Raw genomic sequence first — 72,089 nt, forward strand, 5'->3', positions numbered from 1 at the left:
CACTGGGGTAGGGGGGGAGAAGGGGCCCCTCAGTCTGGCCTTCATCCTTTCCAATCTGAGACCCCTCAGGGAATGTCCAACTACCTGTTTGTGCCCACACTTTTAACAGATAACAGCCCCATTGTTGTTCCTTTCTTATGCTTAAAACCATTGGAATTAGTAGGTATTCAAAGTGTGTATACATTTTGGGGGGACACCCTGTATATCTCTAGTCAGCGGTGAAAGAAACCAACAGCAGATTTGGAACCCCCAAACAGGGAACCTTGCTCATTCCCCACATGTCTCCCCACTTCACTTTCCACCTTGGTGGGCAGCAGGAGAATCAATGTTTTCTCTCATTAATTCGGAAAAGCACGTCCTGTCACCCGTTGCCCGGCAGGAGTGCGCTAGGCCCCAAGCAAGCAAGGCTCAGTCAGGGCAGCCTTCACTCATGGGTGCTGGCACCCAAAGTGCACATTCCTCCTCTACAGTCGCCCCGACTATCCCACTGTTTCACTGAGGCAGAATTCCTCTCTGCCTCTGGGCTCTTGATCTTGAACGCTGACCGAAGGCACCTCAGAGAGGGCAGCCCGAGCCCACCAGGTGTGTCTGTCTGCACCTGCTCCTGCCTCAGCACCTGCATTAACTCCCCAGAGGTGATCTCGTAGCTGCACTGGCCTCCGTGGGAACAGGGCATCACCACTCCGGCCTCTCACTGTCATCTCACAGGCGCCCACTCTCAGCACCCAGAACACCCAGACACTCTCCAAAGGACATGAGCGCATCAGAGGGGATGTGCGCACATCCTGTGGGGGTGTTAGGCATGCTGGGTTGATGGAAGTGCGGTGGAGAGGCGGGGGGAACTTGTGCACGCCTTGGTTTGCAACTGTTGCAGGCGTGGGAGGGTGACAGTGTGCTGGGGGATGTTCGCACGCCAGGGGGGATATGCACACCAGAGGCCTCTGGCTTTGCAGATCTGCAAACCCCTGTGGTGCGGCCAGGAGGACGTCAGTCTGGCCCACCACGGTGGCTGTCCCTGCGATCCTGCACCTTCTGGGCCAGGAGGCAGATCTTGCGCAGTCACTCCTGGGCACTCATGGCTGCCTCCCCGCCATAAAGCGTCAAGGATCCGAGTCTCAGGACCATGCACAGCCTCAAGCGCTGCCCCCCGGCTGGCAGGGTCACAGATCCATGTCTTGGTTCCGTGGACAGCCTCAAGCACTGACCCCCACCCGGCAGGGTCACAGATTCGAGTCCCGGATGGCAGACAGCCTCCTGTGCTGACCCCTGCACACCAGGTCACGGATCCGGGTCCCGGGACTACGGACAGCCTCAATCACTGCCCCCCGCCTGGCAGGGTCACAGATCCGGGTCCCGGACTGTGGACAGCCTACCGCGGTGCCCCCCATCCAGCAGGGTCACAGATCTGGGTCCCAGACTGGAGACAGCCTCCCGCAGTGCCCCGCCCCCAGCAGGGTCACAGATCCAGGTCCTGGGACCACAGACAGCCTCAAGCACTGCCGCCCCACTTGCGAGGACATGGATCCAGGTCCCAGACCGCGGACAGCCTCAAGCTCTGCCCCCCGCCTGGCAGGGTCACAGATCCGGGTCCCAGGACAGTGGACAGCCTCAAGCACTGCCGCCCCGGCCGGCAGGGTCATAGATCCGAGTCCTGGACTGCGGACAGCCTCCGTGGTGCCCCCCGCCTGGCAGGGTCACAGATTTGGGTCCTGGGACCGCGGACAGCCTCAAGCACTACCGCCCCACCCGTGAGGACTTGGATCCAAGTCCCAGACCGCGGACAGCCTCAAGCACTGCCCCTCCCAGCAGGGTCACAGATCTGAGTCCTGGACTGCGGACAGCCTCTCACGGTGCCCCCCGCCTGACAGGGTTACAGATCTGGGTCCTAGGACTGCGGACAGCCTCAAGCACTGCCGCCCCACCCTCGAGGACATGGATCCAGGTCCTGGGACCGCGGACAGCCTCAAGCACTGCCCCTCGCCCGGCAGGGTCACGGATCCGGGTCCCAGACCGCAGACAGCCTTGCCTGCTGCTGCCTGCCTTTAGTATGCAAATTAGCCGCCATCTTGTTGCTTCAGGGTGGGGGTCCCCACTGGGGTGCCTGGCCAGTCTGGGTGAGGGGCTGAGGGCTGTTTTCAGGCTGGTGGGCGACTGAAGCTCCAAACCTCTCCTTTGTTTCTTTTTCTTTTTTTATTCTGGCATTTATTTACCTTCTATGGCTGTCACTGGAGCTGAGAGCCGGCTTTCGCTCTGAGGCTCGGCTGCTGAAAGCAGGTTTCTGGCCTTTGTTTACCTTCTGTATTCAAAACAATGTTGCGACTCCAGCTCTGAGATCCCGGCTTACTGAAAGCAGGTTACTGGGGTTTTGTTTAGCTTCTATATTTGTTACAATGTTTCAAACTGCAAGCTCAGAGGCCGGCAGCGGCAGGCGGGGAACGTTGGAGTCCTCCGTCACTGAAGTAAGCAAGCCTCCTGTTAGCTTTAAGCTGCCTGGCTGCCGGCCGCCATCTTGGCTGGCAGTTAATTTGCATATCTCCCTGATTAGCCAATGGGAAGAGTAGTGGCCGTACGGCTAATTACCATGTTTCTCTTTCATTAGATAGGATAATTAAATGAATCATAATAAAAACTGAGTTGATAATTGGGAGAAAATTCTGGAATGGTGGCATAAGGAACTCTTCACACTTTCTTCCCAGTGAAACAAACATAATTGCTAAACATTTTTAAAGGCAATTTGTCTCCGGAAATTGCCCCAAGAGTATATAGAAAATAAACAATATTTATTTAACAAAACATACTAAATATTGGTAAGAAAAGTGAGAGTCTATTATTGGAGCCATGACATGCTTCTTTCTCATTCTTATCCCCTGTTCATTATGGTGGAATCTCTACTGTGAGGTGGGGCAGGGGTATAGACTAAAACGCATAGCTTCCTTTCTCCCCATCTCCTAGGCTAAGGTTAGAGTATATGTCCAGAAGAGTCAAGTTGACCAAATTTTAGCTCCCTCCAGGTTGTTGGCAAAAACTGTCATTCCTCTCTTCCAAGCAGGAGTAGCTAAGAGTTTTGAGGTTTCTTTTCTCTACCTAGCCTCTACTCATATGATAGATTTACCTCTAATTCAACACACTAAATTTATTTTTAGGGAATAGGTTCCATGCTAAGTTAGAGAAATTGAGAACACCAGAAGCCTACCATGACTTTCCATTGCCCTGATTTATAGCAAGAGGGCCACTCTGAGAATAGAAAGTAAGTCACGCCGTCCCAGTTGTGGAGGGGTGGCAGAGAGTTTATCCCAGTGAAGAGTCCATAAGAGCGCAGTGCTCTCTAAGGGCATTGCTTTTATTTGGAACAGAGTTGGGAATTTTAACCTTAAATGAACTGTAGAAAACAATGGTAGTTTTCATAGTAATAAATTAAGAGGAGGCTGGTAGCTCCATGAGAATAATAGCTAAATTATACACCAGCTAGAAGATTAATAGAACGAAAGCAACAGAGAACTAAAAAGAACTGTTCAGGGTTCAGAACAACTTTCAAAGTTTGGTCTCAAAGTCTAATTCTATGAAATGATCAAAATCTTATTGAATGAGACTGAATCTGTTTATTCCTGGGGCATTATTGAAAACAACAGTACAATTAGCTATTATTTAGTGGAGGTTAACAGTTCAGAATGATACCAACAGAAATGGATAGCTTAAAAGGATGAAGGGGGGAAGGTGCTGAGAACCAAGATCAACAGTAATTAATATAAATGTGAGAAGTCCAGTAAAAAGGCAAAATTGGGCTCTTTAATATTCACAGGGTGAATATTTGCATTTTATTACCTACTGCTGACTCAATGGCCTAAAGCAAACTCCCCCAACCTGATAATCTTACTGAATACTAAACATTACCATTGATATGTCTGTTTGCATTCCTAAAAGGCAATTGTGTATTCTAGTAAATAAAAGCAGATGGGAACGGAGATTCAGTGAAACTTTGCTACTACAGCTAAGCTTTCCTTGGCTTCCCCCATAATTCCAAATTTATATTTCTTGTCTTGTGTTTTAATTTGCATGTCAGCTTTTTCTCCAAGTCTTTGAACCCAAGGCCACGCTAGCCATGGCTTTTCACATTTTGCACCTGAACAGGGACTTGGAAAAAAAGAATTCGCCAGAGCAGAAAAAGAAATCACCGGACCTGGTGGTGGAAGATTAAACTGCGTGCAAAACTCTTGTCAGCTGTGGAAGCCCGCGGATCCATAAGTGCTTGAGTAATTTCTTTTGTTTCAGCCAGATCATAATGGGGCAGAATTTGTCGAAAGAGGAGAGACTTTCCTGTAGACTTCTGGCTTGCTAAGGGATAAAGGAGTTGCAGTGTCAGAAGATTTTCTTTTACAGTTTCTACAGATTATTATAGAATATAATCCATGTTTTTCTGATGAGGGTACATTGAATATTAAATGTTGGGAAATAGGTCAGAACTTGAAAGAAGCTCAGCAGCAGGGGAAAAAATTGCCTTCAAATTGTTTTTCCTTGTGGAAAACAGTATTGCATTTGCTAGAGCCTTTCAGAGAAGAAAGACTTCCTCCCTTTGCACCCTCCACTCCTAAAGAGAAGCAGGAAGATAAATTGGAGGAATGGCCTTTATGTCCTGATTCTGATACATTTAAATCGCCACTAATAGAATCAACTATGTAAAAACCCATCCGAAAAGGATTAAAAGACATGACAGTGGAGGATAGACTTGCTTTTTCTGTTATACAGGTAGCTAATCCACAATTCCAACATCAAATAATAAGACAGCATGAAAGATTTGACTTTAAAATGATAAAGGCCTTGCATGATAGTGTGATTCAAAATGGCCCAACAGTTCCATTTACTGGAGAAATTATAAGTAATATTTCTGAAGCATTCCTAGCTCCTTATGATTGGTATTCTCTAGCCCGTGCAACGCTGGATGGAGGAAATTATTTGCTATGGAAGGGAGAATTCTTAGAGAAATGTCAAGAACAAGCTTCTTCAAATCTCAGACAGAATGTTCTCATAACTTTTGAGATGCTTGCAGGACAGGGACAATTTAGTGATGTGCATAATCAGCTCCAATACGTCCATCAGGCATATAAAATAATTAGACTTTGTGGAAGAAAAGCCTGGTGGACTTTACCAGCAAAAGAGAAACCTGAAGGAGCCTTTAGTAAATGCATGCAGGGGCCTATTGAATCATTCTCTGATTTTGTGGCTCGCCTCACTCAAGCAGTGAGATGGCAGATTCAACATGAGACAGCAGGAGACATTTTGACTCAGCAATTAGCTTATGCAAATGCCAATGCTGATTTTAAGAAATGTCTAATGCCTCTAAAAAAATAGTACCATTACAGAAATGATTCGAGCATATCAAAATGTGGGGTCAGGCATTTTTCATGCAAGCTTACTAGCTGCCGCAGTAACAACAAAAAATAAAAATTGTTATAATTGTGGACAACAAGGACATTTTAAAAAGGAATGTAAGCAACCACAAGGCACACAAGGTGATGCTCAGGTTGAAGGCGTGAGCATTCCACCTCCCAACTCAGGTAATGCAGGTCTATGTCCCAGATGTCAGAAAGGGGATCATTGGTCCAGTCAGTGTAGATCTAAATTTCATATAAATGGCCAGCCATTAAATCAAGACATAGGAAATGGCCAGCTGCAGGGAAATGGTCGGAGGGGTTCCCCCCAGCCCTGTTATTAAATAAGGGGAAGTTCCACCCTGCCAGGACCACAGTAGACTCCCTCCTTCAAGTCACTCCAGAAAGAAATGCTGGCTTTAATCTTAATATCACAATAACAATCATCCTGATCCCCAATATGGCTAGATAAATTGTTCCTACAGGAATTTGGGGACCTGTGCCACCAGGAATGTCAGGTTTAGTCCTAGGAAAGAGTGAAAATACACTAAAAGGACTGTTTTTTCTGGAGTCATAGATTCAGAATATGAGGGAGAAAGCAAAGTAATTTTAGAATGCAAACATATTATGCAAATTATTCCAGGACAAGGAATTGCTCAGCTCTTGCTTTTACCTTATATTCAGCAAGGTGAAGTTATAAATAAGAGAGAGGGACACAAGGATTTGGAAGCTCAAATATATATTGAATACAGAAAATTAGCAAGACCTGTCCTACGATTAACCTAAGAATAGAGGGAAAATTGTTTAAAGGTTTAGTAGACATTGGAGCAGATGTTAGCGTTATCAGTAAAAAATTATGGCCTCCAAGTTGGTCCATGATAGAAGCTATAGGCTCTATCATGGGTGCTGGAATTCCTAATAACACACAACGCAGCGTTGCAGTGTTAAGGTGGCAAGATGAGGAAGGACAAAAAGGATGGTTTCAGCCTTATATAGTCTCTGGAATTGCAGTCAACTTATGGGGCCAAAATGTTTTAGAAGATTTACAAGCATGTATTACTGGCAAGGGACAACAGTTAATAACTCAGATGGGATATCAAGCTGGTCAAGGTTTAGAAAAAGATAATCAGAAGATTAAAGAATCCATTCAGGCCAAAGGAAACATAGAAAAACAAGGATTAGAATATCAGCCTTTTTAGGAGTGGTCACTGCTCAATCTCCTCACCCCCATGCTGAGCCTATACAATGGAAAAATCATAGGCCTATATGGGTAGATCAATGGCAATTAACCAAGAAGAAATTAAATCATATTCATGAATTAATACAAGAACAAGTAAAGGCTTATCATATAAAACCTTCCAATAGTCCTTCGAATACTCCTATATTTACAATACCTAAGAAGGCGGCAGGAAAATGGCGATTGTTACATGATCTTAGAGCAGTTAACGATACTGTGCATAGCATGGAAACTTTACAGCCTGGACTCCCAGTGCCTTCAGAAATCCCTCTAGATTGGTCTCTTATAGTAGTAGATCTTTTTTTTTAAATATATTTTATTGATTTTTTACAGAGAGGAAGGGAGAGAGATAGAGAGTTAGAAACATCGATGAGAGAGAAACATCCATCAGCTGCCTCCTGCACATCTCCTACTGGGGATGTGCCTGCAACCAAGGTACATGCCCCTGACCGGAATCGAACCTGGGACCTTTCAGTCCACAGGCCGACGCTCTATCCACTGAGCCAAACCAGTTTCGGCAAGTAGTAGATCTTAAGGATCGTTTCTTCACCATTCCCTTGGCACCTCCCGATGAAGATTTGTCTTTTCAGTGCCATCTATTAATAATATAAAGCTTATGAAAAGATATAAATGAAAAATTTTGCCTCAAGGAATGACCAATAGCCCTACTTTATGTCAAAAATATGTAGCTCAAGCTATTCAGCCTTTAAGGGACAAATATTCCCAGTATTATATTGTCCATTACATGGATGACTTGCTCCTAGCGAGTCCACGAGAAGAACAGACTTTAGCAATGTTTTCTCAATTAGAAAAAGAACTTCCTAAATGGGGCTTAAAATTGCTCCAGAAAAAGTAAAAAAGAAAGCCTTTTAAATATCTAGATACCATAATGGAAAGCCAATATATTACGCCACCAAAAGTAGAAATATGAAAAGACTGCCTTAAAACCTTAAATGACTTTCAAAATTATTAGGGGACATTAATTGATTAAGACCTTATCTAAAAATATCTACAGGAGAAATGACAAATTTATTTAATATACTTAAAGGTGACTCTAATATTTCCTCATCCCAAGTATTGATAGATGAAACTAGAAAAAAATTACAAAGAATTAAGCAGGCAATCTCCTTGGTCCAAGTGGCATGAGTACTGCCTGAATTGCCTTTATTGGGACAGATTAATCCTACTGCAAATAGTCCCACTGAAGTCATCTTCCAAAATAAAAACTCTCTTGCTATTATTGAATGGGTCCACCTAGGACATCAATCCTCTAAAACTTCAGTTACATATATAGAACTTATGGTTCAATTGATATTTCAAATTAGAAAGCATTGCAGACAGCTTAGAGGAGAAGAACCCCAATGTATTTACCTGGCCTGTTGACAAAAGGAAATACATATGCTAATCAATTGGTTGCTTTATTAGAATAAGCCTCAGAATCTCATCAGCTTTTACATCAGCCTGCAAAAATGTTATCTAGACAATTCTCAATCTCTCAACAGCAAGCAAAACAAATTATCAAAGAATGTCCCACTTGCATGTTACATCTACCTCAAGGGCCTAACACAGGAGTAAACCCTAGAGGTTTGCTAAGGGACCATATCTGGCAAATGGATGGGACACACTATACTTCCTTTGGACGCCTTGGGGCATTGCATGTCTCTGTAGACACCTTTTCAAAAGTCTTTTGGGCAACTGCATCTACAGAGGAAATGGAAAAACAGGTTATTAATCATTGCCTAACTGCTTTTGCCATCATAGGAATTCCAAAAATTATTAAAACTGGTAATGGGCCTGCTTACACAAGCTGTCATTTCTAGCAATTTTATAAAAAGTGGAAAATTCAGCACCTTACAAAAGTACCATATAATTCCCCAGGACAGGCCATTATTGAATGCCAACATCAGTGACTAAAATCCCAACTTTAGAAACTAAAAGGGAGGATTATGATGGAGAAATCACCTGTGGGTAGGCTGCACCAAGCCTTAATTACTTTAAAATTTTTCACTTACAATGCTGATGGCAAGACACCCATGAAGTTACACTAGTGTCAGAATAAAACAAAGGAAAATCGTCTAGTTAAATGGAAAGATCCTGAATCTGGTTTATGGAAGGGACCCAATCCATTGTTAACATTCGGTCGAGGGTATGCTTGTATATTTCCAGAAAATTTCTCCAAACCTGTGTGAATTCCTGCAAGAAATATTAAACTGCAACATGGATCTGAGAGAGGAACTAGCCAGATTAATAAGGACACTGGGACTGGAGCCACACCATGCAGCTGGAGACAATCGGCTACCCCAGCCACAAATGGCAGCCCCAGGGAACACACTGAAGATAAGGAGTGAAAGAAAAACACAGAGGGCAATGAACAACCAAGAGATGACTTGGGAAGTAATAAAGAAGACGGTCTAGAAAGCTGAACAAATTTGTGAAGAGACCAAAAACCCAAGAACATCTGAAAACGTCTTTCTTGCCATGTTGGCAATAACCAGCTGTGTGGTAATTTCACCAAGGGATAATGGGGAAGTCCTCCCTGGGTAAAATCCCTTACAGTGGAGTGATCCCCCACCTAATATAGTAAATATATGGGCAAAGTATAATTACACGGGTATCCCCACCCAGCTTCCTTTTTTTTATATGACACAGTATCAAACTACTGTTCCTTTGTGTGTAGAATTAAAGAGGGTTTTTTCTGACTAGCATTACACCAAAGAAGGGGGAAGCAAAAACCTAAATACAATTACTATCACTGCTTGCTTCTGGGAGAGGCAAAAAGAATTTAACATTACTAAGACCTCCCTCCACTAAGCCATTATGTAAAAAGTCTTATGAATGACACCCACCAACAGCAAACTTAAGAACAGTTTTTTCTTTTATGGATTGAAGCCCCTATGGGTCTGCGTATAATAATAATCAATGGAAATCAGCTGCTGCACTTGCACCAATAAAATAATATAGTTTAAAATAACTTCAATGAAAAATCACCTTCTTGATGCTTAAAGTAAAAATAACACCACCCTTAATATTTTGAAATTACAGCAGCATATTGTATAATTATCCCAGGCAAACTTACAAACTAATTCCTTAGATGCCTGGCAGCAATTTAAAGAAAGAGTGTACTCCCCGCCCTGACTGGTTTGGCTCAGTGGATAGACCGTTGGCCTGCGGACTCAAGCGTCCCAGGTTCGATTCCGGTCAAGGGCATGTACCTTGGTTGTGGGCACATCCCCAGTGGGGAGTGTGCAGGAGGCAGCTGATGGATGTTTCTCTCTCATCGATGTTTCTAACTCTCTATCTCTCTCCCTTCCTCTCTGTAAAAAATCAATAAAATATATTTTTTAAAAAAGAGTTTACTCCTTTTCACTGGATCTCATTAGTTTTGCCTTTTAGCATAACCACTATTGCCTGTTTCATTCTTGTTCTTATTTGTTTAATTTCAGTCTGCACATGCAGAATAAAAATCTTAAAAGAATCGAAGCTCTGCAAGCAACATATCAACATCTATTAAGAAATTAAAGAGGGGGAAATGCTTAGAACCAAGATCAACAGTAATTAATATAAATGTGAAAAGTCCAGTAAAAAGGCAAAATTGGGCTCTTTAATATTCACAGGGTGAATATTTGCATTTTATTACCTACTGCTGACTCAATGGCCTAAAGCAAACTCCCCCAACCTGATAATCTTACTGAGTACTAAACATTACTATTGATATGTCTGTTTGCATTCCTAAAAGGCAATTGTGTATTCTAGTAAATAAAAGCAGATGGGAACAGAGATTCAGTGGAATTTTGCTTCTACAGCTAAGCTTTCCTTGGCTTCCCCCATAATTCCAAATTTATATTTCTTGTCTTGTGTTTAAATTTGCATGTCAGCTCTTTCTCCAAGCCTTTGAACCTGAAAGCCACGCTGGCCATAGCTTTTCAGAGGGGTGTGGGGGTGTGGGGTGGGGGAGACAGGAAGAAAGAGCCCTGAAAAAAATTTACTGTTCCTTAGGATGAATGCACACATACAGAAAGCTGTGCCCCATGAAGAAAAACAGTAAAGACTTCACAAAGTGGGAAAATAAACTTCAGGAAAAAAAGTTTTGTCAAGTTACTAAACAAATGAATAAGCACAAACACAAAAATAAGAACAAGACCCCAGGAGGGGGAAGAAGAATCAGTATCCAGAGTATCTACACTATCTAAAATGTAGAGTTTTAACTAAAAAAAAAAAAAAAAGACATGACATATATAAATAAAAAAAAAAACAAAACATATTATCACCCGTACAGGGGGAGGATAGAAAGCAGGAAACAGAAATTCTCTTTGAGATAATGTCAAACTTACAAAACTGAGAATTCAAAGCAGCTATTATAAACATGTTCTGAGAATGAAATAAAACAATGTTTAAATATGTAAAGGGAGGTATGTTAACAATGTCTGTTCAAAGAGGGAGAATATTAATAAACACTTTTTAAAAAAAATCAAATGTAAATTCTGGTTAAAATTAAAAAGTACAATAACCAAAATTTTAAAACAACTAGTGGGCAACAGTGCATTTGATCTGAATAAAGAGACAGTTATTGGTAAATTTGACGATAGGTCAATAAGAATCAAAAAGAAAGAAAAGAAGATGAAAAATAAATAGAACATGAGGAAATTAAAAAACAGTAGCACATTGTGTTATATAATATTTACAATTGGAATAACAGAAGGACATTGGAGAATGAAATAGCTAAAAAAAACAACAACAGCCAATGGCATGGCTCAGTGGTTGATTGCCAACCTATGAACCAGAAGGTTAATGTTCGATTCCTGGTCAGGGCACATGTCTGGGGTGCTGGCTCATTTCCCAGTGGGAGGCATGCAAGGGGTAGCCAATCTATGATTCTCTCTTATCATTGCTGTTTCTATTTCTGTCTCCCTCTCCCCACCTCTCTAAAATCAGTAAAAAATACATATATAAGAGATTAAAAATGGCGGCAGAGTAGTAGGATGCTGCATGGTCATGCTCCCAGGAACAAGCTGGAATTACAACTGAAATACGAGAGGGCTTCCTGAATAATCAACGGAAAACTCACAGGAGAGAACCGTGATACCCAAGGACCGAAGTTGGAGCCGGCATAGAGACTGGTAGGAGGGGCAGAAACATGACACACAGAGGGGAACTGAAGTCCCAGAGACATATCTCAGCCAGTGGTGGTGGGGGGGTGCCACTGAGAATTCTGGGATCTAATCCCGGAGCTGGGCTCCCCAGCAGAGAGCACCAAACTGAGGAAGGTATCCAAATAACATCAAGCTGTGAAAAGCAGTGGGGTGCTGTCTGCCAGGGAGTGGCAGCTGAAAGTTCAGGCACCCTCTTAAAGGGCCAAGGCACAAACATTCCCTGAGGAGCCACCCACCGTGTGCTCTGGCAGAGGGAGGGTGAAGTGGACTGGAGCTGTGAGAGCAGAAGCCAGCACTGGGGACTCAGGGGACAGAGCTCAGAAGGCAGACACCCCAAGTCTCTTCGGCTCAGTCATTCCCTCACAGACACATAGACATCTGCCTTGCCTGTGGGAATAGACATCTGCCTTGCCTGGGGAGAAGACAGTTGACACACCCTATTGGAAAACACCTTGCCCTGAGGCCACTTAAGAGATTAAAAGTAACAATTCAAAGGAGTAGCAGCTGCTTGGGTAGCCCGCCCCCATCCAAGGAAAAGCAGCCTCCTGATCACCACACCCTCTGTCTGAGGAACAGCAGCTGTGTGTGAAGCCTCCCCCCACCAGCCAGAGGAGCCACCACAACTGTGAACAGCACCCACAAGAGGAGCTGCTACCAACTGAGGAGCAGCTGCTACCACAACGGCCCAAGGAGCAACCACAGCCCGAGGAACCACTGCCACCCAAGGAGCAGCCACTGAATGACTCAACACCTAGATATGGCAGTGAGATCAAACATGGGTAGACAAAGAAACCTCCAAAGGAAAGAAAAGGAGGACTCGCCAGAAAAGCAGCTAAGTGATACAGAGGCATGCAACATGACAGAAAAAGAATTCAGATTAAGGGAACTAGAGTGCATAAACTGGATGAAGAGAAAAAATCAACAACTTATGTAAGAAGCAAGAAGAAACAGATGAAAAAATCAATAAATTATGTAAGAAATAAGAAGAAATGAAGAGTGATATAGCTGCAATAAAAGACACGATTGAAAGTTTCAACAGTAGACTAGGAGAAGCGGAGGACTAAATTAGCGAATTAGAAGACAGAAAAACAAAACACACCCAAACTGAACAGGAATTGGAGAAAAAAATTAAAAGACAGGAGGAGAGCCTAAGGTTGCTATGGGACAACATGAAATGAAACACCATACGAATAATAGGGGGGCCAGAAAAAAAGAAAGAGGAACAAGGGTTAGAGAACTTTTTTGAAGAAATAATATCAGAAAACTTCCCTGAGGTGGGGAAGAAAAAAATCACACAAGCACAGAGAGTCCCAAAGAAGGTGAACCTGAAAAGACCCACACCAAGACACATCCTAATTACCATGGCAAATGTTCAGGACAAAGAGAGAATCTTACAGGCTGCAAGAGGGAGACGGAAAGTTACATACAAGGGATCTCCCATTAGATTATCAAATGATTTCTCAACAGAAACACATTAGGTCAGAAAAGAATGGACAGAAATTTACAAAGTGATGCAAAGCAAAGGACTGAATCCAAGAATACTCTATCCAGCAAGGCTATCATTCAAAATTGAAGGGGAAATAAGAAGCTTCACAGACAAAAAAAGGCTAAGGGAGTTAATCACAACCAAGCCAGCAATGCAAGAAATGCTAAAGGGACTGGTGTAAAAAGAAGAAATAAAAAGCTCAGAAAGAAAACAGCCACACAAAAAAAGAAATGGCTACAAACAAGTACCTTTCAATAATAACTTTAAATGTAAACGGACTAAATGCTCCAACCAAAAGACATCGAGTGGCTGAATGGATAAAATAACATGACCCATACATTTGCTGTCTACAAGAGACCCACCTCATTAGAAGGGACTCACACAGACTGAAAGTGAAGGGATGGAAAAATATCTTTCAGGCAAATGGAAATGAAAAAAAAAAAAGCAGGGGTAGCAATACTTATATCGGACAAAATAGACCTCAAAGTGAAGGCCATAACAAGAGATAAGGAAGGCCACTTCATAATACTAAAGGGATCAATACAACAAGAACATATAACCCTGGTAAAAATATATGCACCCAATGCAGGAGCACCCAAATACATAAAAAAAAACTCCTGGTAGATATCAAAGGAGAGATTGACAACAATACAATCATAGGAGGGGACTTTAATACACCATTGCCATCACTGGATAAATCCTCTAGAAAAACAATCAGCAAAGAAACAGCAATCCTAAATGACTCACTAGATCAGATGGACTTAATTGACATCTTCAGAACACTTCACCCCAAAGCCACAGAATATACATTCCACTCAGATGCTCATGGGACATATTCAAAAATAGACCACATATTGGGCCACAAGCAAAGTCTCCCCAAATTCAAGAAGATTGAAATCATAAAAAGCATCTTCTCAGACCACGAGGGCATAATATTAGAAATAAACTACATAAAAACAACCCAAAATACTCCAACACTTGGAAGTTGAATAGCATGTTATTAAATATTGATTGGGTTACCAATGAGATCAAAGAAAAAATTAAAAACATACTGGAAACTAATGACAATGAAAACACAACAATCCAAAACCTATGGGACACAATGAAAGCAATCCTGAGAGGGAAGTTTATAGCTCTACAGGCCTGTCTCAAAAAACAAGAAAAAATGATGGTAAATAATCTAACTCTACAACTCAAAGAATTAGAAAGAGAGCAACAAGAAAACCCCAGAGTGAGAAGAAGGAAGGAGATAATAAAGATTAGAGCAGAAATAAATGACATAGAGACCAAAAAAACTACAGAAAATCAATGAAACCACGAGCTGGTTCTTTGAAAGGATAAACAAGATTGATGAACCTCTAGCCAGGCTCACCAAGAAGCAAAGAGAGAGGACCTAAATAAACAAAATCAGAAATGATAGAGGCGAAATAACAACAGACCCCACAGAAATACAAATGATTGTTAAACAATACTACGGACAACTCTACTCCAACAAACTAGACAACCTGGAGGAAATGGACAAATTCCTAGAAAAATACAACATTCCAGCACTCAATCAGGAAGAATCTAAAAATCTCAACAGGCCAATAACTATGGAAGAAATTGAAGCAGTCATCAAAAAGCTTCCAGAAAACAAAAGCCCAGGACCAGAAGGCTTCACAGGGGAGTTTAACCAAACATTCAAGGAAGAACTAAAACCTATCCTCCTCAGAATACTAGAAAACATCCAAGAGGAAGGAACACTTCCAAGCTCATTCTATGAAGCCAGCATCACCCTAATACCAAAACCAGGTAAAGACAACACAATGAAAGAGAATTACAGGCGAATATCCCTCATGAACATAGATGCCAAAATCCTCAACAAAATCTTAGCAAATCGGATCCAGCAGTACATCAGAAAGATCATACACCATGACCAAGTAAGATTTATCCTAGGGATGCAAGGATGGTACAATATCCGAAAATCAATAAACGTGATACATCACATAAACAAATTGAAAGAAAAAAACCACATAGTCATATCAATTGATGCAGAAAAAGCATTTGACAAAATCCAACACCCATTTTTGATAAAAACTTTCAGCAAAGTGGGAATAGAAGGATCATATCTCAACATAATATAAGCCATATATGACAAACCCACAGCCAACATCATACTCAATGGACAAAAACTAACACCATTTCCCCTAAGAACAGGAACAAGACAGGGATGCCCACTCTTACCACTCCTGTTGGATATAGTACTGGAAATATTAGCCATTGCAATTAGACAAGAAGAAGAAATAAAAGGCATCTAAATTGGAAAAGAAGAAGTAAAACTGTCCTTATTTGCAGACGACATGATATTATACATAAAAAACCCTAAAGACTCCATCAAAAAACTATTAGACTTAATAAAAGAAGTCGGCAATGTAGCAGGATACAAAATTAACGCCAAGAAATCTGAGGCATTTCTATACACCAATAGTGAACTTACAGAAAGAAAGACTAAAAAAAATCCCATTTACCATCGCACCAAAAAATTAAGCTACCTAGGAATAAAGTTAACTAAGAAGGTAAAAGACCTCTACTCAGAAAACTACAGGACGTTGAAAAAAGAGATAGAGGAAGACATAAAGAGATGGAAGAACATACCATGTTCTTGGATTAGTAGAATCAACATCATTAAAATGTCTATACTACCCAAAGCAATCTATAAATTCAACGCACTTCCCATTAAAATACCAACGGCATATTTCACAGGCCTAGACCGAACTTTCCAACAATTCATCTGGAATAAAAAAAAGACCCAGAATAGCTGCAACAACCCTGAGAAAGAACAAAGTATGTGGGATCTCAATACCAGATATCAAGCTGCATTACAAAGCCACTGTTCTCAAAACTGCCTGTATTGGCACAAGAACAGACATATAGATCAATGGAATAGAATAGAGAGCCCAGAAATTGGCCCAAACCAATATGCTCAATTAATATTTGACAAAGGAGGCAAGAACATACAATGGAGTCAAGACAGTCTCTTCAATAAATGGTGTTGGGAAAATTGGACAGATACATGCAAGAAAATGAAACTAGACCACCAACTTACACCATACACAAGAATAAACTCAAGATGGATAAAGTACTTAAATGTACGACAGGAAACCATAAAAATACTAGAAGAATCCAAAGGCAACAAAATCTCAGACATATGCCAAAGCAATTTCTTCACCAATACATCTCCTAGGGCATTGGAAACTAAAGAGAAAATGAACAAATGGGACTACATCTAAATCAAAAGCTTCTGCACAGCAAAAGAAACCATCAACAAAACAACAAGAAAGCCCACTGCGTGGGAAAACATATTTGCCAATGTTATATCTGATAAGGGCCTAATCTCCAAAATTTATAGGCAACTCATACAACTTAACAAAAGGAAGATAAACAATCCAATCAAAAATTGGCAAAGGACCTAAATAGACATCTTTGAAAAGAGGACATTCAGAAAGCCAAGAGACATGAAAACTTGCTCAAAGTCACTAATCATCCGAGAGATGCAAATCAAAACAGCAATGAGGTACCATCTCACACCTGTCAGAATGGCTATCATTATCACATCCACAAACGACAAGTGCTGGAGAGGATGTGGAGAAAAAGGAACACTTGTGCCCTGCTGGTGGGAATGCAGACTGTTGTAGCCATTATGGAAGACAGTATGGAGTTTCCTCAAAGAACTAAAAATGGAACTCCCATATGACCCTGTGATCTCACTTCTAGGAATATATCCAAAGAAACCACAAACACCAATCAGAAAGGATATATGCACCCCTATGTTCATAGCAGCACAATTCACCATAGCTAAGATCTGGAAACAGCCTAAGTGCCCATCAGTAGATGAATAGATTAGAAAGCAGTGGTACATCCACACGATGGAATACTATGCTTCTGTAAAAAAGAAGGAACTCTTACCGTTTGCAATGGCATGGATGGAACTGGAGAGCATTATGCTAAGTAAAATAAGCCAGTCAATGAAGGAAAAACACCACATGATCTCACTCACTCATGGATAATAAAGACCATTATAAACTTATGAACAAAAATAGATACAGAGGCAGAGCTGCCTCGAACAGACTGTCAAACTACAGCGGGAAAGCCGGGGAGGTTTGATGGGCGGGAGGGTGGGGGTAAGAGATCAACCGAAGGACTTGTATGCATGCATATAAGAATAACCAATGGACATAAGGCACTGGAGGGTTAGGGGAGGCCGGGGGATTGTTAAGGGCGGGGGGAAAAGGAGACATATGTAATACTCTTTGTAATACTTTAAGCAATAAAACAATAAAAAAAGTGATAAAGAAAATGAAAACAGCCAACAGAATAGCCATCCAGTATAAATGGATCAAAATTAAACCTATATTTTTTGTGAAATAAAAAAAATACATATATATTTTTTAAAAGATATAAATTGCTTTAAAATGTCCAAAATGTGATATAAATTATTAATATGCACAACCAATAATCACAACAAATTCCAAGGAGAATAAACAAAGAGACCCGAAACCCAGGTAAATCATAATAAAAATATTGAAAGGGAAAACAAAGAAATCTTGAAATCAGTAAGAGGACAAGGACCCATCACATACAAAGGGACCCTAATGAAGTTAATACCTGTCTTTGCATTAGAAACAGAAGAAACTCTCATATGGTAAGGTTAAACATTCAAAATGCTAAGAGGAAAAAAAGTCAATTAAGAATCAAATATCTATTAAAATAAACTTTTTGAGAAAAAAAAAAGCAGTGAGTTCCTGCATGAAAATGAAAGAATAAGAAACTCCAGGAGCATTTACTGATCCAAATGTCAGAATTCATTTTATTGGAACACTGATGATAGACAAATGTTTATAGAAACCAAGAGAATGCTGATAGATCATAGAAACATGGTAGGAGGGCTCAGTGAAATTTTAAAATGCCCTACCATCCTTCCTGATATAGTGGCAGTCTCTAAGATAGCAACTCATATTCTTGGTGTTGGTTTCTGTTCTAGAGGGAGCAAATTACACTTTGTAACTATAGGAGATCAGAATATAACACCCCAAAATATGCCAGTCCATCATAAGGAATATGTTCAGTTGAAGGCAAGTGACAAAAAGCAGGCACGGGATGAACTTTCTTCCTTAACCCTATCTACCTGAAGACAAGATCAGAAATTCCTCTTATGAACTGATTCAAGTTGTTTACCTGAGCTGGATGCAAGGGTGATTTCTCTCTTGGGTCCTTGTCCAGATGAATTCAAAGAATGAAGCCAAGGACAAAAGGTGGTAGATGAAAACGGTGGAAATTTATTTATTGGAAGCAAATACAGACTCCCACATATGGAGGGGGTTCCAAGGGTGTAACCCACTAAGCTTCTTTTTTTCTAAGGTTTATAAAGGCTCTAGTCCTTTGTTTCTTCATATTCCCTTCTTATCAGTCACTCTTTTTGCAAAATATCAGCTTCAAAGCCCAAACCCCATGTGGTGCTCCCCTCTGTCTCTCTCCCTTCAGTGGTAAAATTATCTATCTTCTGTGAAAATCTGTTTTCCTCTTTCTCCCATTTGTCAGCATTACTCTATCATATGTGAAAGTTTGTTTCCTTTTTCTCCCTATACCCTGTGGCTTTTCCCTATCTTCTGTGAATAGATGTCTTCCTCTGCCTTATCCTGTGACACTTTTTTTTTTTTTTTGTGAATGTATGCCTTCTGGAAGCTCCAAGCCCTCACCTATGCCTTCCTCCCTCATGGACCCTCTTTATTCCCAAACCTCCCTAAACCTGCCTATTTTATCCCTAAAACTCCTTTCAAATATATCTCCCCAACTTCTCATATCAGTGATGATATGGCACCAACTAAAGAGTCTAAATAAACAAACCTTATTAACTAGCCCTTATCTACCACTGGTTACCTATATATTTTCCTTCCTACAATTTGTTGTCCCTAGAAATTCAAATTCCCTTTTCTTTTTCCTATCTCTTCCCTTTAAATTTATCCTGTCTGTCTAAATGGTATGAAATTCTCCATGCTTAACCATTTTTTTTGGGGGGGGGGTGTTTATCTTCTTTCTATGAACTCCCCATGACACATAAATTTGTTAACATCAAATAAATTGGTATGTCTTTTCTCCTGTTAATTTGTCTGTTGTCAGTTTATTTTGCAGATCCATCTGGAGAACCTAAGAGAGTAGAGAAAAATTTTCTTCCCATACATAACCAATGAATTACATTTGTCTGTTGAACTTGTTTGGGGGATACCTAAAGAACTTAGTAAGGACCTTGACTTTATTTTGCCCAAATTAGCATTATTTTAGAGCAGTGAAGTGACTATGTGCAGGATATTCCATAGAAACTTTGAAGGCAAATGAATGAGTTAGTCATAAAAACAAACCAAAAAACAAAAAACCTGCTGGGGTAAAATAAATGACAAAACATAGAGGAAAGTCTATAAGGTGCCGTATTTCAGAGAACAAAGGACTTTGAATAGTTTTGTGTATACAAGGGAATCTAGGAGTCCATACATATGCCCAGCATAGAACATGTGCTCAGAAAAGAGATAAAGAGATCTTCAGGATAGGGCAGAGTTACTAATGACCTGGATAAGTATAGAAGGAATGACCAAACATAGAGCCATTCTATAAAGATTGGGAGAGTGTTTATTTTCTTTTCATTTCTCTTTTATGGCTCCAGATATTTAAGGATATCCCCATAAAACCACTAGACGACCACAAACTAAGTATCAGAGACTTCAGTGATAAAACAAAACAAAGAATAGCATCTTTAAAAACAATTTAGAAATGTCACTAAACAAACAACTACACACCACAAGAATTACTAACAATAAACTTTGGTGAGGAGGGATATATAATTTCCATGACTACTCCATTATAATACTAAAATTATCCAGTTTTCAATAAAAGGTTTATAAAACATTCAAAAAATAAGACAGTATGGTTTACTCACACGAATAAAAAGAGAAAATAACAGAAAGAATGACAAACTTACTAGACAAATACTTTAAATATGTTATACAAAATATGCTTAAATAGTTAAACTATGAATAAATATATAAAGGAAGTCAGGAGATTGATGTATCACCTAATAAAGAATGTCAGTAAGGAGATATAAATAAAATCTAAAGTAACAGTAATTTTAAAAAAAGAAAACTCAGTAAACAAGGTCAAGAGCCAAAGAAATAATCAGTAAAATTGAATAGAGTTCAATTGAAATAACCTGTTTTGGGAACAGAAAGATAACAAAGAAAGAAAATGAATAGAGTTCTTATAAGCTGAATAAGACCTCTACCCAAAATTTATATGTTGAGGCCCTAAATTCTAGTAAATCAGAATGTTACCTTTAAAGAAGCATTCAAGTAAAAAAGAATACAATTATGATGAGCCCTAATCCAATCTGACAGGCATCCTTATAAGAGGAAATTTGGAAACAGACAGAGACCCTAGGCATGTGCACACATAGAGCAAAGACCATGTGAGGACACAATAAAACAGTCACATCCAAGGCAAGGAGAGAGGCTTAAGATGAAACCAAACGTGCCAACACCTTGCTATTTGGATAGTAAACACCAGAGCTATAAAAAAAAAAAAAAAGCAGACTCGGTTTAGAAGATGGTGGTCGATGGAATGGCAGGCTGCAAGATAATGTGGGAGAGAGCAAAAGGAGAGCGTGTGGACATGCAGGGAGTGTCTATATTTGTGAGTAAGGACTGTTATATTGCACAGGACTGTTGGGGACTGGCAGACCAGGATCCCCTGGCCGAGCAGCCTCTATTACTGCTGAAATCTTTCCCAGATCGTCCGGCTCTGCCACACAGACTGTGCCATCTTGAAGGGGAGAGTGGCTGTAATTGGAATCCCAGCCTTACTTTCAACCAGGGAGACTCGGATACCTCCCAGGACCCTACAATCACAATTCCTAGGGACCAGCTGCCTCAGCTATGAACCCACAAACACTGAGACTCCAGCCTCTGGCGACGGGCATCTAAAACATTTGTCCAGAGGGAAACAAGGTGGTGGCCGAATATGCAGATGGGTCCTATGCCTTCTCACAGAGCAGATAGAAGGAACAGCTGAATCGAATAACATCCACACAGAATTGGTGAATTAAACACAGCTGGTGAGGCAATCCATGGATGGAAAGGTCAGAGATCACCTAGAACAGTGGTTCTCAACCTTCCTAATGCCGCGACCCTTTAATACAGTTCCTCATGTTGTGGTGACCCCCAACCATAAAATTACTTTTGTTGCTACTGCATAACTGTAATTTTGCTACTGTTATGAGTCGTAATGTAAATATCTGATATGCAGGATGTATTTTCATTGTTACAAATTGAACATAATTAAAGCATAGTGATTAATCACAAAAACAATGTGTAATTATATATGTGTTTTCCAATGGTCTTAGGTGACCCCTGTGAAAGGGTTGTTCGACCCCCAAAGGGGTTGTGACCCACAGGTTGGCGACCCACAGGTTGAGAACCGCTGACCTAGAGAGAGTCAACACAGGAAAGAAAGAGCTACATAACCAGACACCATGAGAGGAGCGAACATGGGGAGACAAAGAAACAGCCCCCATGTGAAAGAAATGGAGGAATCATTGGAAAGGAAGTAAACAAAATGGAGGCATGCAATTTGTCAGAGAAAGAATCCAGAGCAATGGTCTTAAGGATGCTGAAAAGGATGGAAGACAAATTCAACAATATGTGTAAGAATCAAGAGGAAATGAAAAGGAACCCAGAAGAAATGAAGAATGACATTGCCGCAATAAAAAAACACAATAGAAAGCATCAACAATAGAATAGAAGAAGCAGAGGCCTTCATCAGTGAGCTAGAAGACAAAGTAGGAAAAAAACTCAAGCAGAGCAGCATCTAGAAAAAAACTTAAAAAACAGAAGGAGAGCCTCAGGGAACTGTTGGACAACACCAAATGAAACAACATCTGCATAATAGGGGAGCCAGAAAAAGAGGAAACTGCTCAGAAAAGAGAAACCATGTATGAAGAAATAATGACAGAAAACTTCCCTGATATTGGGAAGAAAAACCTCACACAAGTCCAAGAAGCTCACAGAGTCCCAAACAGGATGAACCCAAAAAAGCAGAAACCAAGACACATCATAATTAAATTGAGAAACACTGATATCAAAGCAAGAATCTTAAAGGCTGCCAGAGAGAGACAGAAAGTTACCTACAAGGGATCTCCCATCAGACTATTGACTGATTTCTCAACAGAAACACATCAGGATAGAAGGGAACAGAATGAAATATACAAAGTCATGCAAAGCAAGGGTCTGAATCCAAAAATACTGTACCAAGCAAGGGTATCAATCAAAATTGAGGGTGAAATCAGGAGCTTCACAGACAAAAAAGGACTAAGGGAGATTATTACCACCAAACCAGCAATGCAAGAAATGCTAAAGAGTCTGCTGTAAAAAGAAGAAATAGAAGATGAAGAAGGAACACAGGCATAAAGAATAAAAATGGTGACAAGCAAGTTCCTATCAATAACTTTAAATGTAAATGGATTAAATGCCTCAATCAAAAGACATAAGGTAGCTGAATGGATAAGAAAACATTACCCATGTATCTGTTGTCTGCAAAACACCCACCTCAGAACACAGGACTCACACAGACTGATGGTGAATGGATGGAAAAAGGTTTTTCAGGCGAATAGAAATGAAAAAAAAAAAAGCTGGGATAGCAATACTTATATCTAACAAATTAGTCCTCAAAGGGAAGGCCATAACAAGAGATAAGGAAGGCCACTTCATAATACTAAAGGGAGCAATTCAACAAGACAATATAACTCTGGTAAACATATGTGCACCCAATACAGAAGCACACAAATACATAAAAAATTTCAGGAGGATATCAAGAGAGAGATCAATAGCAATACAGTCATAGTAGGGGACTTTAATGCCCCACTAACATCACTGGATAAATCCTGTAAGCAAAAAAATCAACAAACAAACATCAATCCTAAATGACACACTAGATCATATGGAATTAATTGACATCCTCAGGACATTTCACCCCAAAGCCACAGAATATATATTCTTCTCAAGTGCTCATGGGTCATTTTCATAGATAGAACACATATTGGAACACAAGCAAAGTCTATTCAAATTCAAGAAGATAAAAATCATATCAAGCATCTTCTCAGACCACAATGGCATAAAACTAGAAATAAACTACAATAAAAACAATCAAAAAAATCAAACACCTGGAGGCTAAATAGCATGCTATTAAACAATGACTGGATTACCAGAGAGATCAAAGAAAAATAAAAAGCATCCTTTAAACAAATTACAATGAAAACAAAACAATCCAAAATATGTGGGGCACAATGAAAGCATTCCTCAGAGGGAACTTCATAGCTCTACAGGCCTACTTCAAAAAAACAAGAAAAAATGGTAAAAAAATTATCTAACCTTGCAACTTAAAGAATTAGAAAGAGAGTAAGAAGAAAAGCCTAGAATAAGCAGAAGAAAGAAAATAATAAAGATAAGAGAAGAAATATATGACATAGAGATAAAAACAAACAAACAACAACAAAACAACCAATGCAAAAGATCAATGAAACCAAGAGCTGGTTCTTTGAAAGGATAAATAAGATTGATGAACCTCTAGCCAGGCTCACCAAGAGGCAAAGAGAGAAGACCTAAATAAATAAAATCAGAAATGAAAGAGGTGAAGTAAAAACTGACTCCACAGACACACAAAGTATTGTGAAAAAAATATTATGAACAACTCTACTCCAACAAACTGGACAACCTCCATGAAATGGACATATTCCTAGAAAAATACAAGCTTCCAAAAACTCAATAAGGAAGAATAAAAAACCTGAATAGGCTGATAACTAGTCATAAAATTGAAACAGTAATCAAAAAGTTTCCAGCAAACAAAAGCCCTGGTCCAGAAGGCTTCAAAGGGGAGTTTTACCAAACCTTCAAAGAAGAACTAAAACATATCCTTCTCAGACTATTACAAAAAATTCAGGAGGAGGCACACTTCCAAGCTTGTTCTATGAAGCCAGCTTTACCATAACCCCCAAACCAGATAAAGACACTACAAAGAAAGAGAATTACAGGCCCATATCTCTGATTGACATAGATGCTAAAATCCTCAACAAAATTCTAGCAAACCAGATCCAGCATTACATCATTACCAAGTGGGGTTTATTCTAGGGATTCAAGGCTGGTACCATATCATCAAATCAATACATCACATAAACAATTTATAAGACAAAAATCACATAATCACATTGGTTGATGTAGAAAAGGCATTTGACAGAATCCAACATCCTTTTCTGATAAAAACTCTCAGCAAAGTAGGAATAGAGGGATTATACCTCAACATAATAAAAGCCTTATATGACAAACCCGCAGCCAACATCATACTCAATGAGCAAAAACTAAAACCATTTCCCCTAAGAACAGGAACAAGACAGGGATTCCCTCTTTCACCACTCCTATTTGACATAGTACTGGAAGTACTAGCCATAGCGATCAGACAAGAAGAAATAAAAGGCATCCAAATTGGAAAAAAAGGAGGAAAATTGTCATTATTCGCATATGCCTTAATATTGTATATCAAAAACCCTAAAGACTCCATGAAAAAACTACTGGACTTAATAAATGAATTCAGCAATGCAGCAGGATACCAAATTAGCATTGGGAAATCTATGACTTTTTTATACACCAATAATGAACTCAGAGAAATAGAAATTTAAAAAAAAAATCTAATTTGCCATTGCAACAAAACATTAAGATACCTAGGAATAAATTTATCCAAAGAGGTAAAGGAACTGTACTTAGAAAATTACAAGATGCAGAAAAAAGAGATAGAGGAAGACATAAACAAGTGGAAGAATATATCGTGTTCATGGATTGAACATCATTAACATGGCCATACTACCCAAAGCAATCTATAGATTCAATGCAATCCCCATTAAAATACCAATGACATATTTCAAAGACCTAGAACAAACTCTCCAAAAATTCCTCTGGAGTAAAAAAAGACCCTGAATAGCAGCAGCAATCTTGAGAAAGAAGAACAAAGTTGGAGGGATCACAATACCAGACATCAAACTATATTACAAAGCCACTGTTCTCAAAACTGCCTGATACTGGCACAAGAACAGAAATATAGACCAATGGAACAGAACAGAGAACCCAGAGATGGACCCAAATATTATGCTCAATTAATATTTGATAAAGGAGTCAAGAAAATACAATGGAGTCAAGATAGTCTCTTAAATAAATGGTGTTGGGAAAATTGGACAGATACTTGCAAAAAAATGAAAGTAGACTACCAACTTACATGATACACAAAAATAAACTCAAAATGGATAAAGGACTTAAGCGTAAGACAGGACACCATGAAAATCATAGAGGACTCCATAGGGAACAAAATAACAGACATATGTTGTAGCAATATTTTTACCAATACAGCTCCTAGGGCAATTGGAACTACTAGTAAGGAGAAAATAAACAAATGGGACCACATCAAAATAAAAAAACTTCTGCACAGCAAAAGAAACCATCAACAAAACAACAAGAAAGCCCACTGCATGGGCGAACATATTTGCCAATGTTATCTCCAATTAGGGCCTAATCTCCAAAATTTATAGGGAACTCATACAACTTAACAAAAGGAAGATAAATAACCAATCAAAGAATGGGCCAATGACCTTAATAGACACTTTTTGAAAGAGGACATATAGAAAGCCAAGAGATATATGAAAACATGCTCAATGTCACTAATCACCTGAGAGATGCAAATCAAAATAACAATGAGGTACCATCTCACACCTGTCAGAATGCCTGTCATCAACAAATCAACAAATGGCAAGTGCTGGAGAGGATGCAGAGAAAAAGGAACCCTTTTGCACTGCTGGTGGGAACGCAGACTAATGCAGCCACTGTGAAAAACAATATGGTGTTTCCTCAAAAAATTAGAAATGGAACTTCCAATTGACCCAGTAATCCCACTTCTAGGAATGTATCCCAAGAAAACAGAAACACCAATCAGAAAGGATATATGCACCCCTATGTTCATAGCAGCACAATTTATACTAGCTAAGATTTGAAAACAGCCTAAGTGCCCATCAGCAGTTTAGAAAACTGTGGTACATCTTCACAATGGAATTCTATGCTGCTGTAAGAAAGAAGGAATTCTTACCATTTGCAACAGCATGGATGGAACTGGACAGCATTATGCTAAGTGAAATAAGCCAGTCAGAGAAAGATAAATATCATATGATCTCACTCATTTGTGGAATTTAATGAACAACATAAACTGGTGAACAAAAATAGAACCAGAGACATAGAAGCATCCAACAGACTGTACAATCTATGAAGGAAGGTGGGGGGTGAAAGGGTAAGAGATCAACCTAAGGTCTTGTATGCATGCATATGAGCATAACCAATGGACACAGACAGTAGGCGGGTGAGGGCTTGTGCTTGGAGATGGGGGTGGTCGGGGAGATGTCAATGAGGGAAAAAGGAGACTCATGAAATAGTTTAAACAATATATTATTGAAAGTATTACCGACATCCCACTTTCTTCGCCCATTGACCCCTTCAACTCTGCTCCCACCCCTTCCCCAGGCCTTCACCACACTATAGTTTGTGTCCATGGGTTATGTATATATGCATATAAGTTCTTTGGTTAATATCTCCACCCCCCAATTTCCTCTGAGACTCGTCAGTCTGTTGCATGCTTCTATGTCTATGGATCTATTTTGTTCATCATTTTATTTTGTTCATTAGATTCCACATATAAGTTAAATAATGTGATTCTTGTCTTTCACTGGCTTATTAGCCTAATACTCTCCAGGTCCCTCCATGATGTCTCAAAGTGTAAGAGAGACCCTTCTTTATTACAGCTGCATAGTATTCTATTATATAAATGTACCAGCTTTTTAACCCCTCATCTATTTATGGGCACTTGGGATGTTTCCAGATTTTAGCCATTACAAAGAGCACTGCTATGAACATAGGAGTACATATGTTCTTTCTGATTGGTGTTTCTAGATTCTTAGGCTATATTCCTAGGAGTGGGATCATGGCAGTTCCATTTTTAATTTTTTGAGGAAACTCCATACTGCATTCCCACCAGCAGTGTACTAGGGTTCTCTTTTCTCCACCTCTGCCAGCACTTGTCATTTGTTGATGGTAGCCATTCTGACAGGAGTGAGGTGATACCTCATTGTTGGTTTGATTAGATTCTCTTTGATGATTAGTGACTTTGAGAAATTTTTCCTATGTGTCTTTTCTATTTATGTCCTTTGCCTATTTTCTAGTTGGATTGTTTGTCTTCTTTATGTTAGGTTGTATGAATTATTTATACATTTTTATACATTTTTAAAATTAACCCTTTATCAGATGTCTCATTGGAAAATATGTTTTCCTATACAGTGGGATCACTTTTCATTTTGTTGATGGATTTTTTGGCTGTGCAGAAGCTTTTTATTTTGATGTAGCACCCTTTATTTATTTAATCCTTTGTTTCCCTTGCCCTAGGACAGTGGTCGGCAAACTCATTAGTCAATAGAGCCAAATATCAACAGTACAACGATTGAAATTTCTTTTGAGAGCCAAATTTTTTAAACTTAAACTATATAGGTAGGTACATTGTTAACTTAATTAGGGTACTCCTAAGGCTTAGGAAGAGCCACACTCAAGGGGCCAAAGAGCTGCATGTGGCTCTAGAGCCGCAGTTTGCTGACCACGGCCCTGGGAGATGTATTGGCAAATATATTGCTATGAGAGATATTTGAGATTTTGCTGCCTCTAGTTTCTTTTAAGATTTTTATGGCTTCACGACTTACATTTAAGTCTTTTATTCATTTTAAGTTTATTCTTGTGTATTATACAAGTATGTGGTATAGTTTAATTTTTTTTGGAGGTACCTGTCCAATTTTGCCAACAATATTTATTAAAAAGACTGTCTTAACACCATTGTATGCTCTTGCCTCAAATATTAATTGAGTGTAATGACTTGGGTTGATTTCTGTTTACTCTGTTCTGTTCCATTGATCTATGTGCCCATTCTTATGGCAGTACCAGGCTGTTTGATTACAATGGCTTTGTAGTATAATTTGATGTCTGGTATTTTGATTCCTACTACTTTTTTTTTTATCTTTCTCAAGATTGCTGTAGCCATTCAGGGACTTTTTAGAAGTGTTTGTTCTAGATCTGTGAAATATGCGGTTGGTATTTTGATAGGGATTACATTGAATCTATAGATTGGTTTTGTTAGTACAGATATTTTAATGATGTTAAATCTTCCAATCTATGAACACAGTATATTCTTCCCTTTGATTGTATCTTCTTCTATTTCTTTTTTCAGTGTCCTGTAGTTTTCTGAGTACAGGTCTTTTACCTCCTTAGTTAAGTTTATTCCATGGTATCTTTTTGCTGTTGTTGTTGCAATGGTAAATTGGATTTTTTTTTTTTTACTTTCTCTTTCCAAGAGTTCATTATTGGTGTATAAAAATGCCATTGATTTCTGGATATTAATTTGTATCTTGTTATGTTGCCGAATCCATTCATTAAATCTAGTGGTTTTTTTGGTGGAGTATTTAGGATTCTCTACATACAGTATCATGTGATCTATAAAGAATGACCGTTTTACTTCTTCCTTTCCAATTTAGATGCCTTTTTCTTCTTCTTCTTGTCTGATTCCTGTGGCTAGGACTTCCAGTACTATGTTGAATAAGAGTGGTGAAAGCAAACATCCCTGTCTTGTTCCTGTTCTTAAAGGAAAAACTTTATGTTTTTGCCCATTGAGTATGATGTTTGCTGTAGTATTGTCATAAATGGCCTTTATTATGTTGAGGTATGATTCCTCTATACCTACTCTGTGCAGAGTTTTTATAAAAAATTGATTCTGGATTTTGTAAAATGATTTCCTGCATCTACTGATATGACCATATGATTTTTATCTTTCATTTTTTTATGTGATGTATCATATTTATTGATTTGTGAATATTGTACCAGCCTTGCATCCCTGAGATAAATCTGACTTGGTCACGGTGGATAATCATTTTAATATATTGCTGTATCTGATTTACTAATATTGTGTTGAGGATTTTGGCATCTATGTTCATCAGAAATATTGGCCTACAATTTTTTCTTTTTTTTGTCATGTCTTTATCTAGTTTTGTAATTAGGACAATGCTGACCTCATAAAAACAACTTAGAAGTTCTCATTCCTCTTTACTTTTTAGGAATAGTTTGAGGAGGATAGGTGGTAGTTCTTCTTTGAGTTGTTAAAACTTCCCTGTGAAACCTTCTGGTCCAGAACTTTTGTTTACTGGGAGTTTTTTGTTTGTTTGTTTGTTTTTCTGCTTCAATTTCATTTGTTGTTATTGATTTATTTAGATTTTTTGATTATCCCTGATTCAGTTTTGAAAGATTGTATGTTTCTAGAAATTTGTCCATTTCACCCAGTTGTCTAATTTTTTGCTATATTTTCTTACAATCCATTGTATTTCTGTGCTGTCAGTTGATACTTTATCTTTTCTGTTTCTGATTTTATTTATTTTAGTCCTCTCTCTTTGTTTTCTAATGTGTCTACCTAGAGGTTCATCAACCTTAATATCTTTTTAAATAACCAGCTCTTAATTTCATTGATCTTTTGTATTGTTTTGGGTTTTTTTAGTCTAGCTGTTATTTATTTCTACTCTGATTATTTCTTTCCTTCTAATCACTCTGCCTTTTTCTTATTGGTCTCTTTTTAGTACTTTTAGTTGTACTAATAATTACTAATTTTCCTTTTTTCTTGAGGTAGGCCTATAGTGCTTTGAACTTCCCTCTCAGGACTGTTTTGCTGTGTCCCAAAGATTTTTGGTTATTTTGAGTTCATTTTCATTTGTTTCCAGAAAGTTTTTAATTTCTTCCTTGATCTCATTGGTAACACATTCCTTTTTTTTTTCACTGTACTAGGATAGAAGGAACCACCTCAGTAGCTTCTGAGGCTAATACATTTCTATCACCACAATTACTTTAGCAAGGTAACACATTCCTTGTTTAATAACATGCTATTTAGCCTCCATATGTTTGAATGTTTTTGAGTGTTTTTATTTTATTTAAATAGAGGCCTGGTGCACAAAATTCTTGCATGGGTAGGGTACCTAGGCCTGGTCAGCAATCAGGCTGACCTGTGGGGAGACTGGCAGGGCAATAGAGGGGGCCCTGGCTGGCACCTGCTTTGGCCAGCCTGGTGCCACCTGCTCGCCAGCCCCGCCCCCTGCCTCCACTGCTGGTCACCTTCCTCTGTGGGGTGACCAGTGGGGCATCGTGGGACTCTTGCTGGCACCTGTCTTGGCTGGCCTGGGGCCTGCGGGCTGGGGGCAGCTCCTGTGTTGAGCGTCTGTCCCCCTGGTGGTCAGTGCACATCATAGCGACTGGTAGTTCTGCCAGTGGTTCCTCCATTCATTTGATTTGCATATTAGGCTTTTATTATATAGGACTTCTAGTTTCATGCCACTGTGATCTGAGAAGAGGCTTGATAGGATTTCAATCTTCTTTAACTTGTAGATATTAGTTTGTGTCTGTCTTTGAGAATGTCTCATGCAATTGAAAAGAATGTATATTCTGCAGTTTGGGGTGAAATGTTCTGCAAATGTTAATTAAAACCATATAAGCCAGTGTGTCATTCAGTGTCACTGTGTCCTTGTTCATTTTTTGTCTGGAATATTTATCCAGTAAAGTCAATTGGGTGTTGAAGTCCCCTACAATGACTGTATTGCTCTCCATCTCCTCCTTATCATCCTCCAAGGGTCTTTTTATATATTTGGTGCATATATGTTTACCAGGTTTTATCCTCTCATAAGATCCATCCTTTTAGTATTATGTAGTAACCTTTATTGTGATGGCCTTCATTTTAAAGTCTATTTTGTCAGATAAGTGTATTGCTACCCCAGTTTTTTTTTTTTTTCATTTCCATGTGCATGGAAAAATTCTTTCCATCCCTTCACTCTCATCCCGTGTGAGTCCTTTGTTCTGAGGTGGGCCTCTTGTAGACAGCATATATATAGGTCATGTTTTCTTTTTTTTAATTTTTTTATTTTTATTTTTATTTTTTATTTTTGCTAAAAGTATTACAAAGGGTATTACATAAGTGTCCTTTTTTTCCCCCCGCCCTTGACAATCCCCTGCCCTCTCTTACCCCCCCCCCAGTGTCTTATGTCCATTAGTTATGCTTATATGTATGCATACAAGTCCTTCGGTTGATCTCTTACTCCCCTCCCTCCTGCCCCCCAACCCTCCCTGGCCTTCCCATTGCAGTTGGACAATCAGTTTGAGGCAGCTCTGCCTCTGTATCTATTATTGTTCAAAAGTTTGTAATGGTATTTATTATCCATGAATGAGTGAGATCATGTGGTATTTTTCCTTCATTGACTGGCTTGTTTCACTTAGCATAATGCTCTCCAGTTCCATCCATGCTGTTGCAAATGGTAAGAGTTCCTTCTTTTTTACAGCAGCATAATATTCCATCGTGTAGATGTACCACAGTTTTCCAATCCATTCATCTACTGATGGGCACTTAGGCTGTTTCCAGATCTTAGCTATGGTGAATTGTGCTGCTATGAACATATGGGTGCACATATCCTTTCTGATTGGTGTTTCTGGTTTCTTGGGATATATTCCTAGAAGTGGGATCACAGGGTCAAATGGGAGTTCCATTTTTTGTTTTTTAAAGAACTCCATACTATCTTCCATAGTGGCTGCACCAGTCTGCATTCCCACCAGCAGTGCACAAGTGTTCCTTTTTCTCCACATCCTCTCCAGCACTTGTCGTTTGTTGATTTGTTGATGATAGCCATTCTGACAGGTGTGAGATGGTACCTCATTGTTGTTTTGATTTGCATCTCTCGAATGATTAGTGACTTTGAGCATGTTTTCATATGTCTCTTGGCTTTCTGAATGTCCTCTTTTGAAAGGTGTCTATTTAGATCCTTTGCCCATTTTTTGATTGGATTGTTTATCTTCTTTTTGTTAAGTTGTATGAGTTCCCTATAAATTTTAGGCCCTTATCAGATATGACGTTGGCAAATATGTTTTTCCACGCAGTGGGTTTTCTTGTTGTTTTGTTGATGGTTTCTTTTGCTGTGCAGAAGCTTTTGATTTTGATGTAGTCCCATTTGTTCATTTTCTCTTTAGTTTCAACTGCCCTAGGAGCTGTATCAGTGAAGAAATTGCTTTGGCATATGTCTGAGATTTTGTTGCCTTTGGATTCTTCTAGCATTTTTATGGTTTCCTGTCATACATTTAAGTCCTTTATCCATTTTGAGTTTATTCTTGTGTATGGTGTAAGTTGGTGGTCTAGTTTCATTTTCTTGCATATATCTGTCCAATTTTCCCAACACCATTTATTGAAGAGACTATCTTGGCTCCATTGTATGTTCTTGCCTCCTTTGTCAAATATTAATTGAGCATATTGGTTCGGGCTAATTTCTGGACTCTCTATTCTATTCCATTGACCTATATGTCTGTTCTTGTGCCAGTACCAAGCAGTTTTGAGAACAGTGGCTTTGTAATACAGCTTGATATCTGGCATTGAGATCCCACCTACTTTGTTCTTTCTCAGGATTGCTGCAGCTATTCGTGGTCTTTTTTTATTCCAGATGAATTTTTGGAGAGTTCGTTCTAGATCTTTGAAGTAGGCCATTGGTATTTTAATGGGAAGTGCGTTGAATTTATAGATTGCTTTGGGTAGTATGGACATTTTAATGATGTTGATTCTACCAATCCAAGAACGTGGTATGTTCTTCCATCTGTTTATGTCTTCCTCTATCTCTTTTTTCAACGTCCTGTAGTTTTCTGAGTAGAGGTCTTTTACCTCTTTAGTTAAGTTTATTCCTAGGTAGCTTAATTTTTTTGGTGCGATGGTAAATGGGATTGTTTTTCTAATCTCTCTTTCTGCAAGTTCACTATTGGTGTATAGAAATGCCTCAGATTTCTTGGCATTAATTTTGTATCCTGCTACTTTGCCAAATTCATGTATTAAGTCTAGTAGTTTTTTGACGGAGTCTCTAGGGTTTTGTATGTATAATAGCATGTCGTCTGCAAATAAGGATAGGTCATGTTTTCTTATCCATTCAGCTACACTATGTCTTTTGATTGGAGTAATTAATCCATTTACGTTTAAGGTTATTATTAATAGGTACTTATTTAATGTCATTTTTATTCTTTATCCCTTTAACATTTCTTGCAATGCTGGTTTGGTGGTTAACAAACTCTTTTAGTTTTTTTTTTTTTTTGTGTGTGTGTGTGTGTGTGTGTGTGTGTGTGTGTGTTTTGTCTGGGAAGCTCTTAATTTCACCATCTATTTTGAATGAAAGCCTTGCTGGAAAGAGTAGTCTTATTTTCAGATCCTTGCTTCTTGAATACATCATGCCATTTCCTTCTGGCCAGTGGAGTTTCTGTTGAGAAATCAACCTTATGGAAGCTCCTTTGTAGGTAACAAATTGCTCTTCTCTTGCTGGCTTTAAGATTCTCTCTTTGTCTTCAATTTTTGGCATTTTAATTATGATGTATGTACTTCTTTAGGTTTTTCTTGCTTGGTACTCTGTGTGCTTCCTGAACTGTGTGACTTTTCTCTTCATACTGTTGGGGACATTTTATGCTATTATTCCTTTATACAGATTCTCTTTTCCTTGATCACTTTTTTCTCTTTCTGGTACTCCTATGATTCGGACATTGTTATGCTACCCCAGCTCCCTTAAATTGTCCTGTTTTTATTTTGATTTATTTTGGTTTGTTTGTGAGGGATTGTTTTTTTATACCCTGTCTTCTAATTCACTGATCTAATCTTTGGTTTCCTCTTATCTGTAAGTGTATTCTTTATATATTCTATATATATATATATATATATATATATATATATATATACACATATATATTTCAGAGAGGAAGGGAGAGGGAGAGAGAGAGAGATAGAAACATCAGTGATGAGAAATAATCATTGATTGACTGCCTCCTTCACACCCCCTGCTGGGGATTGAGCCTGTGACCAAATCGAATCTAGGACCCTTCAGTCCACAGGCCGACACTCCATCTGCTGAGCCAAACCAGCTAGGGCCTGTCAGTGTATTCTTATTTCTGCTATGTCATTATTCATTTCCAACTGGTTGTTTTTAGTTTCTAATTTTTTTCATACTATTGAACATCCTTATAATCATTACTCTGAACTCTATATCTAATAAATTGCTTATCACCATTTCATTTAGCTCTTCTTTTGGAGAATTCTCTCATTCTTTCATTTGGAGCTTGTTTCTATGTCTCCCAATTTTGACTGCCTGTTTGGGTTTGTTTCTATGCATTAGGTATATCTGCTAGGATTCCCCGGTTTGGTAGAGTGGTCTTATCTAGTAAGTGTCCTGTGGGACCCAGTGATGCAGTCTCCCTGCTCACCAGACGAGTCTCCCTGCTCTCCTGTTGTAATTGAGTTTTGAGTTTTATTGTGTTGTTTGTGTGTGGGCTTGACCCTCAGGTTGGCTGATAGTGAGGTTCAATCCCCAACACAGTATGAAGGCTGCTGTGCAGGCATTTTTCACACAAAGCTGAATTCACCTCAGCAGAGTTTGGAGCTTGCTAATATCTCCCTGTGGATATACTGCTTGTGAGGCTTTTTGGATCCTGCTCTGTTTTTGTCTGGGCTGGACTCTGGGTTTATTGGTTTTCAGCCTCTTCAGAATGTTTCAATGAAGGCAAACTGATGTGAGACTTTGTTTGTAACTGGCCTGAGTACCCTTTTTGGAGCTATCAGTGAACCTCAGCTTGTATCTCCCTCTGCTGGGGCTGGATACATTTGGAAAGAAAGCCACACACCAAGGTCTGCTCTTCCTAGCCCTGGGTCCAAAAGCAGATCAGACAAAGTCTCAAAGCCCCCAGATATTAATCTCTGCCTGCATGATGATTGGAAATGTAAGTCACTTAATGAGCCTCAGGCTGTATACCAGCAGGGCATAAACCCCAGAGGGTGTGGCAAGAAGGTTTCCAATGGTTGGAGCAATTGCTTCCTCTCAGGCTAAAGTTGCCTGAGAAATATGACCTCTGCAGTATGGGGGAATGACTCAGCACAGGGATCCAGATGGCTGTCCTCTCAGCTCTGTCCCCACAGCCACTAAATCCGGGCTCTCCTTACTAGTCCACTCTTCACTTCCTCTGCCAGAGCACAAGATGAGTGTCTTCCCATGAAATTTTGTGCATTGGCCCTGCATTTCCAGCCATCTCTACCTGGAAGAGAGAAACCCTGCTACTTTTTATAGCCAGATATTTTGGGGGCACCTTTCCAAGTTCTGTTACTCTATACTGGGGAACACTGTTTGGGGTTTAGACCCCAAACTTTTAAGGGGGAACTCCCTGCAGCTGAGATATCCCTCTGGAATTTCAGCTGCTGCCAGTGGGAGCCTGGCCAGTCCCCTTGCATCTCCACATTTCCTATCAGTATCGATGTGGCCTCTTTAAGTCCTTGATTATAAGAGTTCTCTCCAGCTAGCCTTCAGTTGGTAATTTAGCATGGTTTTTCTGTATTTTAGTTTTAATTCCAATTTGGTCCTGAGAGAATGTCAGTGTAGCTTCTACTTCAAATGTATGTGTTTTGTTTTGTTTTGTTTTGTTTTGTTTTGTTTTAATGAAAAGAGGTTTTATAAAAAGTAACCTCATAGGGAGATCTGATAATAAATTCTTAACTGGGCCGATAGGTTATAGTGTGTTGTCATGCCCCAGGCATATAACTTCTTTAGTAAAAGGTTTGTGTTTGCTTTAAGCAAGCTATATCCACTGTTTCTGTTCGTTTAGGTTAATACACCTTTGAAATGTATTTTTTTAAACCCCTCAGAAGTAAAATCAGATAATAAGTGTTGAGGAGGATGCAAAAAATTCAGAAGCCCTTATATACTGGTGGTGGAATATAAAATGGTACAGCTACTTTGGGAAGCAGTTTGACAGTACCTCAAATGATTAAATATAGATAGAATTTAATCCATCAATACCACTCTTAAGTATATACTGAGGAAATGTGAAAGTACATGTTTACACAAAAACTAGTATATGAATGCTTATAGCAACATTATTGATAATAGTCAAAAGCTGGGGGTGAAACCAAAAGTCTATAAATGGAGGAATGAATAAATAAAACGTGGTATATTGATACAATGGATGGTTTTTTAGCCATTAAAAGGAATTACATCTTGTTATATGCCACAACATTTTGAAATCATAATTCTAAATGAAAGAAGTCAGTTTCAGGCCTAGCCGTGTATCTCAGTTGGTTAGAGCATTGTCCCAATATGCCAAGGTTGTGGGTTCGCTCCCTGGTCAGGGCACATATAAGAATCAACCAATGAAGGCATAAAGAAGTAGAGCAACAAATTGATCTCTCTCTCTCTCTCTCTCTCTCTCTCTCTCGTCTCTCCCTCTCATCTCGCTCTCTCTCTCCCCTCCTTTCCCTCTCTAAAATCAAATTTTTTTAAAAAAAAGTCAGTCACAAAAAGCTACATATTATGTTTCTTTTCATATTAAATGTCCAAAATAGGGAAATCCATTAAGACAAAAAAAAAATAGAATAGTGGTTTCAAAGGTCAAATGAGGTAGGAATTTATGGCATGATAGCTAAAAGATACAGGGTTTCTTTCTAAAGTGATGAACTGTGCTAACTTGACTGGTAATTATTGTATTTATCTGTGAATATACTAAATGCTACTGAATTGCATACTTGAAATAGGTAAGTTGTATGGTATATGAATTTTATCTCAATAAAGCTGTTTTTAAAAAAGTAATGCTATATTATAAACTCATTTCTTCCCATTTTTCTTCATTTGGATATTAGCAATGATATGACATCATTTGCATGTATTATAGCTACTTGTAAATTTACTATACATTGCTGTACCACTGCACATCTCTCCCCAACTCCACATCCAGTATGTCCTGTGTCAACCTTGATATTATCTATACTGGTAGTATGGACTTAAACTGGCAAACATGAAAATTGGCAAACACTACAAATTGGGCCTTTTTTGCTGTTGTTAATTTTCTAAACGTAAGTGATGGAGAGATGCATATCGAATTAAAAATGCTCTTGTCTCTATAGCCATTGCATTGAAAATAAAAATCAGGAAATATTCTGTAAGCATTTAAAAACTATTATCCAATTCAGAAACAAATTCTGTCAATGAAAGATGAACAAGTGAATATGCAAAATATATTTTTCTTGTTTCACTCTTATCTTAATCATTAATATAAGAGAAAAATTAGCTAACATTCATATAAGAACTATACTTGTCTAATGTATAGAAAACATAGGTTATAAATACAAAAGGTTGGCAACAACAAAAAGAGAATTGTTTGGCTGTATGAAATTTACAATGCAGAGTGTTGTATATTTTATTATTATTTGTAAATTTTAGTCTATATACACTTTCATAAGTAAAATGTATAATTTACATCCATACATATACATATATATAATTTCTCTACACACAGTGTTATAAACATTTACCAGAACATCACTGCCATAATTCCATATGTGGAATCAACATTGAGAATAATAGCAGGGGGATATTTAAAATTGAGAAGTGGATGGATAGAAAAAATTGAATAAATGGTTAAATATAATTTTTGGCTCAGCAACAAAATAGTTAAAAATGCTTGAAACAATGTGGGTTAAATGAGATTTAAGTATCTGTTCTATTTATTTATGTGAGAAATGTGCTAGCTTTGAACTGGGCCATTCTAATTGGTATTCATTTTATATATTTACTAGAGGCCTGGTGCACGGATTCGTGCACTGGTGGGATCCCTTGGTCTGGACTATGCCCTCTCACAATCTGGGACTCCTCAGGGGATGTTGGACTGCTGGTTTCAGCCCAATCCTCACAGGCCAGGCTTAGGGACCCCACCAGTGCACGAATCCATCCACCAGGCCTCTAGTATGCATATAAGATCTTTGGTTAACCTCTTCCTGCCCTCCCCCCTCCTCTCTCCCCCCAAAGATTCATCAATCTGTTCCATGTTTCCATGCCTGTGTGTTGAGTGTCTACCCCCTGGTGGTCAGTGTGTGTCATAGCTACTGGTCGAATGGTCGAATGATTGAATGGTCTAATGGTCTCTTAGGCTTTTACATATACTAGAGGCCTGTTGAACGAGATTTGCGCAATAGGCCTTCCTTCCCCTGGCTGCCGGCACTGGTTTTCCTCTGGCACCTGGGACCCAGGCCTTTGGTCCTGCTGCAGCAGTGAGGCTTGGTTTCTCCACTCCAGCTGCAGCAGAGAAGCCAAGCCTCTTCAGTCGTCTTCAGTCTTCAGTCATCTTCAGTCTTCACTCTGCGCCTGCATATGCAAATTAACCTCCATCTTTGTTGGGTTAATTTGCATACTCATCCTGATTGGCTGGTGGGCATAGCGAAGTGACACCAATTTGCATGTATCTCTTTTATTAGTGTAGATAGACTTCTTATTTCAGAGAGCTTTTGAAATAAAAGTAGCAAAATAAGAAAAAAAATACATCATGGATGGCATACTTATGGCCTATTAAAATGTGAATGAAATATGAGACATGCTTCTAAATGTTAGTCTGAGTCCTAAAATCAATATTGTCATTCAAAATCTAAAATATGAATAAAGTTAAAGATTAATTAGATTATTTTAAAGATACTATAACATTTAGAATGGACAATGCAATAGAGTTGCCATTATTCATTTAAAAATATTTGTTTGTTAAGTACCTAGAGAGTCAGAACATGTTTACTGTTTTTATTTATTTTAATTTAATTTAATTTTATTTTGGGGGTTTTTCACTTTTAAAAAAATCTTTATTGTTGAAAGTATTACAATAGGTCCTCCTTTTCCTCCCATTAACTCTACCAGCTCACTCCCATGTCCCCCCGACCCCCAGGTCCTCACCACACTGTTGTCTGTGTCCACAGGTTATTCATATATGCATACAACTTCATTAGTTGATCTCTTGCCAACCACCCTCCCCTGTCTTCCCTCTGAGGTTCAACAGTCTGTTCATGCTTCTATGTCTCTGGGTCTATTTTTGTTCATCAGTTTATTTTGTTCACTAGATTCCACAGATAAGTGAGATCACATGATACATACCTTTCTCTGATAGGCTGATTTTGCTTAGCATAAAAATCTCCAGGTCCATCCATGGTATTGCAAATGGTAAGAGTTCTTTCTTTTTTATTGCCACATAGTAATCCATTGTGTAAATGTACCAGGGCATTTTTATCCACTCATCTGTTGATGGGCATTTAGGCTGTTTCCAATTCTTAGATATTGTAAATTGCAGTTCTGTGAATATAGCGGTGCATATATTCTTTCTGATTAGTGTTTCAGGTTTCTTAGGATATATTTCTAAAAGTGGGATAACTGGGTCAAATGACAGTTCCCTTTTTAATTTTTTGTGGAAACTCCATACTGTTTTCTATAATGTCTATACCAGTCTGCATTCCCACCAGCAGTGTACTAGGTTTCCCTTTTTTCCACAACCTTGCCAACACTTGTCGTTTGTTGATGATAACCATTCTGATAGATGTGACATGATATCCCATTGTCATTTTGATTTGCATCTCTTGGATGATTAGTGACTTTGAGCATTTTTTAATATGTCTCTTGGATTTCTATATGTCCACTTTGGAGAATTATCTATTTAGGTCCTTTGCCCATTTTTTAATTGGATTGTTTGTCTTCCTTTTGTTAAGTTATATGTGTTCCCTATATATTTTGGAGATTAACCCCTTGTGGGATGTATTATTGGCCAATATATTCTCCCATGTACTGGGCTCTCTTGTTATTTTTCTAATGGTTACTTTGAAAGTGGAGAAGTTCCAGGGCTGACCAGCAGACCCTGAGCGATGGATGAATGATTACTCTGACACACATTTCTGTGAAAGAGAGGGCTAAGGGACTGCCTGGCTAGAGAAACAAAATAGCCCCATTCACCTACCTCCTCAGGCGTTTATTGTAACAACAGCTTGAACTAAAATTAACTATTAGATACTATCAGCAGGGTAAGCATCCTTGAGAAGATACATGTGCCTGCAGTGTCCTTTAAGCAAGGACGTCTGAAGACTAAGCATAAAGATTCTAGTAAACACATGGGGGCTCAGACTTGTTTGGAAAAGTCAAGGCAGGGGAAACTGCATTCAGCCAACTCCCCCTGGAGTTTCCAACCTTTCAGAGTTTCCTGCTTACAAATTTTCCAACCAAGTCCTGTGCTTCTGCACAGAGAAGCTTTTTATTTTAATATAATCACATTTGTTTATTTTCTTCTTAGTTTCCATTGTCCTAGGAGACAGATCAGTGTGTGTGTGTATATATATCTAAGATTTTGTTGGTATTGTTTCTTCTATGACTTCTATGGTTTCACCTCTTACATTTAAGTTTTTTATCCATTTTGAGTTTATTCTTGGGTCTGGTGTAAGTTGGTGGTCTAGTTTCATATTTTTCATGTACCAGTCCAGTTATACAATGCCATTTATTAAAGAGACTGTCTCTGCTCCAATGTATGCTCTCAACCTTTGTCAAGTATTAATTGAACATAGTGGCTTGGGTCGATTTCTGGCTTCTCTGTTCTCTTCCAGTGAGATATATGCCTGTTATTGTGCCAATAACAGGCTGTTTTGAACACAATGGCTTTGCAGTATAACTTGATATTTGGTATTGTAATTCCTCCAGCTTTGTTCTTATTTTCCAAATTGCTGTGGCTATTCAGGGCCTTTTTTGATCCGTATAAATTTTTGGAGTGTTTGTTCTAAGTCTGTCAATATGTCGTTGGTATTTTGATACGGATTGCACTGAATCTATAGATTGCTTTGGGTAGTATGGACATTTTAATGATGTTGATTCTACCAATCCATGAACATGGTCTATTCTTCTACTTGTTCATATCTTCCTCTATCTTTTTTTTCAATGTCCTATAGTTTTCAGAGTACAAGCCTTTTAATTTCTTGGTTAATTTTATTTCTAAGTATCTTAATTTTTTGTTGCCATGGTAAATGGCATTGTGTTTATTTTTTTAGTTTCTCTTTCTGGGAGTTCATTATTGGTATATAAAAATGTTATGGATTTTTGGGTGTGAATTTTATATCCTGCTATGTTTCTAAATTCATTATTACATTGAGTAGTTTTTTATGGAGTCGGCATGGTTTTCTATGTACAGTATTATGCCATCTGTGAATAATGAGACTTTTACTACATCCTTTTCAATTTGAATGCATTTTATTTCTTCTTCTTGTCTGATCATTATGCTAGGATCTCTAGCATTATGTTGACCAAGAGTGGTGAAGGAGGGCATCCATGTCTTGTAACTGTTGTTAGGGGAAATGGTTTTAGTTTTTGCCCATTGAGTATGATGTTGGCTGTAGTTTTTTCATATATGGCTTTTATTATGTTGAGGTATGATCCCTCTATTCCAACTTTGCTGAGATTTTTTATCAAAAAAATGGTGCTGGATTTTGTGAAATGCTTTTTGTGCATCAATTGATATGATCATGTGACTTTTGCCTTGCAATCTCTTTATCTGTAGTAGCACATTGATTGATTTGCAAATATTGTGTCTGCGTTGCATCTGTGGAATAATTCCCACTTGGTCATGGTGTATGATCTTTCTAAGGTAATGCTGGATCAGATTTGCTAGAATTTTGTTGAGGATTTTAGCATCTATGTTAATCAGGGATATGTGCCTGTAATTCTCTTTCTTTGTCGTGTATTTATCTGGTTTTAGATTTAGGGTAATATTGGCTTCATAGAAAGAGTTTGGGAGGGTTCCTGCCTCTTATATTTTTTGGAATAGTGTGAGGAGGATCAGTGTTCATTCTTTGAATATTTGGAAAAATTCCCCTGTGAAACCTCCAGACCAAGGCTTTTGTTTGTTGGAAGTGTTTTTGTTTTTTTTTTTTGTTTTTTGTTTTTTTTTTTGTTTTTTTTTTACTGCTTTAATTTCATCAGTAGTTATCAGCATATTCAGATTTTCTGATTCTTCCTGATTGAGATTTGGAAGGTTGTATTTTCTAGAAATATGTTAATTTCATCCAGGTTTGTCCACTTCATTGGAATAGAGGTTTTCGCAATATATATATTTTTTACCATCCTTTGTATTTCTGTGGCTTCTGTTGTTACTTCACCTCTTTCTTTCTGATTTTGTTTATTTGGGTCCTCTCTCTTTGATTCTTGGGGAGCCTGACTAGAGATTCATCAATCTTGTTTATCCTTTCAAAGAACCAGCTCTTGGTTTTATAAATATTTTGTATTTTTTCTTTGGTCTCTATGTCATTTATTTACACTCTGATCTTTATTATTTCCTACCTTCCACTTACTCTGGGCTTTTCTTGTTATTCTTCTTTGATCCCTTTGGTCACCCATTCATTGTTTAATAGAATGCTATTTAGCATCCATATATTTGATTGTTTTTGAGCATTTCTATTGTAACTGATTTCTAATTTCATTCCATTGTTGTCTAAAAAGATGGTTGATATGATTTCAATCTTCTTGAATTTGTAGAGACTTAGTCTATGTCCTAATATGTGGTCTATCTTTGAAAATATCCCATGTGCACTTGAGAAAAGAGTATATTCCATAGCTTTGGGATGCACTGTTCTGTGATGTCAATTAGTTCCAGCTGATCTAGTGAGTCATTAGGGATTGCTGTCCTTGTTGATTTTTTTTCTACAAGATTTATTCAGTGATGTCAATGGGATATTAAAGTCCCCTACTATGTTTGTCTTGCTGTGGATCTCTTCTTTGATATCCTCCATAAGTTTTTCTATATATTTGGGTGCTCCTGTATTGGATGCATATATGTTTACCAGAGTTATATCCTTTTGTTGTATCAATCCCTTTCGTATTATGAAGTGGTCTTCCTTATCTCTTGTTATGTCCTTCACTTTGAGGTCTATTTTGTCAGATATATGCATTGCTACCCCAGCTTTTATTTAAATTTCCATTTGCCTGAAAATTTTTTTTTCCATCCCTTCACTTTCAGTCTGTGTGAGTCTTTGTTCTAAGGTGGGTCTCTTATACACAGAATATATATGGGTCATTTTTTTTTTTATCCATTCAACTACCCTGTCTTTTAATTGTAGTATTTAATCTATTTATATTTATTGCTATTGATAGTTCCTTGTTTGTTGTTATTTTTATTCTTTATGTCTGCGTTCCTTCCTCCCTTTTTATTTCTTCTTTTTACAACAGTCCCTTTCACATGTCTTGCATTGCTGGTTTGATGGCAATAAACTCCCTTAGCCTTTTTTTTTTTTTGTCTGTTAAGCACCTGATTTCACCTCCAATTTTGAATTATAGCATTGTTGGATAGAGTATTTCTGAATACAGTTCCTTGTTTTGCATCACTTTGTATTCTTCATGTCAATCCCTTCTGGCCTTATGTGTTTCTGTTTAGAAATCAGCTGATAGTCTAATGGGAGATCCCCTGTAGGTAACTTTCTTGCTCTCTCTTGCAGCCTTTAAGATTTTCTCTTTATCTTTTACGTTTGCCAGTGTAATTATGATGTGTCTTAATGTAGGTCTTTTTGGGTTCATGTTGATTGGGACTCTCTGTACTTCTTGGAGTTGTGTAACTTTTTTCTTCCCAAATTTAGGAAAGTTTTCTTTCATTATTTCTTGAAAGAGGTTTTCTCATCCTTGTTCAACTTCCTCTACTTCTGGAACCCGTATTATGTGGATTTTTTCACTTCATTTTGTCCCAAAGCCCCCTTAGACTCTTCTCCTGCTTTTTCATTTGTCTTTCCAGTTGCTGTACTGTTTGGGTATTTTTCCTAGCTTGTCTTCTAACTCACTGATTTAGTCCTCATCTTCACCTATTCTACTGTTGAAACTTTCCATTTTGTTCTTTATTGTAGCTATGTCATTCTTCCTTTCCTCATGTTTCTTACCCATGTTGGTATATTTCTCATTCAGGTCCTTATCATTCTCCTTGAGTTTTGCATAATTCTCATATAGACGTTTGAGCATCCTTATAACCATTACTCTGAATTCTCTGAGAAATTACTTGCCTCCATTTCATTTAGTTCATTTTCTGGTGATTCCTACTTTTATTTCATTTGAGGGTGTGTTTTTTTTTGTCTCCCCATTTTTTCTGTTCCTTTGTATTGTTTCTATGTATTAGATCAAACTGCTATGACACCTAGATTTTTTAAGTTGGTCCAATGTAGTAGATGTTTTATGGAACCCAGTGGTACAGTCTGTAAGATCTCCTGGGTTGGGTCTTCCAGGGTTTCCCCCTACTTGAGATATTTGGGTTCTCCTGTTGTAGTTGGGTCTTGAATGTTATTGTCCCTTTCATGGATGGAGCCTCCTCTCAGGTTGTCTGATTACATGACTCTCTCCCTACCATGTCATGCCTCCATTGTGGAGATGCTGACTGAACAGCACAAAATACAACAAGACAAGATAAGACACAGAAGGAACAGAATACAAATGTACACTAGGCCCCTATAGCCCCAACAAAAATGATCACCAGAGGAAAAAGAATGAGGAAATAGAAAATAGAGCAAGATTAATAGAAAAAAATGAAAGATAAGATATGGAGAGAAAACATAACAAAATAAAGAAACTAAAAACCACATATAAAAAAAAATACCCAGAAAAAGGGGAGTGAGCAGAATCTGTAGATGCAGTGCTCAAATAAAGAAAAGAATTAGAGGAATAGGGGTAGGACCACTGTTTAGAATAAAGTAGGGGCAAAATAAATGAGAAGACAAGAAAGAAGAAAGAAAAATTGAAAAGGTGAATAGAGGAGACAGTCCTACATTTAGGAGGTGAAACAAGTTAAGAAATTAGGAGAAGAAAAAGAGCAAAAGAGAAGAGAAAGAAATTGAGTAGTAAAAAAAGAGAAAGGGTATTTGAGTAGGAGAAGAGGAAATTAGATATATGAACAAAACAGTAGAAACTATAATGATAACAAAGCCATAAAGCAGTTGGATAAGAAGATCAATTAAAAAAAAAGGTGGGGGGAAGGAAAGAGAAAAACTAAAAAGGAGATGCCTGTCCACCAGCTGTCAATTTTAATTACTCAAGGGTCTGTTTCTGACAGAACAGGTTGGTGCTGTTTTGCTTTCAGGGAATATGATGGATGTTGTTTTTTTTTCTTGTCCCAGACCTGCTCCTCCTTGATTGGCCCAAAATATTACTCTGCCCTTGGCTGGACAGAGGTCCTTGTATGGAGATCAATGGGGTCAGCTGGACTCTGAAGTTTTTATCAGTCTGGTTTCTAGAATTTTGGGGCAGATGACCCTCTTCCAATCCAGTCACTGAGGGCTCCTTGAGACTGTTCAGACCCGTAGGCTTGTCCTCTGCCTTTGTTTCCTCATTAAAGCTCAAAATTCAAGTTGTGGCAGGCTGTATCACCTAGGTGGGGGGTTTTCCTTTTAACCTGCCCTCTGGAGGAGGTAGCTCCTCCCAGGGAAAATAGCTGTTTTTGTTTGGGAGTATATGAACAACCCACTGCAGGACTCCTGCCCACTGTTTTTCCAAGTCTCCCTACCTTGCTTCCCTCCCCCAACTCTCCACAGGCACCTCAAGTTTGTGCCTCCCTCAGTGCTCCAATGCCTGGTGTGTTTAGTTGCAAATGAAAACTCTTGTGCTCTGGGTTTAGAGATTTTTTTTAAAAAAGAAAGACAGTCAAAGCTGTGGCTCTCTCTCCCACTGGCTCTGTTCTGCCAGGTTAGACACCACTGCTTCCAGCACTATTGCTACCTTTCTTAGCTGCTTGGATGATACAAGTGCTGCAGGTCCAGAGGTGCTGCTGCCACTGCCGCTGTGGGTGAGTGTGTGCTCCCAGAACTGTTCTCCTCATAGCTCAGGTCCCTCCTCTCCAGGCAATCCCCCTCTCATGATTTCGTCCTTCCTACTGGTCTCCAGGTGCCTTCTCTTTTTCCTTATTATAAGGTACCTCCACAGATGGACCACAGTTGGAAATTCCAGGTAAATGTTCTCCAATTTAGTTGTATTTCCAGACTGGCCCTGAGACGAGGTGCCTGACAGGTCTGCCTATTCAGCCATCATTTTCTGCTCCCCTCTGTTCAGTTTTTAGTGTACAAAGCAATATATAATATGATCTGCATATATAAGGCAAATTTCATGCCATAAAATATAACTTTATAGAAATGAAAAGTAAAAGACAAACCCATGTTAATCTTCAGTTATGATTTTGGCTAATTTTTATTTGCTATGAACTTTTAAAATGTTAAATGAGAATCTATATATATAAAAGCCTAGTGACTGAATGGCCAAATGACCAGAATGACCGGTCAACCAATCACTATGATGCACACTGACCACCAGGGGGCAGATGCTCAATGCAGGAGTTGACCCCTGGTGGTCAGTGCACTCCCACAGTGGGAGCACCACTCAGCTGACCAGGATGAATGGAGCTCCCATAGCAGGAGCAGCTGCTCAGAGGGCAGGTCCACAGCCGCTCGGCTGACCAGGATGAGCAGCTGCTCCCATAGTGGGCCGATCCCCACAGGCCATGTATCCCGTGCACCGGGCCTGTATCCTATATAATGAAGAGGGAATATCCAAATTGACCGTCACTCCACCACAAAGATGGCATCGCCCACAGCAGAGGGGGGGTTTCCATAATACAAGATGGCTACACCCACAGTGGAGGCCGAGTTCCCATAATGAGCCTTAATGAACAATCATCAGGAACCTGAGGTTGCACCCCCCCTCCCCCGTGGGGCTTGACAGGGGACCTCAGGCTGTGCCCCCTGCCCAGCAGGGCTTGAAGGGGGACCTCAAGGTGAGCCCCCCACCCTGGTTCTGGCCCAGAGGACCTCAGGCTGCTCCCGTGGCCCTGGCACCAGGCCAGGGGACCTCAGGCCACACCCCCTGCCCAGCAAGGCTTGATGGGGGACATGAGGCTGTGCCCCCCACCCAGCGGGGCTTAATGGCGTCCTCAAAACATGCCCCCTGCCCAGCAGGGCTTGATGAAGGACCTCAGGCCATGCCCCCTGCTTGGCGGGGCTTGACAGGGGATCTCAGGCCACATACCCCACCCAGCAGGGCTTGACGGAGGACCTCAAGGTGCACCCCCGACCCCAGCCCAGGCTGGGGGACCTCAGGCCATGCCCCCTTCCCCAGCACCAGGCCAGGGGACCTGAGGCTGCGCCCCCTGCCTGGCAGGGCTTGACAAGGGTGGGATTGGCTGGGTCTGGATCTAGCCCAATGAGGGGGGGTGGCCGGGTCTGGATCTTGTGTGATTTTGAGGCACACGTGGGTGGGCAGGGACTTGACTCTGGGTCCCATGGTACGCCCCACAGTCTGACAGGAGGAAGATATTCATATACATTTTACTAATTTTCTTTCATCTTTGACACTTCTATTATAGAGAAAGGGCAAATAGCAATATTAAAATATTTCCTCTAATTAATCCCCTTTTAATGTGCACTAATTATGTGCACCGGGCCACTAGTATTATAAGATGCTTACCTTAAAATTTTTTGTCATTCAAATACTGAAAGTCATTTGGAATTTAAAACATAGTATTATATATATATTATTATTTGTAAATTATACTAATTTATATTTTAAATTGGAAAAACTAGTCCCTAATTTACTTTGGCTTACAGACCACTTTAAGGTTCTTATGCAAACCACTGATATCAGAAGAAAAATAATCATAGTATATATTCCTATAAATGCACACTTTCTCATGTAAACTCAGATTCTAAATTAAGTAAAAGCCTCTTGTCTATGCCTTCTGTATATTTTTTGTTCATTTCGGATCCTCCATATTACCTCTTTTAAAGTGTTGACATGGAGATGAGACACAATTTATTGGCCTCCTAGTTCTTTGTGAATTTTCAAAAAGAACTACAGGGTGTCCCAAAAGAATGTATGCACACTGTAACAGCTGACAGCTCAATTTTGAAAATGAAATGTATTTTAATATCACTGCCTTTATAATTATTCAAAGAGTGTGTATACATTTTTGAAACACCCTACATATACACAGATGACAACACCAGACAAATTAACTTTATTTATTACTGCAATATTTTGGTGCATTTCTTAGTGACCCACATTAGATGATATGAAAAATTATTTTTATCCAGGATAGAAACAAGCCAAAGGAGGCTCAAAGCACTTTTAGGAGTCTAAAAAATTCCCTTTGCCATGTTTTTCTTTGGATCATACTAGAATAATCACAGCTTCATTAGCAGCAATAGCAGGAAAATGTTGGTATAAATAAATTAATAAAGGAACAAACAACTAACAGAGGTATTGTTGTTACTGTAATGGTAGTATCCAGAACTTCCTACTTTTCCCCCTTCCCCTTAAAAAAACACAAATATATTACACCTAGTCAAACTACACAAAGATTTTGGAGCAGATGTTGAAATGGAAGTTACCTGGAAAAAATCAACTAATGACAGGCAAGAGGGGGAGAAATATTTGCAAAATAATGAGAAAAACAAGAGGGGTACCTATCTCATGTTGTATGTTCAGACACTTGGTGATGGTGTGGTGGATGAGAAAATGTATTATCTTTAAGAGAAGAATTACAAGAGAGGCAGGTAGGCAAGTTATATATTTAGCTATATAGGTGAAGGATATCTTTATTCTTGATCCTGGGACAAAAGTGCATAGGAAAACTCAGTTGCAAGATGATTTTCACTAACACAATACAAAATGAGGCATGGTACTGAAAAAGAAGGTCATTCATCTGATAGTGTTTTAAAATATGGAGGCATGTTCTTAGAGAGTTGAAATAGTCAGATGGATACATAAATTTGAACTTAGACATAATATATAAGATTTATGATTATCATCATTAAATAGAACCTTTATTTTATCATTTGTCTTAGAAATTGCTTAAACCAGAATCATTAACTACATATTCTCCTTCATGTTCAAGTTGTTTCTGAAGTATTTTTTAAAATGCTCCTTAAGGCAGTTTTTTTTTCAAGCAGTCTCATAATAATAGCACTGATACCAGGCAGCACCCGGGGAGGCCAAGACAGGCCTCAACCTGATCCACGTCCTTGTCATGGAACAAGAAAGGATTCAATAGCTTGACATAAGGATTTAACAAAGCATAGTAAATTTATTAAAGAGATAGTATGCACTTGATAAGTGAGAGAAGGCAATCTTGGAGAATGAGACATGCCAATGGGGTCTGGGTGGAAGATTTTTATTAAATGTGGGGAAGGGGTGGAGAGATAGGGCTGTCCTCTGCTTCTGATGCTGGTGTTACGACTCATCCTTGTTCCTCCTACCCAGATAATGACTTTTTTGTTGTTGTTGTTCTCTCAATTACAACAAATTGAGGAGGAGAAAGCATGAGAACAGGTAGTCAGTAAAGGTCTCATCTGTGATGTTCCAGCCAAGACAGAAAAGAGGAATCGATCTTGAGGCCTTTGTTTCCTATTCTAACTTTCTTGCTTCACCACAATCTCTAGTCTTCTTGATGTTCCACTAATCACTCAAAGTCATTGGTTCGTATAATACTCTGATAATCCAAACATTCTCTTTTCACATCATAGGTGATTATAAATACTTGTTTCTTGTGTATTGATGCATTCAAGAATTATTCAGTTTTTAAAGAATGTAATCAAGTTGAGAGAATTGATTTGTCAAATGCTATTACTAGCACACAGATAAAATATATAGGCATTTTTCTCCCCCTTTGGGCTTATTATCTGATACCATGAGAGTGCTTTTTTTTTTTTACTTTCCGAAACTCTTGGCATAGGTTTCCTGATGCTTGGATGAAGCACAGTACACATATCAGGACACACACCTTTCCCATACTATATTTATCCCTCCCAATAGAGATTCTTAGTTCAGATATCCAGACATTAATTTTAATCATCCTGTTAAAGTTTTTTCTTTGATTCTCATGTGAACAACATGCAAGTAAATCCCAATTGATCCACCATGACAGATAGTTATAAATAACTGATTAGCAATTTATTCTTTCTCTGGGACTTTTATTATACAACTAGAGGCCCAGTGCACAAAAATCTGTGCACTGGGGGGGGGGTTCCCTCAGCCCGGCCTCTGCCCTCTCGCAGTCTGGGACCCCTTGAGGGATAACCACCTGCTGGCTTAGGCCCGCTCCCCGGGGGATTGGGCCTAAGATGGCAGTCATACATCCCTCTGGCAGCCCAGGAGCCCTCAGGGGATGTCCACTTGCCAGCAGGGAGCAGACCTAAGCTGCAGTTGTACATCCTTAGCACTGCTGAGGAGGCGGGAGAGGCTCCCACCACCACCTCTGTACTGGCAGCCATCAGCCTGGCTTGTGGCTGAGTAGAGCTCCTCCTGTGGGAGCACACTGACAACCAGGGATCAGCTCCTGCATCAAGAGCATCTGCCCCTTGGTGGTCAGCGTGTGTCATAGTGACCAGTCATTCCCAGGCGTTCTGCTGTTAGGGTCAGTTTGCATATTACCCTTTTATTATATAGGATAGAGGCCTGGTGCATGGGTGGGGGCTGACTGGTTTGCCCTGAAGAGTGTCCCAGATCAGGGTGGGGGTCCCGCTGGGGTGCCTGGCCATCCTGGGTGAGGGGCTGAGGGCCATTTTCAGGCTGGCCACACAACCTTCAGGGAGGGGGGTCTTGCTGGGGTGCCTGGCCAGCCTGGGTGAGTGGCTGATGGCTGTTTGCAGGCTGGCCAAGCCCCCTAGTGGGGACCCTCACCCCATGAGGGTGTGGCCAGCCTGAGTGAGGGGCTGATGGCTGTTAGCAGGCTGGCCACAGCCCCTTCAGGGTGGGGGTCCCCACTGGGGTGCCTGACCAGCCTGGGTGAGGGGCTGATTGCTGTTTTCAGGCTGGACACAGTCCCTTCAGTGTGGCGGTCCCCACTGGGGTGCCTGGCCAGCCTGGGTGAGGGGCTGAGGGCCATTTTCAGGCTGGCCACAGCCCCTTCAGGGTGGGGGTCCCCCTTGGCATGCCTGGCAAGCCTGGGTGAGGGGCTGATGACTGTTTGCAGGCTGGCCATGGCCCCCAGCAACCCAAGCTTCCAGTGGAGGCTGGCTGGAAGCAGGTATCTGGGGTTTGTTTATCTTCTATAATTGAAACTTTGTTGCCTTGAGTGGAGCTCAGAGCCAGCCAGTGCAGGTGGGACACTTGGCTTCCTCCATCACCGGGGCAACCAAGCCTCCTGCTTGCTCCAGCTCTGTGGCTGCCGGTGCCATCTTGGTTGGGTTAATTTGCATATAATCACTCTGATTGGCTGGTGAGCGTGGCTTGGGTGTAGCCAAGGTACAGTTAATTTGCATGTTTCTCTTTTATTAGATTAGATTTTTTTGACATGATTTTCCAAATTTGTCTGTCCTACTACTCTCTAAACCTCTGGTGAATGATCTATGATTAATTCTGATCAAAGATCTGTTCTACATATGGTCATATTAAATTATATATCTATTTATTTTTTAATTTTAAGTGATGCACCATTTGTCCACTAGTTGTTTTACTATTTACTAGCATCAAATTTTAGAGGGAGAGTTTGCTCCTGTATTACAAAATTACTACCTTCCATGAAAAAGAAAATCTGCTAAAAATGTGTAAGAAATTAATTGTAGCTCATTTACATAAGTATGTGTTGAAATTCTACATTTTTCTTAGCAATGATATACACTTTAGATATACCAGAAATATAACACAGTAATTTTTCTGTGAAACCTAATGTCTGTATATCTTGGTTACTACAGTCACAAATTAGACCATCACTTTTTCTTAATTACCTGAGCTTTGCAAAGGAGTCACTAGTACTTTTATTTGAACTTCATATAAAAGACTTGATGTATATAGTTGCTAAATTTTGAGATTTCTAGAACTACACAGTGGTTTATTGTTTTTAACTTTACTTTTGTCAGTTAATTTTATATCTATGTATTTTTATATTTGACAGACAATTTTTAGAACAGTTTAAAGTTTATAGAAAAATTACATAGAAATCCAAGATGGTGGCAGGGTAGATGAAAGGTACATTCACCTCCTCCCAGGACCAAACTGGAATTAAAACTAAAATATAGAACAATCAACCTGAATAACCTACTGAAGACTAGCTGAAGAGAAGTTTTATAACCAAGGTTTTACAGAAGAAGCCACATTGCTATTGGTAGGAAGGGCAGAGATGTGATAAGGGTCCCATGGGAAGTGACTGAGATTCCAGAGGGATAAATCAGCTGCAAAGATTCCTCCTGAGGAGTGTGGGGTCTCAACCCCATACTGGACTTCCCTGCCCAAAGCATCATAGCCAGGAAAAGGATCCCACATAACATCCTAATGTGAAAATCAATGGGATTCTGTTCACCAGAGAGAGGCAGAAGTCTGCTAGAGACACAAGAACCCTCTTAAAGGCCAAGCACAAAAATCTCCTTAGCAGCCACTCAACCTGGACTATGGCAAAGGTAGGTTGGAGCAGACTAGAGTAATGTGAGGAAAGACTGGGCTTTGTGCCTCTGGGGAGAGAGCTGAAGGGATAGTTACCAGGGTCCCTTTACTAAGTCCCTCTTCCACACCTCAGATGTCATTTTTCTTGGGTGGAGCACTACTTTCCTTATGGCATTAACTTGGGAGAATGCAATAGTCTTACCTTCTGGAATCCCATTGCCCTACACTGTAGACATCATGTCCTGCTGTAGAGTAAGCTGCCTGGGCTGGGATGTATAGGTCCAAGCAAACTCAGGGAGTGTCAGTGACTGAGTTGTGTGGCTTTGGAGTGAGGGCCATTTCCCCCACCATTCCCATGAAACTGACCAGTGTTTCTCCCTCACAGGAGATACACTAGTCCCACCCTCTGAACTGCCATTGGCCCCACTCTTCTGACTCCTAGCGGCCCTGCCCTGTCAAGGAGTATGGGCAGAATCCAAGACAGACTGAGTTGTGTGGCTCTAGAGTAAGGGCCTCTCACCCCATTTTTTCCAACCTGACTGACACCTCTCTCTTATTGGAGATCCACTAGCCCCACCCTCCAGACTCCTGGCAGTCCCACCCTGCTGAGCAGGGGAATTGGCAGAATATGGGAGATTGAGTTTTATGGTTCTCGGATAGGGCCATTTATTCCTAGCATGCCCAACTAATGAAAGCCTTTCATTCACACAGCCTAATATTGGTTTCTTGGGCCTAATAAACTCTGCTGGCCTCATCCTGATGATTCCCTGAGACCCTACCCTAACACTAAGGTCTATAGGCACCCAACAGGGGGCAGCTAGAATTGGTATACTCTAGGACATTTGCTGAGCTAGCTCAGACCCAGCATTGGCACTGAGTTTGAACATATATAAATCTGGTGAGCACAACTCTCCCCTACCTCATGCAACTTGAGTATCACCAGAGACTCTTTCAGTGCCTGGGAAGCTGGCAGGGGTAAGCAGATCTTCCATCTTTTGCTGACCTGCCTTTAGACTTGGTGCTAGTGGAAGCCTTTTCTTGGCACACAGCTTGGCACTTTCTACAAAACAGGGCCCAGCAGAGGCAGTCACAAGCCGTGGATCGCTTTGTAGCTCCAAACAGGCTGCCCAGGGCCAGTCAGAGGTTATGTATGATATTGACTTTCACAGAGTCCCTCCGAAAGGCCCTGAACATATACACCCAGTGGCCAGCTTCTGACAAAATCAGGGCAGGGTCCAATTACCTTCACAACTGGCATATACAAAGAGAGATCTTAGCAGGCACCAGATCCAGCTGAGGCAAATTCTGCTTCATATAGTCAGAACCTATACAGCAGCTTTTACACTGTGGTCATGGTCAATCCTCACAGTCACCTTACATGAGGGTCAATCCCATGCACAAATGAGCCAATAGCAATCAAGACTCAATTATAATAAGAGGGCTCATGTAACTCATATAAGGACATTCCTGGGGGACCCAGCTAAAGTGATCAAGAAGACTGCACCACTGGGTCCCACAGGACACCTACTAAATAAGTCCGGGATACATAGCAGATCTAACTAATACATAAAAACAAACGCAAAGAAGCAGCCAAACTCAGGAAACAAAGAAACATCCCCCAAATGAAGGAACAGGAAATATCTCCAGATAAAGAGCTAAATGAAATAAAGGCAACCAATTTATCAGATATAGAATTTTTAAAAAAATGGTTAAAAGGATGCTCAAAAACTTAGTGAGAACTACAACAGCATAAGAAAGACATAGAAACCATAACTAAGAACCAGTCAGAAATGAAGAATACAATATCTGAAATGAAGAAAAAGATCATAGTTATAAAGAATAAAATAACAAATTTGTACCTATCAATAATCACTTTAAATGTAAATGGCTTATTGATGGTTTCTTTTGCTGTGCAAAAGCTTTTTATTTTGATGTAGTCCCATTTTTTTTTTATTTTCTCTTTAGTTAGCATTGCTCTAGGAGCAGTATCAGTGAAGAAATTGCTTCGGCTTATGTATGAGATTTTGCTGCCTGTGGATTTCTCTAGTATTTTTATGGTTTCCCATCTTATGTTTAAGTCATTTAGAAATTTTCAGTTTATTTTTGTGTATGGTATAAGTTGGTGGTCTAGTTTCATTTTTTTTGCATGTATCTGTCCAATTTTCCCAACACCATTTATTGAAGAGACTGTCTTGACTCCATTGTATGTTCATGCCTCCTTTGTCAAATATTAATTGAGCATAGTGATTTGGGTAGATTTCTGGGTTCTCAATTTTTTCCATTGATCTATATGTCTGTTCTTGTGCCAGTACCAGGCAGTTTTGAGAACAGTGGCCTTGAAATACAGCTTGATATCTGGTATCGAGATCCCACTTACTTTGTTCTTCTTTCTCAGGATTGCTGCAGCTATTCGGGGTCTTTTTTTATTCCAGGAGAATTTTTGGAAAGTTCGTTCTAGGTCTGCGAAATATGCCATTTGTATTTCAGTGGGGAGTGCACTGAATCTATAGATTGCTTTGGATAGTATGGACATTTTGATGATGTCGATTCTACCAATCCATGAACACAGTATGTTCTTCCATCTGTTTATGTCTTCCTCTATCTCACAAAACAACAAAAAAGTCCACTGCATGGAAGAACAAATTTGCCAATGTTATCACTGATAAGGGTTTAATCTCCAACATTTATAGGGAACTCATACAACTTAACAAAAGGAAGATAAACAATGGGCAATGGACCTAAAAAGATACTTTTTGAAAAGATAGAAGGAAGGCCAAGAGACATATGAAAACATGTCCTAAGTCACTAATCATCCAAGAGATGAAAATCAAAACGACAATGCAGTACCATCTCACACCTGTCAGAATGGCTATCATCAACAAATCAACAAACAACAAGTGCTGGCGAGGATGCGAAGAAAAAGGAATCCTCATGCACTGCTGGTGGGAATGCAGACTGGTGCAACCACTGTGGACAACAGTATGGAGTTTTGTCAAAAAACTAAAAATGGAACTCCCATTTGACCCAGTGATCCCACTTCTAGGAATATATACCAACAAGCTAGAAACACCAATCAGGAAGGATATATGCACCCCTATGTTCATAGCAGCACAATTCGCCATAGCTAAGATTTGGAAACAGCCTAAGTGCCCATCAGCAGATGAGTGGATTAAAAAATTTGGTACATCTACACAATGGAATACTACACTACAGTAAAAAAGAAGGAATTCTTACCATTTGCATCAGCATGGATGGAACTGGAGAGCATTATGCTAAGTGAAATAAGCCAGTCAGAGAAAGATAAATATCACATGACCTCACTCATTTATGGAATATAATGAACAACATAAACTGATGAACTAAAACAGTTCCAGAGACAGAGAATTATCTTTCAGAACGTCAAACCTCAGAAGGAAGGCAGGGGAGGGTGGGGGTAAGGGGGAGAGATCAACCAAAGGACTTGTATGCATGCATATAAGCCTAACCAATGGACACAGACAACACGGGGGTGAGGGCATGAGTGTGTGTGGGGGGTAATGGGAGGATAAGGACACATATGTTATACCTTAATCAATAAAGAAATTAAAAGTAAAAAAATTAAATGGCTTAAATGCTCCAATAAAAAGAAATCAGGTAGCTAAATGAATTAAAAATATGACCAATATATATGCTGTCTACAAGAACCCTGCCTCAGAACAAAAGATACACAAAGACTAAAAGTAAATGGATGGAAAAATATATTTTATGAAAATGGAAATTTAAAGAAAAGCTGGGGTAGCAATAATTAGATAAAATAAACTTTAAAACAAAGGTTATAGTAAGATACAAAGTAAGACACTGCATAATGATAAAGGGATCAATCCAATGAGGATGTGACCCTTGTAAAAATTTATGCATACAACATAGGAGCACCAAAATATAAAAAGCAAATCTGAATTGCCATAAAGGGAGAGATTTACAGCAGGGCATTTTAATGCCCCATTGACATCAATGGATAGATCTTCCAGGCAGAAAATCAACAAGAAAAGATCAACATTAAATGACACACTAGATCAGATGGATTCAATAAATATCTTCAGAGCATTTTACCCCAAAACAGCAGAATATACATTCTTCTCAAATGCACAATGGAACATTTCCTAGGGTAGACCCCATGTTAGGACACAAATCAAATCTCAATAAATTTAAGAAGATTGAAATCATATCAAGCATTTCTTTGACCAAAAATGGTATGAAACAAAAAATAAATCACAGAAAAAAACATAAAAACCTGAAAACACACAGACATGGAGGCTAAATAATATGTCTCTAAACAATGAATGGTTTAATAATGAGATAAAGAAAAAAATAAAAAAGGTACCTTGAAACAATAAAAATGATAACATAACAAACCAAAATCTATGGGACACAGAAAAAGCAGTCATCAGAGGGAAACTTATAGTATTAAAAGCCTACCTCAGGAAACTAGAAAAATCAATATAAGGTAGTTCCATGTTTTGTTTTTGTTTTTTTTTTTTTTATGTAACTCCACTCAGCTTTCCATAGTGGCTTCACCAATCTGCATTCCCACCAACAGTGAAAAAGCATTCCCTTTTTTTCCATACCCTCACCACCACTGTTTTTTTTAAATTAATTTATAGATGATTCTGACAGGTGTGAGGTGATATTTCATTGTGGTTTTTAATTTGCATTTCTGATAATTAGTTTCATTGAGCATCCTTGCATATGTTTATTGGCCATGTGTATATCCTCTTTGAAGAAGTGTATATTCATGTCCTTTGCCCATTTTTAATCAGAATGTGGGGGTTTTTTTGGTGTTGAATTCTATGAGTTTCTTATAAGTTTTGTATATTCAGCCTTTATCAGATGTATTGGCAAATATATTCTTCTATTCAATATGTTGTCTATTCATTTTGTTGATGGTTTCTTTGATGTGCAAAAACTTTTTAGTTGGATGTATTCCCATTTGTGTTTTTTACTCTTGTTTCCCTTATCTGAGGCAATATATCAGAAAAAATATTGCTATGAGAAATGCCTGAGATTTTACTACCTATATTTTCTTAAAGGATTTTTATGGTTTCACTTCTAGCATTTAAGTCTTTAATTCATTTTGAGTTATTCTTATGTACGATGTAAGAAGGTGGTCTATTTTCATATTTTTACACATATTTGTCCAATTTTCCCAGCACCATTCCTTTAATACACTATCTTAAACAAGTATATGTTTTTACATCCTTTGTCAAATATTAATTTACTATAAACTGTACACTTAAAGCCACTAGGAAAAGAAAAAGACAAAGCCCAAAGTAAGTAGAAAAAAGAAAACAATAAAGGTCAGAGAAAAAAATAAAATAGTGTCTAAAAAAGCAATTCATAAGATCAATAAAACTAAGAGTTGTAAATATAAACAAGATTGACAAACCTTTAACTGGACACATCAAGAAAAAAATAGAGATAACCCAAATAAATGAAATTAGAAATGAAAAAGGAGAGTAACAATAAATGTTGCTGGGAAAATTGGATAGACACATGGAAAAAAAAATTGGACCACCATCTTACACCATACAGAGGAATAAAATCTAAATAGTTTAAAGACTTAAAGGTAAGACTCAAAACCATAAAATCCTAGAAAAAAATAAGTAGTAAAATCTTGGACATTTCTTGTAGCAATATTTTTTTCTGATATTTCTCCTCAGGCAAGGGAAACAAAAGAAAAAACTAAAGAAATGGAATTACATAGAATTAAAATGTTTTTGCATAGCAAAGGAAACCATCAACAAAATGAACACAACCTAATGAATGGGAGAACACATTGTCCAATAATACATTTGATAAGGTGTTAATATCCAAAATTTATAAAGAAATTTTCAAAGTTGACACCAAAATACAAACAATCCTTCTAAAAAATGGTCAAAAGACCTGAATAGACACTTTTCTAAAGACATGCAGATGGCCAACACACTGATGAAAAGACGTTGAACGTCACTAATGATCAGGGAAATGCAAATTAAAACTATATTGAGTTATTACCTCACACCTGTCAGAATGGCTATCATAAAAAAATCCACAAATTAAAATTGCTGGTGAGGATGTGGAGTAAGGGGAACCCTTATGCATTGTTTGTAGGAATGCAGATTGGTGCAGCTACTGTGGATAACAGCATGAAGTTTTCTCAAAAAATTAACATTGAACTGCCTTATGATCCAGTTATTCCACTTCTGAGAACATATCCATAGAAACCTGAAACATTAATTTGAAAAAATATACGCACACTTATGTTCATTGCAGCATTATTTACAATAACCAAGATTTGTAATCAGCCCAAGTGCCCATCGATAGATTGGTGGATAAAAATGCAGTGATACATTTATACAATGGAATACTAGTTGGCTGTAAAAAAGAAAAACTTACCTTTTGTGATAGCCTGGATAGTTTTGGAGAGTATTAAACTAAGAGAAATAAGCCAATTAAAGAATGAAAATTACTATAAGGTTTCATGTACATGTGGAACCTACAACAACAACAAAACCTCCCCAAGCAGAACAGAAACAGAATCATAGATACAGAGAGCAGACTAACATCTGTCAGCAGGGAGGGGTTATGCAGCTGGGTGAAAACACTGAAGGGATTAAACAAAAAAACAACAACAACCCTCAGACACAGACAACAGTATGGTGATGACCAGAGGGAAAGGGGGAATAACTGGTGATAGGAGACTCAACTTTTGGTGGTTAGCATACAATACAATATACAGATGGTGTATTATAGAATTCTACATTTGAAACACATATAATTTTGTTAACCAATGTAAGTCCAATAAATTTCATATACTTTTAATTATGTAGAAAAATACCAATGACATATTTCACAGATCTAGAACAAGTTCTCAAAAATTTATATGGAACCAAAAAGACCCCAAATAGCCACAGCCATCTTGAGAAGGAAAAATGAAGTTGGAGGAATCACAATGCCAGATATCAAGTTATACTAAAAAGCCACTGTAATAAAAATAGTCTGGTACTATCACAAGAACAGGCATATAGATAAATGAAACAGAAAAGAGACCCCAGAAATCGACCCAAGCCAATACACTCAATTAATATTTGACAAAGGAGCCCTAACTGGTTTGACTCAGTGCATAGAGGGTCAGCCTTCAGACTGACAGATCCCAGGTTTGATTCCAGTTGAGGGCACATGCCCAGCTTTCAGACTCAAGACCCAGTAGGGAGTGTGCAAGAGGCAACTGATCAATGATTCTCTATCATCATTGATGTTTATATCTCTCTTTCCCTTTCCCTTCCTCTCTGAAGTCAATAAAAATATTAAAAATAGTGATATTTAAAAAAAAATTTTGACAAAGGAGGCAAGAGCATACAATGGAGTCAAGACAGTTTCTTCAATAAATGGCACTGGGAAAATTGGACAGATACATGTAAAAAATGAAACTAGACCACCAACTTACACCATACACAAAAATAAAATCAAAATGGATAACAGACTTAATGTAAGTCATGAAACTATAAAAATACTAGAAGAAACCATAGGCAGCAAAGTCTAAGACATTTTTCATAGCAATATGTTTGTGGATATATCTTCTAGGTCAAGGGAAACTACAGAGAAAATCAACATATGGGACTATATCAAAATAAAAAAACTTCTGTACAGCAAAAGAAGCCATCAACAAAACCAAAAGGGAGCCCACTGTATGGGAGAACATATTTGCCAGTGATACACCTAATAAGGGGTTAATATCCAAAATATATAAGGAACTCATACAACTTAACAAAAGGAAGACAATCCAATTAAAAAATGAACAAAGGACTTAAATAGAAATTTCTCCAAAGTGGACATATAGATGGCCAAGAGACATGAAAAAATGCTCAAAGTCGTCAATCATCAGAAAGATGCAAATTTAAAGGACAATGAGATATCATCACACACCTGTCAGAATGGCTGCCATCAACAAATCAACAAATGACAAGTGCTGAAGAACTGGAAAAGTCAACACACAGTATGAACTTGGAGCATACTGTCATGCCAGAAAAAATGATAGTGTTGAAAAAAAAAGAAAAACCCAGAATCATGGAAATATAATCATATGGCACAGGAGTTAATTAAGAGTTCTAAATGACCAATTTTGGAACAATTAAAGCAACAAAACAAAGTAATGTTGGATTACACCACAAAGTATAAAATAAACATCCATGAATCTAAACAGATATAAATAATAAAAAGTAGATAGCTAAATGAGCAAGGATAAACAAATTTCCAAATAATTTATGTAGATATTTTGCCTTCAAGGAGGTGAAGTATAACTTCAGCCCCTTAAATGAGATTTACTTATTCCCATACAGTGTGGAAAAGATAGAAAGAGTAACTTCACAGTGGAAAAACATAGCAAACCTTACCTCAGCCAAGTGAACAAACAATATCACCCTATCTAATAATAGACAAACATGGTAATTGACCGTACCTTTGCTACGCCTCCCATTGGCTAATCAGCACGATATGCAAATTAACCGCCAACAAAGGTGGCAGCTAATTTGCATACTGCAGGCAGGGCGGGCCAGTGCGAGCCGCCATCCGGGTCCCTGTGTGCCGCCTAAGCCCCGCCCCCAGCCGGGACTCCTGTATGCGGCCCTGGGTGGGCAGGACCCCCATGTGAGGCCCTGAGTGGGTGAGACCCCCGTGTGCGGCCCTGGGCAGGTGGGACCCCCATGTGCAGTCCTGGGTGCCGGGGCTTGGTAGTGCAATCAGCCCGAGGAAGCCCTATTCTTGCAGGGGCTGCTGGGGGCCCGATCAGAGACACAAACATGCAGGCCCGGCACCCAGCAGACCCAAGGCCAGCCGCCGCGGTGCTGGGGCTGCTGGAGGCTGGATGAGAGACACAACACACAGGAGAGCCCGGCACCCAGAAGACCCAAGCCCTGCCACCATGATGCTGAGGCTGTTGGGGGCTGGATCAGAGGCAGAAACCCACAGGGGGATCCTGAACCCAGCAGCACCAATCCCCGCCACCACAGTGCTGGGGCTGCTGGGGGCAGGATCGGAGACACAAACCCACAGGGGGGCCCTGAACCCAGCAGCACCAAGCCCTGCCACCACAGTGCTGGGGCTGTTGGGGGCAGGATTGGAGACACAAACCCGCAGGGGGGGGGTGGCACCCAGCAGCTCCAAAGCCCACCACCTCAGCACTGGGGCTGCTGAGGGCAGGATCAGAGACACAAACCTTGTGAGCCCTGCACAGGATGGGTGCTCTGCTCCAGGCAAAGTGCTTTCCCTCCAACCCAGCTCTCCCTGGGAGTCCGGCATGGAGAGCGCTCTCCCTGGGAACCCGGAAATCCGCCTCTGGGGCGACTGTGCAGCAGCCACGCCTGGCGAGCCACGGAGAGGGTGACCTACCCATGTGGATGTGTACACTGGCGGAGGCCACGCAGCTGCCATAGTTGAAGTTGTCCTTGATGTAGGAGCGGGGGTAGTGGGGATCAGAGTGGGCCAGGTTGGCAATGGAACCCCAGCTCCCCACCGAATGACTAGAGCACACGGTCCTCAGTCACTTCCTGAGCAGGAGTCAGCCCTGACCAGGGATCAACCCTAAACCTAAGTAGGTGCTCTGGCAGAATGGAACCCAAACCTTTGCTGTAGCAGAAGAGCTCTGACCCACAGCAGGGGCCAGCGCAGCTGGCGAGTGCAGGGGCAGTGACGGGAGCCTTCGCGGCAGCACTAAGGAGCAGCAAGCCGAGCGGTAGGAAGCAGCAAGCAGATGGGCAGTAAGGAGGGAGGGGTCCAGGACTGCGAGAGGGCACAGGCTGGGCTAAGGGACCCCCCACCCATCCCCAGTGCACGAATCTCATGCACTGGGCCTCTAGTTAATAATAAATCATGTTGATAGTACCTTATTTGCAACAGCATGGATGAACCTGGAGAGCATTATGCTAAGCAAAATAAGTAAGTCATAGAAAGATAAATATCACATGATCTCACTCATTTATGGAATATAATAAACAACATAAACTGGTGATCAGACCTTCAAACCTCAGAGGGAAGGTAGGGGAGGGTGGGGGTAACGGGGAGAGATCAACTGAAGAACTTGTATGCATACATATAAGCATAACCAATGGACACAGACACCAGGAGTGTGAGGGCATGAGTGGGGGTGGGGTGGCAAAGGGGGGATAAGGACACATATGTAATACCTTAACAACAAATAAAATAAAATAAAATAAAAAGAATGAACTCCATCTTTGTAGTCTTTCTTCAAAAACCCATAAACCCAGTCTAATCATGAGAAAAAAATCAAAGACCAATTCAGAACTTTTCTAAAGAAAAATCTGAGAAACTATTATAGCCAATAGTAGCATATGGTAACATGACTATTAAATATAAAGTTGTATTCTATAACAGTAAAAGGATAATAGGTAAAAATGAAGTACATTTGTATAAGCATGGGAATCCTATATAATGAAAGACTAATATGCAAATCGATAGAATGGCAGAATGACCAGTTACTATGATGTGCACTGATCACCAGGGGGCAGATGCTCAACACAAGAGCTGTCCCTGGTGGTCAGTGCGCTCCCACAAGGGGAGTGCCTCTCAGCCAGAAGCCAGACTCACTGCTGGGGAGTGCAGTGGTGGTGGCAGGAGCCTCTCTCACCTCCACGGCAGCACTAAGGACCCCTTTGGGGATGTCCGTGGGGAGTGGGCCTTAGCCAGCAGGCAGACAAACCCCGCGGGGTCCTGGACTGCGAGAGGGTACAGGCCAGGCTGAGGGACCCCCCCCCCCACAGTGCACAAATGTTGTGCACCAGTCCTCTAGTTCTCTATAAAAAAAGGATAATATGCAAATTGACCCTAAGAGCGGAATGACCAGGAACGACTGGTCGCTATGACATGCACTGACCACCAGGGGGCAGACGCTCAATGCAGGAGCTGCCCTCTGGTGGTCAGTGCGCTTCCACAGGGAGAGCGCCACTCAGCCAGAAGCTGGCTCATGGCTGGACAGGGCAGCAGCGGTGGTGGGAGCCTCTCCCGCTTCCACGGAAGCGCAAAGGATATCCAACTAATGGCTTAGGCCCGCTCCCCCCAGGTGGACACCCAAGGGCTCCTGGGCTGCTAGAGGGATGTCTGACTGCCAGCTTAGGCCCAATCTTTCGGGGAGCAGGCCTAAGCCATCAGTCGGACATCCCCCGAGGGGTCCCAGACTGCAAGAGGGCACAGGCCAGGCTGAGGGACCCCCTCCCCCAAGTGCACGGATTTTCATGCACCGGGCCTCTAGTTAGTTTATAATAATGTACCAATATTGGTTCAGTAATTTTAACAAATATACCATACTAATACAAAATATAAATAATGGAAACCTGAATGTGAAGAATGGCAACTTTCTATACTATCACTTTTTATAAATCTAAAACTGTACTATAACATATTTTTAAAAAATAAACTGTAAAAAAGATCCTGGTAATTAATAGTAAAATGAACCATGAAAATTGCCTTATCTATTAAATAATGGGGGGATATCAATACTATCCACGATAAGAACAGTTTGAGTGATGGAGGAAAAATCCTGAGTAGTGTGTATAAAACAAAAAGTGAGGGTGGGGAATAAGAATTAGAAATTGTGAAAATATATATCTCTATTGAAGACATTATTGACTAAAAGATATGAAACAACTCTTTTCAGCCATTTATAACCTGTAGCACAGAACCTGAACACTGAAAAAACTGGAATAAACATATTACTAGTGAGCATTACAAACACATTGTCTTGGGCCTGAAGGCACTTTGAAACAGCAATGCAGGTAGGAGAAACCAAATAGTCCAAAGTGCTCTTTCTGAGTTAAATAGGCAGAGATTCAAAGGAACATGATTTGGAGAAGACAAGGCAGCTATAATTTTCAGCAGTGACTGCAACTATGAAGAGAGATAGCTATAGAAATTTTATAGGTACATTTTGGCTGAATACTAACTTGCACATGAAAAGGGTGAAATTCCATATGGAAGAGCCTAAACAATTATGGGGGAAAAATTTACTGGAAAACTGTAACTTGAACTTTTATTACAGCAAAAACAGTGTAAAGAAACCTCACTAAACACTTGGGGACATGCCATTGAAACCAAATAAGTGTCATATGGGCTAAACTAGCCTTAGACTAAAGGCTATTTTAAATATGCTCTAGTAAAGCTTAAAACAGGATCCTTCAAAAATCAATTCAATGTGCTAGTAACTTAACAGATTGCTAAAGTAAATCAATGGTCTTTAAAGTTAGATGAATAAATTGATATTCAACAATGCAATATATACTATATGCAGCATCTATTAAAATTATTATTAGGTATACAAAGAAACAAGAAGATATAAAACAAAACCAGGAGAAAAATCAGTTAATATAAACTATAACAGAGATAACAAAAATAAAAAACATATACCAAAATAAACAGTAAAGTATTATGAAGAAGAAAGGACAACATGATCTTAAACAGTCATTTAGATATTGAAGGGAAAATATCACTAAAGGTAAAAAACAACAATGAAAATATGTAAACTGAAGCACAGGAAAAATGGTAGGAAAAATGAACAAATCATCAATAAATGTAAGACAATAAAAATTAGCTGAATGAAAGTTCAATTGAATCAAGTAGGTGGGCCAAAGAGAAAAAAAATTAAAGAAATAATGGCTCTTTTATAAATATTTTGAAAACTATAAATGCACAAAAACAAAACACTCAATAAAATACAAATTATTAATCACAGAGAAATAAACCACAAGGTACATTATAAGCAAATAGCTGAAATATGTAAAACATGCAGATAAAAATTACATATCACAATCCTGAGAAAAAAAAAAGGGAGAATTTTCATTATAAACAAAGAATGTCAATAGAAATTAGAATGATTGAAGAAAGGAAAAATGACATATATGTATATATATTTTTTAAAATAGTATTTAAGATTTTTTAAAAATCTTATTGAGGGATAGAAGTCAGACTGGGAGATAAGTACTATAACAAATGTAAATTTCATTACATCAGTTTTTCAGGGTTATTGGTTTATAGTTACTTTCATTGCATTGTCTTTGTCTTTGGCTTTGGTTACAGGGTATTTCTAGTCTCAAAGAATAAATTTGAAAGTGCTCCCTTCTCTTAAAGTATTTGGAAGAGTTTAAGAGGATTGGTATTAATTCTTTAAATATTTGGTACAAGTCACCATTTATGCCATTTGTTTTTTGGAGGGGAATTTTTGATTACTGATCCAATTTTCTTACTAGTTATAGGTTTGTTCATAATTTATATTTCTTCATAATTTAATATTGGGAGGTTGTATGTTTCTAGAAATTTGTCCATTTCAACTAGGGTTCTCAATTTGTTGGGGGACAATTGCTCATAGGATTTTCTTATAATCTTTTATTTCATTAAAATTGGTTGTAATATCTTTCATTTCTGATTTTAATTATTTGAGTATTCTCTCTCTCTTTCTCTCTTTTGTAGTACAATTAGCTAAAGGTTTTCCAGTTTTGTTGATCTTTTCAAAGAACTAACTCTAGGTGTGTGTGTTTTTTTTCTATATTATTTTATTTTCTACTAGAGTCCCAGTCCACAAAATTCGGGCCTGTGCCCTCTCCCAGTCCGGGACCCCTTGGAAAGCGGCAGGCAGCCAGGGAGGAGCCAGAATTGGTGCTGGGTGCAGCTCGCACACATCTTGGCCTGCTGCACCTGTTGCCATGGAGTCCGGAGAGGCTCCCATTGTGGCAGCTGCGCTCACCAGCCATGAGGCCGGCTTCTGGTTGAGCGGCACTCACCCTGTGGGAGTGCACTAACAACCAGGGGGCAGCTCCTGCATTGAGCGTCTGCCCCCTGGTGGTCAGTGTGCATCATAGTGACCAATAGTTCCATAATGGTCGCTTAGGCTTGCTTAGGCTTTTATTATATAGGCCGGTGCATGAATTCGTGCACCAGTGGGGTCTCTCGACCTGGCCTGTGGGATCAGGCCAAAACCAGCTCTCCGACATGCCCTGAGGGGTCCCAGATTGTGAGAGAGCACAGGCCAGTCCAAGGGACCCAACCGTTGCACAGTTGGGGCCAGGGAGGGACACGGGAGGTTGGACAGCCAGGGAGGGACCGCAGGAGGGCTTCAGGGCATGTCTGGCCTGTCTGGCTCAGTCCCAATTGGCCAGACCCCAGCAGCAAGCTAACCTACCGGTTACAGTGTCTGCCCCTTGGTGGTCAGTGCACATCATAGCAAGTGGTTGAGCGGCCTTAGCATATCATTAGCTTATTATGCTTTGATTGGTTGAATGGCCGACCTGTCTACCAGACACTTAACAAATTAGACTTTTATTATATAGGATTTCATGCATTTCTACTCTAGCATATAGGGTGAGGTAAAAGTAGTTTTATAGTTGAGAGTATGCAGAACAGAGGTTATTCTTGTATTATTATTTATTAATTGTATTATTTTCCATACGGACAACTGTAAACCTAATTTTGCCTCAACTTGTATATGACTACTTTCAAATGGTTGAATTTCCTTAAGAGTCTCATCCCTTGTTTTCCAGAGAGCCTTAGATTTCTATTGTACTTATCCACCCAAAATATTTTGCTCACATGCACCCGTGGAACTTCAGAGTCCCTCCAGCTATAATGTGTGACACCTGTCACTTATTTTTAGTACCTTTGAATTGATTTCAAAACTATTCTACCATTCCCGTCAATGCTCCATGTCAAGAGTAAGTTCCTAGTGTAGCCCTAGTAAATCTAGGACTTGTTCCAACCTTATCATTCAGTCCCAAAGAAAAGCCAAGAAGTGTAAGGTTCTCTTCTGATGGTACTTCACTGTGCCAGAGTGGGTGGGACAAAGGTGAGCAAAATGCCATAAAATTTCCTACCATTTTGAATGATGTTTTCTTTCTTGCAGTTTCTCAGTTGGTTTTTAGAGCTCTCACAATGCTATTTTTACCTAATGTTTTTGATTTGGTGTTTCATGGAGGAATGGGAGACGGGAGTTTCCCAGTCTCCATCTTTATTACATCACTTCTTTGGTAAATCCCTTTTAAAAAGAGCTGATATTCAATATTCCATAGAAAACTAGAAAATTTAATTATTTTAATCAATTGACTGAGTCAGAATTATAAAACATTACACTACAAATGATTATTTATGTTGGAAAAACAACTCAACTAAAATATTCAATCCAAAAGAAATATCTATTATGATCTCAATGGCTCCTTGAGGAGATTGCTAATACAAATTACTTTTTTTGTTTTATTATTTTTGTGAATGTCTGTGCACAGGGAGGAGCCAGAATTGGTGCTGGGTGCAGCTCGCACACATCTTGGCCTGCTGCACCTGTTGCCTTGAGGTCGGGAGAGGCTCCCATTGTGGTAGCTTCGCTCACCAGCTATGAGGCCGGCTTCTGGTTGAGCGGCACTCACCCCGTGGGAGTGCACTAACAAGCAGGGGGCACTAATTGTAGGGCTCTAATTATAATTTTGCAGTATATAGTTCACGTTTATATTGCCAATAATTAAGTTGTGTTCTAAGTTACAACAGGAAAAATGGCTTACTGTCTTCAAAGTGACACTGATTAACTTACCTTAGGAGAGTTCTTTGTATTCTCCAGGTCATGTTAAAAATATCCTTTTCCTGCATTAATCCCAGTACTTGGTGACTTTAGCTTAGTATTTGAACACACACACACACACATACACACAGATAAAAATTATACATTTTACTCTTTTTATGGAAATTCAGTGCTGTTTCCAGGCTTTAGATAGCATAATAGTATAAAATAGCAAACAGTCTTACATCGCATGCCATCTCATCTTCTACCTTTGCCTAATGTGTTTTGCTCCAGCAACACCTTAATTCTTATAGTCGTCCTTCTTATTACCTTTATTCATGTTGTCTCTGATGCCTGGATTTTCCATTATTTCTACAAATTTTAAGATACAATCCAGGTGTCATGTCCACAGGAAACCTTTTCTAACCCCCTAAACCACTCTTTCCACACAGATCCTCAAATGGGTTAACTTTGGTACCATTCTTGTCTTCTCTCCAAATACCACATGCATATTTTTCAAGGTTAAATGAACCAAGCTCTATTGTAAATATCTGTTTATCCATAGTCTTATTTTTAGGGGATTAAATTTTGTGTGTAGAAATAATCTTTATAACCCCAGCGCTTAGCACAATTCCTGGCATGTAATAGAAAAATAGACAGTATTTATCAAATTCATTTATCTGTTTGTTCTCTTTTCAGAGTCTATAATAATTCATTAAAGCATTTCTTTATTCTTACATTTGGTTTATAAAATGTTTTGAAACTATATATTAAATACTTATTTTTGACTAAAATATTTCTTTGCCTGGTAACAATTTATTTCCCAGGCAATAGGAGATATTTTAAAAGCATTACAATTCAATCATATTTTATTTATCTTTAATGAAATTGTAGTTAGGTAAACAGATGTGATTTGTGACATTTAAAATAATGCTGCCACTTCTCTATCCAAATACAAAAAATCAGTGTTTTAAAATGTTAGATTTAGTAAAAAAAATATACATTAGTGAGAGGATCTTTCTACTTTAATGTCTAATTTCAACATAGGAATGCTTTGACTGCTCTGTTCAACTAAAAGTAATGTTTGTTACAATTTTCTGAACATTACTTATAATCTACTTTCTTTGTTATGACAAGTACTTCAAGAATCTTAGGTAGAGAATGTTAACCATACTATGTTTATTGATACCTTTTCAATGCCTATTTTTCTTATTTTAAGGTAAATATCAGACTTTGACAGGTTAAAAAAAATGCTGGTACTATCTTAAACAGTTTTTGATTTTTTATGAAAATATGAAAGAAGTAGGATATGGATGAAGTAGGCTGTGAACCCAAAAATGTAACTTGAAAGTAATCAATCTATAATCATGATAAAAGCCTGCCTTTATCCAGAACAAGGTATGGGAAAATGCCTAGAAAGTATAATTTTACACTGCTCTACATTTCTTAATGCATATAGTACATGCCCAGGAGTTTCAGTTTCCAATAATTTCCTCTTTTCTCCTCTCATAACTTTGGGCAGCACAATGTTATATGTTTTGTCTTATGATACTGATTTTCAAAGTTTTTAAGTAAAATAGTAGATACTTGAGGTTAAAACTTTTTTGAAGTACTATTCTTCTGTACTTGACATATAAAAGGAATTAATTAAGCAAATACCTTAAGCAAACACTCAATTCTGGCTTGATATGGAAATCATACACAAATTATCCAGGAAGGAATTTTTCTTGAAAGGGCAAAAACAGATACCTCTAAAAATGTATTTAGTGCTAATTCTCTTTATGAAAGAAATAAGTCACTCTTTTCAAAAATTTTGGTTGATCTTTGTATAATAAAATAAAATAATACCATAGCCATGACTTGAAAATAGCTATTTTATAAGTTAATGAAGTCAACATTTTTAGCAATATAAAAATAAAAACCTGCTACTTATTTGTCTTATGATGACTTGAAATCATATGTTAGATATTTGACCTTGGCTAATAATTTTATTTTCTTGATAATTTATTTTTTATTTTCTTATTACCTGATGAAATTCTAATCAGGTAAGCACTTGAGATTTGGTGCATTTTAAAATAATGCTACCATCTCTAAAAATTCAAAACATTAATGCTTTCAAATTATTATATTTTTTAAAAAGGACATTAGTGTTAGCATCTTCATATTTTAGTTTCTAATTTATAGCACAGCCATTTCCCTGACTGCTGTGTTTAAACAAAATGTATTCTATATCCCCTGGCTTACTTTTACAAATATGAATAATAATTTTCTGAGCATAATCAACATAACAATAATAAAAATAACTTGAAGAATCATTATTTGCAGGATATAAGAACTTAGTCTTGAATTACTGGGTCTCATGTGAGAAAAATCTAATCCTCACACCTCAGAGGAAACTGCAGGTGCCACACCAGCACATTCGTATCAGCACATCAGCTGCTTTGTGCCAATTTTTCCTGAGCACCTCTCAAAAAACAAGCCTCTTCAAAGAGCCAAACTGCATAGCAGCATGTCATGCTCTACTGGAGCTCATTTTCACTCTCAGTGCCCAAATACTGCACTGTTAGAAAAATCTATGGATGTTGCATCTCAAGAGTGAATAACCAATACTCTTGATGAAAAGGAGGTTTCAGTATTCATTTCTGTTCAACAGATTTAATGCTTGAGAACTTTTTCAGATATTAGAATTAGTTGAACTTATCACCTTATTTCTTTTATAAGATCTCCTGCTTCTCATTAAGCTTTTGCCTATACATCTTTTGCTTCATGTTCTTGAATACAATTCTTATTCTGCTGAGCCCTAAAAGAATATACTGTTTAGGTTATTCCATTTTAGTAGTATCAAGCACAGTGCCATATGCTATTAGTCATATTGAAATTTGGGGAAAATAAATTTGAACTTGTACTAATACTATTTTAAACTTATAGTATTACATTTATTTAAAAATGTGATTTGATACATAACAATGTTCTTTCTGCTACAAAATATAAGTTAGTGGCATAAACCCAGGAAATGTTTATACTCTATTTGAAAACTATGAATCAGACATAAGCTTCCTATATCCCCCTCAAAACCTAATGAAGGCATTGTGTGGGAAATCACAGAAATTTTAAGTGTGTTACTTAATTTTACTGATCATATGAATAAAAATGTAAAAATAGGCACATGTAGAGAAAATAAATATAAGAATTTGATTACTAAATTTTTCTGCTTTAATTCAAAATTTAGAACTTAGCATCAAAATAGGTGGCTCATATTTATTATTCTACTTTAATTTATAGTTAAAAACTTAATGTGAAAATAACAGAACTACTAATGAACATTATATTTTAAAATATATACCAATGAGGCATTAAATTAAAAGTAAAAGAACATGGGTGTATCACTTCTGCAATGACAGAATGTGAAACTCATGGGCTCATTAATACAACCATAACTGGTAAAAAATAATTTATTTAAAAACACAACAAACTCAAATTTCAGAAATATGTCTTAAAGACATAGCATACTGCTTAGAGCAAATGAAGAAAGATTTAGTAAAAAAAATTAAATTTTGGCAAGAGTAGCAAGTCTGAGAGATATGATCTATGTCTACTCTTTCCTCTCCCTTAGCTCAGCATGATAGAAGCTTTATTCTGAGTGGGTGTGGCTCAGAATATGAATTTCCCAATCCTCTTAGCTGCCAATCAAAGAATGTGGTATGATGAGGAGGCGCAGACCATGAGCTTTTCTCAGATCTGACTTGAAGAGGCTAAACTCATGGTGAGTGCAGCCAAGACATGGATGCTGCCTATTGCCTCCAAGTTTCAATTAATAGGTTGGAGATTTTGCTCCAAGGATAGCAAGCCAAATAAACACAAGCCCTCATCTCTCCTGTCCAAGCCAACTCATAG

At 39.0% G+C, this 72,089-nt stretch overlaps 1 pseudogene; it reads right to left on the bottom strand.

Moving 5' to 3' along the window:
• Positions 1-30,198: 30,198 nt before the first annotated feature.
• LOC111825089 lies at positions 30,199-30,295 on the bottom strand (annotated as a pseudogene).
• Positions 30,296-72,089: the final 41,794 nt, after the last annotated feature.

The sequence above is a fragment of the Myotis lucifugus genome, unplaced genomic scaffold (genome assembly GCF_000147115.1).
Source record: "Myotis lucifugus unplaced genomic scaffold, Myoluc2.0 scaffold_13, whole genome shotgun sequence".
In the NCBI taxonomy this organism is placed as follows: Eukaryota; Metazoa; Chordata; class Mammalia; order Chiroptera; family Vespertilionidae; genus Myotis; species Myotis lucifugus.